Source organism: Photinus pyralis, unplaced genomic scaffold (assembly GCF_008802855.1).
Source record: "Photinus pyralis isolate 1611_PpyrPB1 unplaced genomic scaffold, Ppyr1.3 Ppyr1.4_LG2, whole genome shotgun sequence".
In the NCBI taxonomy this organism is placed as follows: Eukaryota; Metazoa; Arthropoda; class Insecta; order Coleoptera; family Lampyridae; genus Photinus; species Photinus pyralis.
Window position 1 is genome coordinate 23,860,489 of NW_022170403.1, and position 64,711 is coordinate 23,925,199.

The 64,711-nt window shown below is 38.4% G+C and overlaps 2 protein-coding genes and 1 non-coding gene across 3 annotated transcripts; all 3 read left to right on the plus strand.

The window, feature by feature from the left end:
• Nucleotides 1–13,974: 13,974 nt before the first annotated feature.
• On the plus strand, nt 13,975–15,646 carry LOC116163898 (Golgi-associated plant pathogenesis-related protein 1-like). The gene is made up of 3 exons (XM_031478028.1): nt 13,975–14,058; nt 14,127–14,261; nt 15,284–15,646. Exons 1-3 carry the CDS (start codon nt 13,975–13,977, stop codon nt 15,644–15,646), a joined length of 582 nt encoding a protein of 193 aa, XP_031333888.1.
• Nucleotides 15,647–52,406: 36,760 nt separating this feature from the next.
• On the plus strand, nt 52,407–53,200 carry LOC116163134. The gene is made up of 5 exons (XM_031476983.1): nt 52,407–52,534; nt 52,589–52,682; nt 52,738–52,836; nt 52,889–53,056; nt 53,104–53,200. Exons 1-5 carry the CDS (start codon nt 52,437–52,439, stop codon nt 53,158–53,160), a joined length of 516 nt encoding a protein of 171 aa, XP_031332843.1. The 5' UTR covers nt 52,407–52,436; the 3' UTR covers nt 53,161–53,200.
• A 5,963-nt stretch (nt 53,201–59,163) lies between these two features.
• On the plus strand, nt 59,164–59,235 carry Trnac-gca. Its single transcript has one exon. It is a non-coding gene; the product is annotated as a tRNA-Cys (tRNA).
• The last annotated feature ends 5,476 nt before the right edge of the window (nt 59,236–64,711 follow it).

Sequence of the window (64,711 nt, forward strand, 5' to 3'; positions counted from 1 at the left end):
GCACGTCTGGAGCTATCGCTGGGCGTTGCAGCATGCGAGCCGATAGTGACGAGTTGGTGAACAGGCGGCCGCTCGTCGGGATACCCGAAACCTCTACAGCCGAAAGAAGACTACGAAGAGGACAACGACCACCTGAAGAGGACCGCCATGAAGAGACCTTTGTGCCTGCTTCTCAACCGCTTGTGGATGGGACCAGCGCAAAGGATACCTCCAAAAGACGTATGAAATGGGACGAAGGGATGAATCGCTTCATTTTCGGTACGTATCTGGAGATCACGAAGATGGAAACGGACAGGACAGCATACAGAGGTAAACTATATCACGCGTTCATTACACAATACCCACATTTAGCACACTTGACAGAACAACGCATTGCAGACCAACGTAGAGTTATCATTAAAAATACACTCCTTACATTAGACACACAGGAACAAATCAGGCACGAAATTGAAGCACTACTCAACACAAACAACACACTCATCGTACAAGATAATACACCCGTTCTAAACAACACTGAAATACAGATATTTGCGACACCCCAGCAATCGATAGATACAAATAATCACATAAACCAAACACTCACATCCCTTCAAAAAGAATTTGACAATGCATTGTTAGAATTCTCAAACACTGACCCAACACAAAGAGCACGAATACCTAAACAAAGTCACACTACAAAATTACGCACACTCTCAAAAACACTAAATGATCACATTTTACCAAATTACATTAACGATAACACAAGCTTACATCAACTACACTTTGTTGTGTATTGCGGTGCGGTTGCAGTTTCTAGATGTAACGGTTCAAGAATAACAACAAACAAAGAACACCACACAACAAAAAAGCGCTCACCCCCGGCTTGGGAAAAACGCCTGATTAATCGCATCGATGACATCAGACGTGACTTGGGTCGAATTACACAATACATACAAGGAACTCGTTCTTCAAAATTAACACGACAAGTACAACACATAACTACAAAACTAAACAATCACACCACACGAGAACAAAATACAAGCTATAACGAACATAGAGATACACTCACACAAAAACTATCAATATACACAAACCGTTTAAAACGCTATAGGGAAACTGCAGACAGAAAGCGCCATAACACACAATTTAAACATAACGAAAAACTATTTTACAGATCACTAACACAAAACAGCACTAATGAAAAACTCATTCCACCATCTCTACACTCACTTCAGCAATACTGGTTTGACTTATGGACCAAAGACATTAAACACAATCCACACGCCCCGTGGATTACCACAGAAACCACACGCACTGAATACATTACTCCTATGAATAACACAAACATCACTACAACAGACATCATTCAAACTATTAATCACTTACATAACTGGAAAAGTCCAGGCATTGATAACATTCACAACTTTTGGTGGAAATATTTTACCTACACTCACTCTTACCTTGCACAACAATTTACTGAACTTCTTAACTCACCAGATCGCACTCCTGCATTCTTTACACAAGGTATCACTTACATGCTCCCAAAAGACAACAATACACAAGACCCATCTAAATATAGACCAATTACATGCCTTCCTACAATATACAAAATCCTTACATCATGCATTACAAACAAAATATACCAACACTGTACTGATAACAACATTTTATACGAAGAACAAAAAGGGTGTACCAAGTGTTCCAGAGGCTGTAAAGAGCAACTCATTATAGATTCTGTAATACTTGAACAATCCAGACATAACAAACGAAACATACACACTGCATACATTGATTACAAAAAAGCATTCGATTCAGTACCACACTCTTGGTTACAACAAGTACTCTCAATATACAAAGTCAGCAACAATATTACACAATTCCTCAATTACATAATGTCATGTTGGAACACTACGTTAACACTTACACTAAACGACACAAAACTTATTACTGACCCAATACAAATTAAAAGAGGCATCTTTCAAGGCGATTCTTTAAGTCCGCTTTGGTTTTGTCTTGCTCTTAATCCACTTTCATATTTGTTAAACACTACTAACTTTGGGTACAATATTAAGCACAACCACGAAATACATCACAACATTACACACCTGTTTTACATGGACGATCTTAAATTATACTCTTCCACAAGCATAAAACTTAATCACCTTCTACACATTACCGAAACATTCTCACGTGACATACAAATGGACTTTGGAATTGATAAATGTAAAACACAACACATCACAGCTGGTAAAAGACAACTTTTAGATTATGAGCTAGAACAGGGTAATTTAATAAATTCCATGGACGAGAATGAAACTTATAAGTATCTTGGTTTTCAGCAAAACACACACATTAAACATACGAGTATAAAACAAACACTTATCACACAATACCTACAAAGAGTACGCAGTATACTTAAAACAAAATTACACGGTAGAAATACAATCAAAGCTATTAACACTTATGCCATACCAGTGCTTACATACTCTTTCGGGATTATACGTTGGACAAATACAGATTTAGAACAAATACAGAGAAACACACGTACACTATTAACAAAACACCATATACATCACCCTCACTCCTCCACTATACGACTTTACCTTCCTCGTTCGGAAGGAGGTAGAGGACTTACAGATATAAAACTATTGCACCAAACACAAATACACAATTTGCGACAATACTTTTATAACAAATCAGATACTTCAGTCTTACACAAAACAGTAACATATGCAGACAAATCTTACACACCACTTAACCTACACGAAACTAATGTACTCCCACCCACATCCAAACTTACATACATCACAAATAACATACAGACATGGAACCAAAAGCCTTTACATGGACGATTTCCACAAGAGGTTGGCCAGGATTGTGTTGACTCTATAGCAACGCACAGTTGGTTGTCTGAATGTGATGTCTTCCCGGAGACTGAGGGTTTCATGTTAGCAATACAAGACCAGGTCATTAACACACGCAACTATAAAAAACACATACATAAAGATAAAACAGTGACAAATGATTCTTGTCGACTTTGTTCACAAACATCAGAAACAATCCAACATATAATATCGGCATGCACACGACTTGCACAAACTGAATACAAACATCGACATGATCAGGTAGCTAAAATCATACATCAAAAATTAGCACTTAAACACAATCTCATAACAGATACGACACCATACTACAAATACACGCCACAGATCATACTTGAAAACAACACACACAAATTATATTGGGACAGGACACTACTCACAGACAAAACTATCCACAATAATAGACCAGACATTACACTTATAGATAAAACACAAAAATCCATTTGTATTATAGACATTGCCATCCCCAACACTAACAACTTAACTAAAACACATGCAGAAAAACACCGCAAATACACCGATATAGCTATCGAGCTTAAGACGCAATGGAGAATGAAATCTACTGTTATAGTTCCCATTATTCTTAGTGCTACTGGAGTTATACCAAAGACAATACACCACAATTTACAACTATTAGGTTTAGACAAAAACACATACAAACATTTACAAAAAGCAGTCATTATCAACACATGCCATATTGTTCGTAAATTTCTAAACATAACACAAGATACTACATACAGAAATGATCCACAACGTATACATGTAAACAACAGTACTCGCTCACAACACGGTACACAACATACTGTAATATCTCCACCTCTAACCCAAACAAACACACAAATACAACTTACCGAACAAACAAGTACAACAAATGATACAACATATACTACAATCAGAGATTCACCTCTGAAGCAAACCACATTATCACCACCCATTAGTATTCAACCCAAACGCAAAAGCCTAAACAGCACTTTAGACTCACAACATGACACACAACATACTGTAATATTTCCAAACTTAACTCAACCAACCACACAAACACAACTTCCTGAACAAACAAACGCAATAAATACAAGTAACGCAACACGCACTACAAAGACGCCCTCACCCACACGGCCTAGCACAGCTAAAAAACACAATACTCTTGCTTCTCAGAAACACACCACGTTATCACAAACACAACCCACTCGTACTCAACCCAAACGCAACAACCTTAACAGCACTACAGGCTCACAAAATACTGTAATGTCTCCACCAGTAACCCATGCAACAACAGAAATACAACTTCAAGAACAAAGAAACACCATAAATACAAGTAACGCAACATGCACTACAAAGACAGGTCCATCCAATAAAGTTACACGCCCTAGCACATTTAAAAAACACAAAACTCCTTCTTCACAGAAACACACCACATTTTCACAACCCACTCGTATTCAACCGAAACGCAAAAACCTTAACAGAACTACAGGCTCACAACATACTAAAATATCTCCACCAAAAACCCAAGCAACTTCACAAATACAACCTCAAGAACAAAGAAACATCATAAACACAAGTAACGCAACATGTACTACAAAGACAGGTCCATCCAATAAAGTTACACGCCCTAGCACAGTTAAAAAACACAATACTCCTTCTTCTCAGAAACAACCCACTCGTATACAACCGAAACGCAAAAACCTTAACAGCACCACAGGCTCACAAAATACTGCAATATCTCCACCAAAAACCCAAGCAACCTCACAAACACGACCTCAGGAACAAAGAAACACCATAAATACAATTAAAAAACACAAAACTCCTTCTTCACAGAAACACACCACGTTATCACAACCCACTCGTATTCAACCCAAACGCAAAGCCAAAGAAACACTTACACAATAAACTCCATTTAATAAAATTACAGGAATTATTATAATGATTTTTTTTTTTGTTTTGTTTTCCTCTTTCCTGATAGCGTTGGCTATTGTGCCCATCAATAGGTATGTTGGTAAGTACGAATTACATACTATCCCTAGATGTCCAATGTACGTGTGTGATTTTTATTTTTTTTTTTTTAAGGACCCTACATAACTTCACCAGACACAGACACAGACACTAATCGTTACTTGATTTTAATCCGTGCGATTAGTTAACCAGGCTAGACCTGAGTTCTCACAAGAAACACCGACCATAATAATAATAATTTATTTCATGCTATTGTACATAAAGTACTTACATATCGTCATTCATTATAGGTACGGTAGTCTAAAACGTCTAAATACAGATAAGTGTATACGTTACAAACATCACGAAAAAAATCACTCCATTGACAAACAAAACTAATGCTGGACAAATATTTGATTAAAATCACATTTAATAAAATCTTCAGGACTGAAACAACATTGACGAATTAAAAAGCGTTTTATTTTATTTCTAAAAATGTGCGGTTCTAAGTCTCTAAACCTTGTTGGTATGCAATTAAGAAACATTTGGGACTGTATTATAGGGCCCTGTTGCGATCTAGTGAGCCTACCGAACTTTACACGGACATTGTGTCGTAGTCTGGTGTTATGGTCATGCGTTTGGCAATTTAAAGTAAAGGTGTGAAAGTTCTTATTTGCAAAGCACAGGCACTCAAGAATGTATGCGCTCGGAAAAGTCAAAATGTTCAATTTTTTTAACGCTTCGCGACAGTTTGCACGGTAATCCAACCCGGCGATTATCCTGACCGCTCTTCTCTGCATTCTGAATACATCACTATGCGATGCGGAATTTCCCCACACTATGATGGCGTAAGTCATGACACTATGGATTAAAGCGTAGTAGGCATTTATTAATACTTTTTGTGAGACGTTAGCTGCTAAGGTTCGGAGAAGGTTGGTTGCTTTACTCATTCGATTTACTAACGTCTTGCAGTGTTCACTAAATTTTAGTTTACGGTCTAAGATGCAACCTAAAAACTTCACACATTGGTTAGAATTGTCCAAATCGACACGTTTCAACGTCATCGTCAAGTTTTCCGTTTTGCTTTTGTTGAGAGCTAATTTATTAGCATTACACCACTGTTCGATATCATTGATGGCGTGATGTAATTGTTTAATTCCTACGCTAATGTCAAAATGTGAATTAAGAAGTGTAGTGTCGTCGGCATAGAGAATGCAATCGATACTGTTGTTGATATTAAATGGTAAATCGTTAATATATACCAAGAAAAGAAGAGGTCCCAGTATCGATCCTTGTGGTACTCCGCTTCTTACAGGAAGGTATTCAGATCTGTGATTGTTGTATAGGACGCATTGTAATCGATTATGTAAGTAAGATTTGATAAGTGATATACTGAGGCTATCAAACTTATAAAATATACTTAATTTTTCCAAGAGAATGCTTCTCGAGACACAGTCAAAAGCTTTTGACAGGTCTAGGAAAGCTGCCGACATATGATCTCCCGATTCAAAAGAGTCGAGCGTTTTGTTGATGAGGAGCGTCAGTGCGTCTGAGGTGTTCCTTTTTTTCCTAAATCCGTATTGTAGAGTACGAAATAAATTATTTGCTTCAAAATAATTACTTATTTGTTGATAAATAATTTTTTCGATGACTTTTGACAGCACTGGGAGCAGCGAGATTGGTCGATAGTTATCTAGTTTAGTGGCGTCGCCCTTTTTGTACAGAGGAATAACGAGTGCTACCTTTAAGGCATCAGGGAAAACTCCAGATGTGAATAAACTGTTGATTACTATAGTCAGGGGATCAATCAAGGCACTAATACTTCGTTTCAATAACTTGGTACTCATCCCATATACATCTTTAGTATTACTATTTTTCAGTGATGCGATGGTATCTCTAATGTGAATTTGAGATACACATTTAAAACTGAAGCAATGCGATGGCTTCATGTTTGTTGTTTTAAAAGTTAAAGGGTTAATGTCCGTATATGGCAGATTTTTTAGGATACGATTCGTAGCACTAATAAAATGTGTATTGAAGTCACTGGCAGAAAAATTTGTATTGATGGTTTTTTTCGTTTCTCTGTGGGAATTGATGATATTCCACATTGTTCTGGTTGGGTTTCCAGAATTTGTTATAACTTGATCGTTTGCCTGAATTTTGGCGCGTTTTATTTCATTTCTATAATAGTTACAAAGATGGGTGGCACGTCTTTGAATAGGTTTTCGGGTATGCCCTATCTGATTTTGAAAAACAATTTTCAATATTCCTTCCACGAAAGGGCGCGCCTCTACATGGAGGTGGAAAATTCTAATTTCGACGAAATTTGGTATCTGGGGGTTTTTGAACATGAAAACGACGAATCTGTAATTAGTTTTTGAAAATTGTTTAAGGGCAATAAAGATTAATTCTGTCTTTTTCCGGTAGGGGGGGGGGGGCTATTCCATGCTCCCAAAACCTCCGGTCCTACATTATTCCCCAAGAGCCTTGGGGTTTGTACTTCCACGAGCATTTTTAGAAACTGTCTTTACACCTGAACGTTTTAAGGGAGGCCTCCCGGTTCCTATACATTCTTTCCCAAAATATTTTGGGGACATTGTCACTTGTACCATAATTAACGAGCCCTTACGGTTGAACGTTTTGAGCTAAAATAACACCGGGGGGTCCGGGGTATGGAATCCCCCCCCCCCAGTATACGAATATATTATAACAGGTGTCGGGCAATGAAGATTAATTCTGAATTTTCCGGGAGGGGGGGGGATTTCGTACCCCTCAGACTCACCGGTTCTGCATTATCCTCCATATTATTTAGAGCCAAGGAAAATTCGGTGCCCTTAAGGCCGAGCGTTTTGAGAAAGAAAAATCCGATACAACTGAATACCGAACGATCCTCGAGATCTTCACACATACATCATTTTTACAATACACCTTAAGGGGTTCATTCAGTTTTCCTCTTATTCGAGGTGCCTACATACAAAATTTCATTTACATCTCTTAACAAATAAAAAAATCGGATTGCGCATGTGCAAAACAAATTTTTTGATTCGGCATTTGTTTTACTTTTACTCGAGGTCATACAAAATTTCCATTAAATATCGTAACAAATAAAAAAATTGGGATTGCGCAAATATAAAAGTTGTAATGCGCATGCGCAATATTGTTTTACATCTTCATAATTGACTGAAGTTTAAGAAATATTTACTAACACAGAAAACCGGACATTCATAATATATTTTTTGTAACAAGAGTTACAAGAGAAACCCTTTTTGGAGGTTTGGGCAGTTTTTGGGCGGTAACTATTTGGCCCATTAGTCTACGTAGCCAAAAAACAATAGCGACCTTTCATATATCCCGAAGACCATGTGTATCAATTTGCAAAGCGATCGGACGTCTCTACACAAAGTTATCGTGCACACGGACAGACAGACGGGCAGACAGACAACAATACAAAATTATAAACGATCGCGAGGATCGTTAATAACACCGAGAGGTCTGGAGGGCAGGGAATACCTCCCCCCCCCCTCCCCCCAGTAACACGAATGTATTACAACAGTTTAGTTGTAGGGCATTGAAGATTGTATTTTTCCTGGGGGGATATTCGATACCCTCCACACCCCCTGGTTTTCCATGCTCCCCCAGACTATTTAGGGCGATTGGTACTTGTACCTTTAAGAATTCGGTGCGCTTTTCAAAGAACTCTAACAGAGCCCTTAAGGCTGAACGTTTTTGGCAAGAATAACACCAGAGGGTCCCCCAGTATACGAATATATTTTAACAGTTGTAGGGCATTCTGAAAAACGACAATATTGGAGAGGTGGTTTAGTTTCGTATCGGGTAAACAGAAATTGTGAAGAGAAGAAAGGTCATTTGATGTTCACATACGCGATAGTGTGGAAAGAAGATCCGAAGAAGGGGTGGGAAGAACGCCTCTTGTATGGTTTCCGGGAAAGGACAAAAAGCAGTGAAAGTGACCCTTTAACTATACATTTGTGCATTTAACTACACTCTGCGGTTATCCTTAGTTCCACACAGCACTATTTATCTTACTTTCCATGAAAACAAGTCTATCTATAATAATCCATTAACTGAGACGTGAATGACCGGTCTCAGTTATATGCCGAAGACTAATTGAGGATATAGGTAAAGGGAATCGCCCAACTCTACGCTAACCTGATTAAAAAATAGGAATTTTAACAAAATAAAAAGAGAAAAAGACATCAAGCTCTTACGCAATTTCGTAATTCAAATTTACAAAGTCAATGTTTGCAGTAAGAAGATACTGTTATTTATTCTTGGGTACGTGAGATTTGTACAAATATTTCTAAAGAATAAACGAAAATGTGTCTTAAAGTAGACGTAAACATAAAACTGTTATGTAATAAAAAATCCGAAACCCGGCACTGGACGTACTGAAAATGTCACCTTAATCATAGTCGAGTGGTGGATGACCTTCGCCGACCGTTAAGCCTCATCTACTGCCTGGATCTACTTTTTGAGGTCGCCACCAGGTGGTGAGGGACCTTGAAGTTCGACGTTGTATACACACTAACAAGGGAATGGTAGCAACAAACATGATGTGATGAATTAGGACAAATAAATGATGGATAGTGGTACTAGGAAGTCCTTCTGGCAATATACACTACATATGCGATCAACGAAGACGAACTGTACTGGCTTTACAAGACCTCATCTTTCCTTACGTTAAAGTGTGTCTTTGTTGATAGTTCGTTAACTACTTCGGCGCTACTTAGAACATGTTACTTAGTGCGAATGTACCTTCTATTTTTATGGTGGAATTGAAAAACGAAATTAATTTGCGTCGCCCAATCCTACGATGGAAAACAACGCATGCTATTAGCGCGGGAAATGCAACGGTATGAGTACACGGTTACGAATAAGAAATGCGTGTATTTATTTATTACTCTTCTCTTGTTCTGGGTCCTCAACAGGCTTGCGCCCAATTACAGAGTGACCCGCATAATGCTTTTTAGAGGTGCCCCTGAGAAGGTCTTAAGTTGTTCTATACTACTCCGGTATTTACCTTACGAATTAGGAAAACCTAATTCGGAGTAGCCGGCAGAATGCTCGAAACTGGTCTAAGATAATTCCCATCTCTGCCACAGATGAAAAATTCACCTCAACCCAGGTTCGAACACCCGACCTCCGCATTTATAGTCCAACGCTCTACCACTGAACCATAAAGCCGGTATTGCAATGAACTTTGCTTCTTCGTCGCTCATCCGAGTTTTTTTTCAGTTCTTCGTCTTGTTCACGCGACCCGCTTGGAATTCTAGTCTTTCATTAATATAGCAGCACCCCTAACTTCCTTGACGTTTTTTTTTAATTTTGAACCGCACGAATTAACTCTCCCGAGCACCTCCCATCGAAGGCGAAGCTGGCGAAATAAATCCCCAACCTTATCCTTGTGCAGTCAGACCGTCGGTTATTTTTCTGGACCCAAAGCGTCCCATGCACTCTTTAGTTTAGCCGCTGCTTCGTAGAAATTCGTTCCGTTGTCTAAATGAAGAACATTTGGACATCCTCCTCTATTAACGAATCTTTTGACCCCCATCAAACAACCGTCCGTGAACATCTCGTTTATTAGATTCAAATGCACTGTCCTCACCGACAAACAATACAAAATTGTTCCATACCATTTCCAAAATTCTTGGTACATTCCACCACGCTCCACCACCGTTTTTTTATATAGTCTTATGAAGGAGAACCAATCCGCGGGATTTCCGTAGAATAAAGGTAGTTCTTTCCCATGTACCATCCTACTACATAGTAATTTGGCTGTACTGCAATGTTTTTGACAATTTCTGTTAGCACATTGAGATTTTTAGTTATATTTTCTCCTATGGTAGGTTTAGATACCCTCTTCCTCGGCTCTCGGTCCTTTGTGTGATGTTGTACCCAGTCTTTGGTTCTTTCTTGTAGGTCTGTGGTCTGTACGTCTTGTTCTTCTATAAAACTTGAAACACTACTTTCATAGACTCGCTTCGTGTCATAGATTCGACTTCTTACTCCTTACCCCTTACGCATTCTGATGATTTCCCTTTTCGTTTCCAATAATCTTTTTTTGTGTTTCTGCTTCGGATTCAGCCGCTCTTATTGCAGCTTCAGCTTTTCTTCTTGCAGCTTCAGTTTCAACTCTCTTCCTTCGCTTTTGAACTTCGATTTGTTCTTCCTATTCAGCTATCTCTAACCAAAGAATAAATATTATAATGATGATTGTGGAGAAATTGTATACCCATCGCATACCCAGGCCCTCCGGTGCTACGTTCGATGGGGTATTACTGAATACCCCCCAGTTACAAAGAGTATAATATTTATATGAGTATACGAATGGTCTCATGGTGTTAATGATTGTAGGGAAATGGTCATCGCATTTTCCTTTAATAGAGGTGGGGGGGGGGCTATTCTCTATGGCCTCTCTATTTTCAAGACTTTGGAAGCCTATTAAGGTTATTAACGCACTTAAAGTTCCTCAAAGATCCTTTAAAACTTCTGCTCTCGAGGACTTACAAAACCATCAAAAAGCTTAATGACTAGAACGGCCATAGGATTCTCCAAAGGCTTCTCAAGAAAACCATGAGATCCTTTGAGGCTCTTCCAGACTTTTTACGACTCTTGAAATCTTTCTCTCCACTTGAGTCTTCCTAGTGCACTCTTGTAGCGTCTTAAAAATCATTAATAGTTTTTAAAGATTCTTCACACTATTTTTGTTTCTCGATTTTTAGCTCATTTCCACAAAAATAAAAAAATGCGCTATTGTGGCCACTTGCACCTAGGAAGGAATTTTTTCTGCGTTTATTGCTAAAAAAGTTATTGTAAAGAAACCAAAAAACCGTTTTTTACATGTTCCATAATTTTACACTTTTGCAGTTTATTAACGATCCTAGAGATCGTTTCTAATTTTGTATTGCTGTCTGTCGTCTATCTGTTGGTCTGTCCGTCTGTTCCTTTGTCTGTCTGTCTGTCCCGCTGTCTGTCCGTGTAAACGATAACTTTGTTTAGAAATGTCAGATCGGTTTGACATCTCCGTTCGTTATTCACTGAATTAATTGCATGAAATTCAATATAGGCATGGCTTTAGCCATATAATACGCAATGCCAAAAGTTGAGTCGAATCGATTCAAAATTCACAATGCCCTTTTCGCATCTCGACCATTATCATATAGGCACTTGGAATAAATGAAAATCTAACGCTAGTTTCAAAATTTGGTTTTGTGCATGCACATTGCGCAGTGCCAACTTTTTTATCTATGGAAGCATTTAAATGAAATTTGATACATAGGCGGTTGGAACAAAGGAAAATCTAACGTTAGTTTCAAAATTTAGATTTGCGCATGCGCAGTTCCAACTTTCTTGTTTAGAAAAGCATTGAAATGAAATTCTTCTTATAAACTGAAATTGAAGTAGCACGTCAAAAATGGACTGCACATTTGCAATGCTATCTTTCATATTTGTGGCACTAATACTTACCGGTCGATTAAAGTAGAAAATCAAACGGATTTCGTTCGTTGGTCTACTGGCGTAAAGTTGGCAGGTCCCAATAAGTCAAGTGTAATTTTGAGGTGGTTTAGTACCTTTTTGATGCGGATCCCTTGCAGCACTAACATTCGAATGTGAATCACTAACGAGGCGCTTCAAATTGGCATTAGGACAGGCCCAATTTGACAAATGTGGGTCTGCTGCATGAAGTTAGCAGACCCCTTTTTACAACGTTTTGAGCTGTTACACTTTGAGCACTAACGTTTATATTGGCGGCACTAACGAGCACTAACGCTGCTAGTTTAACTAGTGTAAAGAGTGAATCGATTTTCTCAAATGGATCTGCTGGCGTGAAGTTAGCAGGCCCACAAATATTTTTCAAAAATAGTAAGTTTCCTTTTGTGCACTAACGATTTCTTCAGCGGCACTAACGTACACTAACGGAACACTAACGATATGAGTAAGCAGAACCATGGTCTGCTGTAGTAGGCCTGCCAAGTTCATGGTCATCGGATTTTTACGATTTTAACAGAAGTTGCATCTTAAAAATGGGAAATGAGTGCAAGTGGAAATGCCCTTTTTGTAAATCGTTTACGATTACTTTTTAACTTGCTCTCCTTTACATTTTCTTTTGTACTTTTCTTCTGTTCTCTCACTTCCTTCTCATCCACCTCTCCTGTTCTTTTATTCTCCATCATTAACCTCTCTTGTTTTTGTAAAATTCCTGAGTTGAGTGTGTTCCTGGATCCTTATAGAAATAAACAGCTCGCTCATGCAAGGTAACAAGGTCAGCAATGCTGTAGTCAATACGTGTTACCCGAGGGAAAAATCACGCTCCCCTCGATTTTCCGTGGTGTTCCTGTTTTACTCTCTACTCAATTCTGCTTAAATCAGGATACGTCTTACAACGTCCAAAACCTGGGCTCGTTGGTCTACCAAAGTTGAAGTCAGCACATAGATACGACAGTCGAAAGATTTAAGATTATCGGCTAAAGTAGCATGAACCTCCATCTGGCAGGAACGTATCAAATAGTAATAAACCCCTAAAGAGCGTCTAAAAAAGCGACAGAGCATCTCGGTGTGACCCTACGGAGTCATTGGATTTGATCCATTTTCAGTAGGCTTATTACTTGTGGCATATAGGTCAACTATACAAAGTTTGAACCAAATCGGTCCAAGCGTTTGATAGTTATCGTGTTCACGGACGGACACCTTCGACTCCCCTATAAAGCTTGCATCACTTTGCTCTGCCGCTTAATAAAGGGTAGTTTTATCCTCGACTCCATATGGGCCAGTTAATTTTGCAACTCTTTCCGCCATCCTTAACTCGAGTTCGCAGATGGCAACACGTTAATGTGTAGGAAACAATTTTTTTCCATTTTATTTTGTAACTTAATTTTGTCAGATATAAATCATACACACGCACACTTTGTTTTTCCACTTGTTATTCACAATTCGAGTTATTTTTTCTGTAATTGCCAAATACTTTTACAATAATAACTCAGGTTAGCACAGTTTTAATTGTGAAAATTAAACAATTTAATAATGATTGTTGGATATATGAGGTTTAATCTAAATATTACCTCACGATAAAACCCAAACGTAAGAAAAGTTTGTTGATAAACAGAGACAAATATAAAAGGACCAAGAAAAGAACACAAGCTTGTATTCAGCTGAGATCTCTAACATGCTTATTAAATTTTCAATTTTCGTCTTGTGCTCGGTAGTTGTGCTTGAGGGGTTGGAGTCAGCAGGTAAGACAAAATTAGCTGTTAGTTCTATATTCAAATAGTAGGTTCATATGTTTTAGTTTGGTAAGCTGGTGTTTGTAATATTTAGTTAGTTTATGATACATTAATTGCAGAACTCCACCAAAGGGCGGGAGATATAAATGAATTCAGAAAAAAAGCTTTGGAACGTCACAACTACCACAGAAGACGCCATGGTTGTCCAGAATTGGTACTAAATGACGCGGTAAGTGCCATACTAAGTAGATTGTTACCCAAACTTAGTACATAATTTCGAGTTGAATTCTTTTTTATTATCCTTATTGTTTGAGAATTGCTGAGAAAACCTCCGAATTTTTCTTAGAAATATTGTATGGACCTTCACTACATTAAAATCACTGTAGTTTTTTAAGGAACCTCAGCGTAAAGGAATAGTTTTCCCCAAACACCTCTTGTCTAAAAATTGTTGCTCCGTAAAATTCGCTTGATCCCTAAATATTGCACCTGGAATGTTAACATACAGAATACTGACAAAAAAAAACACTCGATGTACTCATCCCCAAAGAAATAGATTCCAAGTGTTTCAGGTAGGTACTTATTACGTAGGTTCCACGATTCTCAGAAAGCATTCCAAGAGTTTTGGGTATTCCAAAAATTGTAAGTGTACAACAATTTTTATGATGACCCTAAAATTATAAAATGTTCAGAGGTTCTTAAGTTCACAACATGCTGAATGTTTCAGATGGTTCAAAATTGCAAAAGTTTTCAACCACTCCAAAATTTCTAAATATCCAACAATTGGAGGTGGTCCAAAGATGGTAAAGGTTGTAAAAACCTTGATTACTATTAAGAGGAATAGTTGTTAATAGTAACAATAAACTATTAGGATATTCAAAAACAAGTTACAACTAAGACCAAAGTTTTAAAAAATTCCAAATATCTCAAGCGTTTAAATTTCGCACAAAACTATTACCTATATATTCACAAATTTCATATCTCGATATCGGTATTCCAATTTCAAACATTTCGCAGCCAAAATGCCGCCATCTTGCAGATTTTGGACTCAAAAGCGCTCTTGTTTGCTATCGCGGAGGTTTCCAAGCCCAAAATTTAAAATAAAAATTTAACTTTAAATTTTTTTCTCACGGTTGAAGCGACAGTGGGAAATGTTGGTGGGGACATATTGAGAATTTTTCCCCTCAATTGAGCAATTTCCAAAAAATATTTCCTCATTTCTTACTCTTAGTAACTTTTTCCTCTAAATTACAGATTTCGGCTCACGCGCAGGATTGGGCCTACAAAATATCGCTGGGAGAAGGCCTCCCGCATCGTCCAAACAATACTTACGGAGAAAACTTGTATTCCGCGTGGTCGAGCTGGACGGAATACGACATAACCGGGGACGTTGCTGTTGACAGTTGGTACTCTGAAATTGACAAATACGTATACGGCGAAGCTACACCACACAATTTCAACGACGTTGGTCATTTCACACAACTCATTTGGAAAAACTCAAAGCAACTCGGAATTGGTAAGATAGCTAAGAATGGAAAAGTATGGGTCGTGGCCAATTATGGTCCCCCGGGAAATTATGAAGGAGCATATGTGGAAAATGTTCCACGTCTCTTGTAGAACAATCTTGATGATTGTCTCTAGGTGAAGGATTTATTAGATGTTATAATATAAAACCTTCAAATGTATATTTTAGTATTATCATAGTAATAAATAAAATCGTTATACCTACTCGTCATTATCTTCCTGCATTGTTGCCAGGAACCTTTTTCGGAGGCCTAGTTACCAATTACAGTTTGTTGTTTCACAGCACTTTTGGGGCTCACTATATAGCTAGAGTTATTTCAGCAAAGAAATTAAAAATTCTAAAACAATCTCAAAGGAAACTAAGGTTCTGGCCATAAAACATCGTACAGTCCCGGCTCTCAAAACTCTTAGAAGAACTGAAAGATACTCTGCTCTCAGGGACTTATAAAAGGGCATAAAAGCTTAACGGAAAGACTATTAAAGCGAGAAAAGGTTCTCTAAAAAAGTCTGCAAAAATATTTTTGGAGATCCTTCAAGGTTGTAACGGTTGGATGCGATCTTAAAGTGTAGTAGGGATTTTGGTGACGTATGATTTTTGCCCGCAGTATGATTATTGGTTATCTTCGTGGGCTTTCGGAATTTTGCTCGATTCGAGACCATTGAACTATAAACAACGTAACTGGAAGGTAAACCGGTACCCGTGCGACAGAATGAGGTGGTGGTATAACTATTTCACTCACTCTCATCGCGCTCAGTTTGTCTATTAGCACGCCTGATAGAAGCAGAACTGTATAAATTTAAGTGAAATTGAAAAATTTGTCAATGAATTTAACGTTACTACTTTACTAGTGTAAGAGAGATCATGATACTACCACTAGTCTGGCTTCACTAATAATATAGTTGTCTCTCTTGCAGTTACGAGATGTTCGAGACATCCTTGTAGAGAATACAGCTGCAAGATGGCGACCTTGTAATATAATTGGCTCATGGAAGTTGTTACTAACGTTAAATCGGTTAGAAATCGGGACATCCATTTGGTTGGTTTGCAGAAAACAGATTGGGGATTCTTCGGATGTCGTTTATCGGAAGATTGAACTTTTTCTACATGATTGGGTGTATTTGGAAACACGGGGTGATTTTGTTGGTTACTTACGGAGATTGCAACAAGTGGCGCTTAGCTAATTTAATTTAGGTCACTCGTTTCTGCCTGGAGGTAAGAAATCATTCACCGACTTAAATCGTTATTTTTTTGTTATTTAACGTTTATTGAAAGAAACAGTAAACAGAAAAGCAGGTACAGTAAAAAAAAAGACATAGAGAAAATGTGCACCGTTAAGCTCAAAAGGGCGAAGTTCAGATTGGTAGTTGAAAACTCTACCATCTGTTCTTCCATTTAACCCTTGCTTATTTAAACGAAGTTCCTAGTCAGCTAATGATCGATATCACTTATGTGTATGAAATTAAAACTAAAAGAAGAAAAAGGCTTAGAGAGACCTATGTTACCTGAATTACAATCTCAGTTTTAAACACTCAAATGCGGAGCGAAAAAAGGCCTTTAAAACACACGTGCTTTAAAGTTGCTAAGTAATGATGCTTCAAGTATGACTTTTGAAACTGTCATCTGGATGAAATAAACAAATCCTCTTCGGTCGCTTTCTGTAAATGCAACACATTTCTTTGGCTTGTACCTATCCTTTGTTTGAAGTTTTCACAAACGCGCATGATTTAGGGTATGCTTCCGAATCTGTTCCATTTTTTAATGGCAGCATTGTTTGAAGTTTTGAATGAATCCACCAAAAGATAGAAGACTTAAATACCTTTGACATTTCTTTCATATATGCCAGCATTATCGATGCATTTCAGACTTTATTCGTAAGTATAACTTACTATTCATCCAAGGAAACAACTGTTCATATTCTTTATAATAGGCTTTACAGGATTTGGATCTACCAACGTTTGTTTAGATTTTACAACAAGCGATTTAATGGACGATGTATTACCTTTTTCAACGGAAATCGTTTTATTCACAGACGATGATTTTTATAAGCAAACGTCAAGTGACATTTCCATGGCAATCGGGCAATTACGAACACCCAGCCCACTTAATTAGACATGTATTCGAGTATAACGTCAATATAATTTCATTGTATTTCCTATTTTTAAATTATACTGCAGGTATAATAAAAAATATTATAAGATACACGTATATAATTGGTCTTTAAAGCACTTGCAACGTTAAAGACACTCCGCTTCGCGTCGTGCCATTAAACTCGTTCCGCGTGCTTTAAAGACTTGATTATACACTTGTATTAATAAACTGTTCGACAATTTTGTTCCTTAACTCAAATTCTCCCTATTTCCGATGTCAGACTAAGAATTGCAATGGTTTTTTTTCGACTTTTTAAAAACTAATTTGCATGATCAAAACGCCCCAGATACCAAATTTCGTGGTAGGAATTTTGAAAAATTGTTTGCAAAATCGGCAGGAGCGTACCCGAAAACCTATTTAACGACGTGCCATCGGTCTTTCTAACTCTTATGGTTGCTGAGAAAAAAATTAAAGAATCTTAAAGTTATTAAAAACGGGATGCCATATTCAAAATCTTCATTAAAAACTGTCTGAATAATGTGTTAATTAGAAATGTCTAGTACGATTAGTTTACCATGAAAAAATTAAAACCGAAAGTCAGAAATTTTCGTTTTTTTGCGATATTTTCAAAACTACTGAAGATATTTTAAATTTCCTTTCAGATTATTATTCAGCACGAAAATTTGCAACTTCGTCCTCATTTAACAAAATTTTTATCTCTTAAGATAAGCGAGATCCTCATAGTGGCACTCGAAAAATGAACACCGTGTATATCCATAGCTTGGGCTGAGATAAGAATTTCTTTGTAATATTTAGTTAGTCTAATGGTAGTTCAATTGCAGAACTCAACAAAAGGGCGGTGAATATAGTTGACTTGAAAAATCAAGCTTTCGTCTTCGAATTTCCCTTTACTGGGGGGTATTCCAAACCCCTTAAATTCCTGGGTGTCGGTATGGAATTCCTCCCAGGAAAATTCGAGAATTTCCTACAATCATTGACTGGGGGGTATTTATTTATTTATTTATTATCCCTCTTGTTCTAGGCCCTCAACAGGCTTACGCCCAATTACAGAGTGACCCGCATAATGCTTTTTAGAGGTATTCCATACCGAGACCCAGTAATTTGAGGGGTATGGAATACCCCCCAGTCAATGATTGTAGGGAAATGGTTCTAGAATTTTCCTTTACCGATTTCCCCCGGTTTTCTCCCCAAAAACGTCTGCCTTGGCACTGTCGTAAGACACCATCGAACGTAGCACCGGAGAGCCTGGGGGGTATAAAATACCCCCCCTATACGAACAGTATATTTCCATGATTATGAATGGTCTCATGGTGATAACGATGACGGTATGGAAATTATCATCGAGTTTTCCTTTCCTGGGGGATATTCCACTCCCCACCCCCCCCCCCCCCCCCGCGTGCATCCCCACTCTCATTACAGTTTTCGGTAACACGCCATCGAACGTAACACCGGGGGGTTTGGGAGGTACGGAAAACCCCTCGTATACGATGAGTATATTTTATATGGGTATACGAATGGTCTCTAGGTCATGATTATGACGATGGTAGGGAAATTCCTTTAGAATGCCCCCCGACACCCACCGGTGTCAAAACGTCATGGGAACTTTTTCAGACCCTAGACGACACTTGATGCCTTGTTCTTAGTTTTCAAGACTTCTAAAGACTAAGTGATTTCGGAAAAACCTAAGAACTCTGGAAAATTAACAAATTCCTTCGTTAGAAGCAAAACCGTCAAAGGTTTTCAAACTTTTTTAGATGTTACTAAAGCACTTTTTTCAAGACCACTTAATATTTGGCTCTCAAGTACTTACAAAAGCATAAAAAACGTAATGGCTAAACTATTAAAAAGAGACGAGATTCTCTACAGGCTTATGGAGGTCTTTTGAGGCTCCTCCATACTGTATACGACTCTTGAAATGCACTTGAATTCTTTAAACTTACGACACCTAAAAGACAACACAAACTATATTACCTTTGCGGCTCTTAAGTACTTTTTAAAGATACTCTTGTAAAATACACTGAAAACCAAAAAAAGAGTTCTCCGTTTGAGGCCTCTTAAAAATCATTAAATATTTTTAAAGGTTCTTCATATTATTTCTGTTTCTCTCTTCTGTACACTCTCTGTCGCAACATTTATTTTATTTTTCCCTTCCTCTTCGTTTACCTGTTTCAATGTTATTGCCTATTTAATACTCTCTTTCATATTTTTCCACTCCTCTATACTCCCTCCTATTTCTTCTTCATTTCCATTCCATGTATGTGTACTCCTATATTTCCATTTAAAATTCTCCATTCTCTTTTCCGATCATTCCAGTAACACTCCTTCCTCTTTGTTGCACTCTTTATCGCTTGTGTTTCTTTTCCTACCTCTCCCCATTTTCCTTTACTGTCTGCTGTCGCACTTAAATCTTTCCCTAATATTAGCCCCTCTTCGCTTTCATCTACCTTATTTGCTAGTTATGTTTTACATCTTTCACTTCTTCTCAGTTTAATATAGTTATAACTTTCATTTTCTTCCCCACCACTTGCACTCGTCTTTCCTGCATGCTCTCCTCTTCTTTCATTCTCTTCTCTTATCCCTTTCTTCTCCCAGTTCTTATCTTGTATTCATGATTCAACCATCCCCAACGACATCATACCCTTTGACAAACTCCTAAAATATATCGTCTTTACTTGCTACCCTCGCTACATTCCAGAACATAATTTTCATGTTACTCATCTCCATTTTTTTTTTGCTTTCTTCATTCCCTTCGCCTTCATTCTCCCTCCCCCCTCTTTGTTTATGTTTTCTCCCTCCAAACTCCGCATTTTTATCTCCTGCTCTTTTCCTTTCTGTTCTCGCTCGCCCTTTTTCTTTGATACCCCATCTATATTCTATTAATTTCCCGTATCCCCATCTTACTTCATTGATCTTTCCTCTTTCTCTCTCCACCACCTCTTTCATTTGTCTCTTGTTTCTTAATACGTCATCTATGTATACCCCCTCCCCCCCGCTCCCTTTCTCCCTTTCCCTTACCTATCATAATTTCAACAAAAAAATTGTACTCAACTGATACGTTCATCTCAATTAAATATTCGACCCGGCACGTTTGCTTCAAATGGAGAGTTAAACACGAACTCAATGGCAGATTTTCCATTCGAACCTAATGTCACGTTGTACAATGGAGAAATGCTATGCACAAAGCGGGCTTTTGTAGGAGACGGCCCCAAACCCCATAGTTCTGTAATTAAGAATTGTGGAGGAGAAACTCCATTAAGTCTTTTTGGAAGTTCGCCGAAACTAATCAGCGATAATATACTTTCGCCTTCCATCCGGCGCGATATCAATCACGACAGTTGTTCGCTAACGAATGCTCAAATTCGTGCATCAATCACTCCCCATCGTGCAAGGGGTGAACTTAAGTTTGTAAAACACTGTACTTTGATATTTCCAATGGTTGGCCCGTAGTAAAAGCTGCGAGACAAAGTAAAAATGACGTTTTTAGTGCGTGTTTTTGCGCTGCGATAAATATTCATTTTGATGTACTCGCCCTTTCGATAGAAATGCGATTAACGGGGGCACTTCGAAATGCTTCATCATAACAAACGCTGCAACGGTAATTGCAATGGAAATTCAATTTCTATCGAACATTGTTCGCAAATTAAAGCTTTGCTGCTGCAGAGTGTAACAAAAGGGTGAAAATAATGAGGGCGGGAAGTTCATAGAACGAAATACAGTTTAACAGTAACGATAAACATTATGCAACGAGTCCCTTGTACCAAAAAAAGTATACGATACTGGCACGTTTAATTTATTTGTCCACGACTGAATTACGCGACGATATTAGCCTATCCAAAGATCCCTTTCTTTAGCGTGGCAATTGACACGTTAGAACTAATTCATTCTGGGTGCTTTAACGCGTTTTCAATTTCCGTTTCAAGAAAAATACTCGCAACCGCAACTTGGTTCTCTGATGCTCGAAAGACTGCAACTTTCGCTCTGGAAAGTCCCATGCGAGTGATCGAACTGTAATGCAAAAACTACTAATCTGTACCATACAGAAGATGCACGAGGATCGATTTTTTTTTGCGAATCCTGTAGTTAACACTAACGTGACTCAAAACCGAATCTGTCACAGAACAAATTTACTTTTGGATTACTCGCTGCTGGCTCGGGCAACCCATACCGCGATGAATCACAAAAAAATAATTATTCTGTGCTGCATTGGTGATCACACTCTCTCAGGAAAATGTAACACTTTAACACACACTTGTGTCGCTGGTTGTCTAAACACGAATCAATACAAAGCTCCCTCTTTATTAATTCTTTTTAACTAATTAAAGATTACAAAATGGCTTCTTATTAACGAAAACGGCCATCCTTAATCACTGATTCAACTCTTTCGTACATGCACTAAACCTTAACAAAAGTGAATAAATTACAAAAGAGATCAGATTTAAACAATAATTACGTAATTACAAACAATTCTAAAAGGAAAAATAACACTGAAATACAAATTCAGATGTAACGAACTACATCTATGCTTAATTCGTAAATAATCCCTCAGATTTACTTAATAAACTGGAATATTATCATATACAGCGTGGCCCGTCATTATTTTTGGCATTTAGACCGGAATAACGTCTACATGACGTTGTTTACACAACATCTTTGGTATCTTAGATAACTTTGGTTGTTGTTCCTCTAGTATCTCTTCAGTGTCTGCTAGTGTTTTTGATGTCTTTACAGTCGACATTAAATGGTAGGTGTAACTCTGCCTTTCAGCATATTTTGGAAAGTGTGAATTCCGGGCGACCGTCCAAGAGGTTGAGATCTCAGCACCCAAACCTCCGAGAAAAGTGTCGTTTTTTTCATTTAAGAAATGTTTGAATGATGGGTGGATGACAGGAAACACGAAACACCATACGTGCCACACGAGAAAGTTTGATCAATTCGAAAAATAGACTGCTTTTACATATTTCAAACCGCAACAAGCGTATAATATCCGTTCATGCCTACAACTATTATTTCTGATGTTTATGAATTCGATCAGCTCGCGTGCACACAATGAGAAACCCGCAACCCCTTAAAACGCAGCATTCATAATAAATAAGGGAATTGAACTCGAATATAGACAAAGGAGCGCGTATGCCGAGAGTGACTGCCCTTAATATATTGGTTCGATGTACACCTCCGAATGCAAACACACTCCAAAATAGATGTGATTTATTTGTCGAAACGTAATAATATTCAAAATTAATTGACGGACTGTTATTTCCTTTAATAGAAATTTCTCTCAAGGTCACAGACCCGAAACAATGCGTAAATTTAACCGACCCTAAAAATGGTCAAAGTAGTCTTTCAAAATACAGCCTTTCGACGTTTTAACACCGAAATTGATCAATGAATAGCGATTTCGACTATCTTTTACCGTGATTCTCATCGAGCCAAAATTGTTCCGTTCTAAGTATACCAGAACTCTATGGGAACTTCAAGACCATTTGCGAGATTTAATGGCCCTTTAAATATCTCCATCATCTTCATATAAATGTAGTGTGAAGACTTTGGATTTGGAACTTCACGACACTCGGTCGGCCTTTTTTTGGAACTCATTTCGCTTATCTCATCTCATTTGTTATTTGCAATCTTCGTTTAAAAGATTTGTTTGCCCTGACGTCAATTTATTGTGACTTAGAGTACTACTACTCTAATCTATTTCAAGTTTAACGTGTATTTTCAGGTATATGAAATGAACGCCGCTTTTATGTAGGTCTAGGAAAGTTGAAGATTTGAGCAAGTCAACATGAACCCTCTATTGTTGGGGAAGCGTCCCTCTTTCGCGTCGCTGTCCGCAGGGGTCGTGCGTAGGGCCGATCTGATGATCGCGATGATGGCGTCGTGGTTCCACTCTATGAGCGGGTTGGGGTTGCGGATGACCTGGTGTTGGTGCTGGCGGGTCCTTTCGCCAAGGCGATAGAGGCGGGTTGGCGTCGGGTGTGGCGGGTTTGCGAAATCAACGAGGAGAGTCTATGGAAAAGGATGGGAGTGGAACAAAGGCCGGCTACACCAGCCGACTTGGATGCATTACTAAGAAAGCTAGTAGAGTTCTCAATGCCAAAAACATTATCTGGGTCGAGGAAACGTAGGACTTACTGGTGGAACGCCGAAATAGCGGCTCTTAGGAACAAATGCCTGGAAAGTTGAAGATGTACTAGGGCCGGAAGAAGGGCGCAACAACTAAAAGCCAGGGAAATGGAAGAACCGCAAACACCTAAGGAGCGCGATCGAAAGGAAGAAAGAATGTTGGCGAGAGCTGTGTGACCAGATCAGAAAGAGCCATGGGGCAAAGATAGTGAGGGAGCGAGCGATCGGTCTAGACGCGGAAGTCCAGGAGCAGGTGCAGGCAGGATTGACCGGCAGATGGCGGTAGATGATCAAGACAACCAAAGAAAGATCGAAGAAAAGGAGATCGCGGAGGCAGCCAAATAAATGCCCAAGAGGAAAGCTCCAGGGCCGAAATTCGTGGCACTGGTGGCAAAGAAAGCCCCCGAGATGTTTTCTGTCGCCTTCGAGGCAGCTATGAGGGAAGGGAAAAAGTGCCGAGGTGGTGTTGATCCCTAAAAAAGATTAGGGAAAATTGAGGCCAATCGCCCTACTAAGCCATCTTGGAAAGCTATTCGAAGGGGTAGTTGCGGTGCGAATGCAGCCTATATAGAAGGCCTCCCCAAACCAGTACAGTTTCGTGAAGTGAAGGAGGACGCAAGAAGCACTCCAAAATCTGGTAGAGACGGCTAGAAGGGCTGAGGCAGGTGCGGGGGCCAAGGAGAGGGTTATAATGGCATATCTGAACGCCCAAAAGGCGTATAAGAGTCTGCTTACGGATGGGATAGTAGATGCCCTAGAAAGGACGGGGGCACCCAGCACAATGTGTAAATTAATTTTGAGTTGGATCCATCGTTCCTCGAAATGGGGGTTGAAATATATTATGTTATCAAAAATCTCTAAACCTTCCCCATATAGTTTTATTCGTTGAAGTTTTTTAAAAATAACAGCGACTATAGTTTCGGCGTACTGCCATCATCAGGCGACTAGAAGTGTATCACAATATAGCAAATTTGAAAACATTAAGAGCTAGTACTTACTGTGAAAGTTAACAGGAAAACGGTAAATTACAAACGTTGAAGACGAATAAGACGAACATGTTGTTTTTTTAATTATTAACTGGCCGAAGCCAAGTGAAAAACCTGAAGGGTGGTTAAAACGGAAAGGTTGTCCTAAGTTTCAAGACGAATTAATTATCAAGCCTTGTTAAGACAACCAACCGGGGGGTTGAATTTTTACATTAAAGTTGAAAATTGGGTTAACCTAAAAATGAACAAAGTTTTAGATTTAAAAATAACTTATCTAAAAGGTACTTACACATTTCAAAAGAACGGGGGGGAAAAAATAAACTTATAAAAGTATTGAAACTATTAAGATGACTACATATTTAAATTATTTAAGTAAAGTTTTAAATTCGAGATCATGCAGACGGCATGTCTCGAAATGATTGACAATTCGGTATAAGAGGAAACTGACATATCGATAAATTTTGAAAAGATGTATAGGGTGAACTGAAATTATTGTAAAAACAGAAGATTGTTGTTAAAGCCGAGAACTTCGTTAAGAGAGAGGTGTGGGTTCTTTTTAACTTGGTGGTAAATTTCTTTCAATTCCAGAAAGTTCAATCTTATACCTTTATTACATATATGCAGAATTTCGAAATCGGTGTTCGGATTGAAGGAGTGGCCCGTTTCTAGGATGTGTGAAGCGAAAGAGGATTTTATTGAGGAGGAATTATTGTTTTTAATACATTGAAGATGTTCTTGAAACCTAGTAGAAAATTTTCTCCCTGTTTGGCCAATGTAGGAAGATTTGCAGGTGGGGCAATTAAGTTCGTAAATGCCGGATTTGTCTATTAGAGGGATTTGGTCTTTTGTGTGTGAAAGAACTGAATTTAGATTGCTGTTGGCTGTAAAGATTATGCGGATGTTGTACTTTCGAAAAGTGTTTTGAAAACTATGAGAAAATTCTCCGATATAAGGCAATACTTGATATGTGGTTGGAGTATCTACTTGTAAGAGGGATAAACTAGTGGTATTGTGGATCTCGGATTTATGAAGGAGTTTGAATTGGAGATTTTGAATCAATTTTAACGGGTAATCATTTTGGGCGGCTAACTGGTAAATAATCTGGAGTTCTGCGTTGTATTTGGCTTGGTTTAAAGGTAAATTAAAAAGTCTGTGAAAATAGAATCTGAATGCTGCAAGTTTATGTTGGAGAAGATGAAAGGAGGTGAAGTGGATTATATTACTGGTGGTGGTGGGTTTTCTATAAATTCCAATATCGAGTTTTTGGCCTAGATGTTCAATTGAGAGATCTAAAAAGTTGAGGGTTTTGTGTGACTCTAATTCAAGGGTAAATTTTAAGTTTTTATGTAAGGTGTTTAAGATGTTAAAGCAATTGTTTAAATCGGAGTCATTCCCTTCAAATATCACAAAGATGTCATCTACATAGCGTTTATAAAATTTAAAGTGTTTCTTGATGGTAGGGTTGGATAAGAGTTTGTTGATTTCTAGATTTGATAAGAATATTTCAGCAAGTAAAGGTGAAAGGTTATTCCCCATAGGGAGACCGGATTTTTGTGTATATTGTTTTTTATTGAAGAAAAAGAAATTTTGGTTCAAACACTGATCTAAACATTTGATTAAAAATTCTGATCTGAGGCATTAGAATCTGAAAGTAAATTTTGAACTATAGATCTGCACTCTCCGTATGGGTCGCTAGGAAACAAATTTACTATATCAAAGGAAATGAGGCGTTGTGATTCTAAAATCTTAGTTTTTGAAAGTTCATGAGCAAATTGAATGGAGTTCGTTATTGAATGTGGGGAGGACCATGGTAAAAGGGTTGTCAAGTACGAGTTTAACCACGTAGATAGTTTGTGTACTGGTGTGTTGGTAAAGGAAACGATGGGTCGTATCGGGTTGTTGGGTTTGTGGATTTTTGGAAGAGCATACAATCTGGGGATGGATGGATTCATAAGAAGGAAAAACGTGTAATAAAGGTTGAATTCAGTTTTGATGAAGTCCTTATAAGAGTGAATAAACTTTCTGAAATTTACTGTAAAGTTATTAAAATTTATCTTAGAGTTACTGAAATCATCCCCTTTAAGGAAATTCTCCACTTTACCGACATAATCTTCTTTATTCATGATTACAAGAGCATTACCTTTGTCCGCTTTGGTAAAGATGAGGTTGTTATCAATTGATTTTGATTTGATGGATTTCAAAGTTCTCAGAATTGATTTATTAAATTTCCCCGAGATGGGTTTATATTTATTCAATTTGTGGAGACAACTTGCTCTGATGGAGTTCGCCAAATGTTGAAAATAACTTTTAAGAAGATTTAGGCTTCGCAGAATGATACAAATTTTATTATTAAAAATATGATTGATTGACAGACTTTTACTCACTTGATAAATTAAAAAATTCAATATCATGAATCATTTACAACATTCTCCATCAGAGCAAGTTGTCTCCACAAATTGAATAAATATAAACCCATCTCGGGGAAATTTAATAAATCAATTCTGAGAACTTTGAAATCCATCAAATCAAAATCTAATTGATAACAACCTCATTTTTACCAAAGCGGACAAAGGTAATGCTCTTGTAATCATGAATAAAGAAGATTATGTCGGTAAAGTGGAGAATTTCCTTAAAGGGGATGATTTCAGTAACTAAGATAAATTTTAATAACTTTACAGTAAATTTCAGAAAGTTTATTCACTCTTATAAGGACTTCATCAAAACTGAATTCAACCTTTATTACACGTTTTTCCTTCTTATGAATCCATCCATCCCCAGATTGTATGCTCTTCCAAAAATCCACAAACCCAACAACCCGATACGACCCATCGTTTCCTTTACCAACACACCAGTACACAAACTATCTACGTGGTTAAACTCGTACTTGACAACCCTTTTACCATGGTCCTCCCCACATTCAATAACGAACTCCATTCAATTTGCTCATGAACTTTCAAAAACTAAGATTTTAGAATCACAACGCCTCATTTCCTTTGATATAGTAAATTTGTTTCCTAGCGACCCATACGGAGAGTGCAGATCTATAGTTCAAAATTTACTTTCAGATTCTAATGCCTCAGATCAGAATTTTTAATCAAATGTTTAGATCAGTGTTTGAACCAAAATTTCTTTTTCTTCAATAAAAAACAATATACACAAAAATCCGGTCTCCCTATGGGGAATAACCTTTCACCTTTACTTGCTGAAATATTCTTATCAAATCTAGAAATCAAAAAACTCTTATCCAACCCTACCATCAAGAAACACTTTAAATTTTATAAACGCTATGTAGATGACATCTTTGTGATATTTGAAGGGAATGACTCCGATTTAAACAATTGCTTTAACATCTTAAACACCTTACATAAAAACTTAAAATTTACCCTTGAATTAGAGTCACACAAAACCCTCAACTTTTTAGATCTCTCAATTGAACATCTAGGCCAAAAACTCGATATTGGAATTTATAGAAAACCCACCACCACCAGTAATATAATCCACTTCACCTCCTTTCATCCTCTCCAACATAAACTTGCAGCATTCAGATTCTATTTTCACAGACTTTTTAATTTACCTTTAAACCAAGCCAAATACAACGCAGAACTCCAGATTATTTACCAATTAGCCGCCCAAAATGATTACCCGTTAAAATTGATTCAAAATCTCCAATTCAAACTCCTTCATAAATCCGAGATCCACAATACCACCAGTTTATCCCTCTTACAAGTAGATACTCCAACCACATATCAAGTATTGCCTTATATCGGAGAATTTTCTCATAGTTTTCAAAACACTTTTCGAAAGTACAACATCCGCATAATCTTTACAGCCAACAGCAATCTAAATTCAGTTCTTTCACACACAAAAGACCAAATCCCTCTAATAGACAAATCCGGCATTTACAAACTTAATTGCCCCACCTGCAAATCTTCCTACATTGGCCAAACAGGGAGAAAATTTTCTACTAGGTTTCAAGAACATCTTCAATGTATTAAAAACAATAATTCCTCCTCAATAAAATCCTCTTTCGCTTCACACATCCTAGAAACGGGCCACTCCTTCAATCCGAACACCGATTTCGAAATTCTGCATATATGTAATAAAGGTATAAGATTGAACTTTCTGGAATTGAAAGAAATTTACCACCAAGTTAAAAAGAACCCGCACCTCTCTCTTAACGAAGTTCTCGGCTTTAATAACAATCTTCTGTTTTTACAATAATTTCAGTTCACCCTATACATCTTTTCAAAATTTATCGATATGTCAGTTTCCTCTTATACCGAATTGTCAATCATTTCGAGACATGCCGTCTGCATGATCTCGAATTTAAACTTTACTTAAATAATTTAAATATGTAGTCATCTTAATAGTTTCAATACTTTTATAAGTTTATTTTTTCCCCCCCGTTCTTTTGAAATGTGTAAGTACCTTTTAGATAAGTTATTTTTTAAATCTAAAACTTTGTTCATTTTTAGGTTAACCCAACTTTCAACTTTAATGTAAAAATTCAACCCCCCGGTTGGTTGTCTTAACAAGGCTTGATAATTAATTCGTCTTGAAACTTAGGACAACCTTTCCGTTTTAACCACCCTTCAGGTTTTTTCACTTGGCTTCGGCCAGTTAATAATTAAAAAAACAACATGTTCGTCTTATCCGTCTTCAACGTTTGTAATTTACCGTTTTCCTGTTAACTTTCACAGTAAGTACTAGCTCTTAATGTTTTCAAATTTGCTATATTGTGATACACTTCTAGTCGCCTGATGATGGCAGTACGCCGAAACTATAGTCGCTGTTATTTTTAAAAACTTCAACGAATAAAACTATATGGGGAAGGTTTAGAGATTTTTGATAACATAATAGTGTAAATTAATGTACGTATAGCTACAGCCGAAAATTAATGTAAGACGACCTTCCGGAAATAGTTATGAAATAGAGGTAAATGGAGGCGTCCTCGGGGATCAGTATGCTATGGAATATGGCGTACGATTAGGTAATAGGCATTACGGGGGGTGAACTTGGTTGCTTTTGCAGATGACCCCACAGTGGTAGCTACGGATAGGGAACTGGAGGTGGTGAAACGCCGAATGGACACCACGATAGAAGCCATCGACAGATGGATGGGGGATAGGAGTGGTGGGGGAATATCCAAGGCGGCTGCCATAGTATGCATGCGAAAACTTCCCCGGATAGTTGTAAAGATTAGGGGGTGGGGCGACGTTCAGGCTGAGCGTTTAATAGAAATACTAGGGATCACAATAGATGGAAGCTTGAACTTCGTCAACCACAAGAAAATATTAGCTGGAAAGGCCAAGGCCATGGCAAAAAAAGCTGCAAAACCGGTTCAGGAACATCAGGGACCCCAGCGCAAGCAAGAGTAGGATAATCAGTACCGCGGTTACAACGCCATGTGATGTTTGGGAGGCGGCAGTTAAAATGAGAAACGTCAGAGAAATCCTGGAGCGGGTGTAGAGAAGTATGGCCCTGATATTAGCCTCAGATCGGTTAATAACGAAGATCTTGTGTAGTGACCGGGGTAATACCACTGACAGTACAACCGGAGGCTAGAGCAGAAAGACCCACTAGGAAATACTTCCTGGCTCGCTGGCAGGAGGAATGGGTTCGTAGGAAGTCCTGGACAAGTAGATTGATTCCCGACATCCAGAAATGGCACCAGAGAAAGCACGGAGAAGTACACTACCATCTATTTCAGATCTTAACAGGACACAGGGGAACGCAGAGTACCTACACAGACGCAAAAGGCGACGGGACGACACCTATGCGGACTGCGGGCATAGAGACACAACCGGACACGCAGTATTTGAGTGTGAGAGGTAGGAAAGGTGTAGATGGACGCTGAGAATGGAGTTGGCGGGCCCGATAGAAGAGGATAGTATCATCGACAGCATGATGCCGAGTCAGAGTAGCTGGATGATGATAGACAAAAGTAGAAAACCTATGTGATTTATGGACCAGGAAGTGACGTGACACCAATCAGATATGAGCACGTGACGTCGTCACAGCCAATCAGAGACGAGCAAGCTCCTTCCTTTGGCCAATGGGATACGGGAGGCTTAGTCTTTAGAGTCACAGCCAATGAGTGGTGTGGTCGGCCATTTTGTTGGGCGCCATTTTATTAGTCTATAATCCCGCCATTTTGTTGGGCGCCATTTTATTAGTCACTAAATCCTCCATCTTGGATCGGCCGCTATTTTATTAGTCTCGAATCTCGTCATTTTATTGGGCACCATCTTGTATCGGTCACCATTGTATTAGTTACTAAATCCGCAATTTCGTTGGGCGCCATTTTGGACCGTCTGTCTGTCTGCCTCTCTCGCTCCATCCGCCATCTTGGATGTTATTTTGGACCCGCGTAATCGGTCACGTGATTGCTATAGAAATTTTTTTTAAATTTGCGTTGGCAATCGAACCCACGATACCTGAAATAGAAAGCTAACCAAATGAGTCACGCAGACTTTGAGAGATATTATAGTTAGAGGTTGAAGTCAATGAAAAAACAAGTGCCGTGACATGTATGGGGCCCCCTTCCTTGTAGGCATCCATATACTTGTTATCCAAGAAGGAGAGATTTTGTTGATGTTTGGATTTAATCGAACCGGTCGAACAGCTATCCACCAGCTTTGCCATCAGGTCCATCAGCTTTGCAACTGGTCCATCAGCTTTAGCTGCTCCTACCGTATCCCATTGGGCAATGGGAGGGACATAAGGGGTCATGCTCGTCTCTGATTGGCTGTGACGTCACGTGCTCGTCTCTGATTGGTGTGACGTCACTTCCTGGTCTAGAAGTCACATAGGTCTTCTACTGACGAGTTCATCAGGCATGTAACATGAGAGAGAGGGGGGCCAGACGAACACAATAATAGCGCACCCCCGACAAGCGGAAGAATACCAAAGGTGATACCTGCGACGTTGGGATTTATTCAGAAGAAGTGGTTTTTATCGATGGTCATTGTCCAACTGAGAAGTTGTTCTGTCTCAGAAGAATCAGAGAAATGTTACGACAACTCTTCCGACACCAATACTTAGGATAATTGCCTATTCTCAAGAGGCGTAAGGCGAGCTCAGCGGTATCCATCATTGTTCTCATTGGCAGCGAAAAGAAACTATAACTTATTTATCCACTGGAATGTATTTCTTGAGTTAACGACGTGCAGCAGTCTTCTGGTGACAACCAGCGAGAAGGTGACAACTGACGATGCTCCACTGAGTACGGCGCGATGTGGTCGAGTGGTGGTGCGCTCACATGCGCTACCGATAATAACTCATGCGCCATTATCGTTTTTTAGAAATCCGAAAATACATTAGGGAAGGGCCAAGTGTACGTAGCCCCCCCCCCACTACGTATTTTGTCGCTGGTAACTAGATCACCTGATACATTTGGTTATGCGCTCAATTGCGACACTTGAATTAAAGCTAGTGCCATTACGGTTAACCCATGACAAATTTTCAAAAAGTGGGGGGGGGGCATCTTAACGTTTTTAAAATTGAGTTTTTTTAACATCTTTCCATAGGAAATTGTACTCCTAGGTATGCGCCTAAATGCGCCGTAAAAATATATCATTCCGCTATTTTTGTTTTTTGCTAATCCTTAAATATATTTTGGAGGGGCCAAGTGAACGAAACCCCCCATAACGCATTTTTCTACCGGTATCTGTGCCACTCGATACATCTGATTATGCGCTCAATTGCGCCACTTGAATTGAAGCTGGCGCCATTACGGTTAAGCCATAAAAATTTTTTTTAAAGTTGGGGGGGGGCTAACTTAACGGTTCCAAAAGTTATGTTTTTTAACTTAGTTTTTACACTACAGCGTATCTTTGATCATGCGCTCAAATGCGCCGTAAACATAAGTCTTTGCGCTATTGTAGTTTTTGGGAACCCTATAGAACTATACAGTGTGTCCCAGATCGCGTGGGATTGCATGGGTAACTTTCTTATTATTAAAGATAGAGAATTGGTTAATTGGGCAATGTTTTGCGGTTTTAGATGCTTATTTAAAATTTTCTTATGGAAATTCAAAATGTGGCATGATAGGTTCGACGTAAATTCAAAAAAACTAAAATTGGTCATTTCCTTGAATGTCTTATATCATCGAAAGTATAAGAGGTACAAAAAAAAGTTTTACATAAAAGTTACTGTCTTTGACACGCTTAATTTAGAATTGATGTCAAAAAAATTCGAAGTGGATGCTTTTGAGGAACATTTACCAACTTCCTACAATTAAATAGGCGCCATATTGGATTTTTCGATTACATTAAAACTTACTTAAGAAGTCTCCGCTCTATAATGTATGTAACAACTGTCATATGTATTCGAATAGGTATGACATCTTACATTTGTCAAACAATCAGTTTCTAAGTTTTTGAATTGTTTATTCATGTAACTTATTATGTATTACCATAGAGTTAGTATTACTTAGAATTACTTTTCATGCGCGTTATTTCTTTTTTTTTGTTTGTTACTTTCATTGTTACTGTTCTACTTTCTTGAATTATTATTAAGTTATTAAGTTTAACTTTTTCCATTTGTCCTCTAATTGGATCTTTTATGTATCTGTTGGGCAAATATATATTATTATTATTATTATTAAAGTTGCACAACTAAGCGTATAATAATTAGAACATAACTTCACCGCATAACCATACACATTGTATCCAAGAAAACGAGCACGGACATCTCCGAAACTATAAAAATATGTTAAGAAACGCAAACTTCTGAAATTGCTAAGTTAGCCCCCACTTTTTAAAAATTCTTTATGGTTTAACCGTGATGGCGCTGCTTTAATTCAAGTGGCGGAATTGAGCGCATAACCAAATGTATCAGGTGATCTAGTTACCAGCCACAAAATACGTAGGGGGGGGGGGGGGGTACGTACACTTGACCCCTCCCAAATGTATTTTCAGATTTCTAAAAAACGATAACGGCGCATGAGTTATTATCGGTGGCGCATGTGAGCGCATAACGAGCGCATTCATTTTAAAATAATACGACTATCAAATCTCTAGGGTGGGGGCCAAGTTAACGGACCCGTTGTATTCATTTCTTGTAATATGTTTTGTATAGTTATAAATTGTGTAATAGGCAGGAAAACAAGTTAACGATTCCTCTCAGCAACTCAACAATGACAGGAATCGTATCTGGACACTGTTACAAATACCCGTTATGAAATCGTTAGTTTACAAAACATTACAGTAGTCAGTTTTCTAGACTTTTCCAGAATGTTTGGAAAGCTTTAAAAATCGCCTAAAGGGAGCTTTCTTGATTCAGCCACCTCTAATCTTCTCGAAAGCTCCATCTGAGAGAGCTTTCTGAACGCTTTTCATAACCTAACACCGGTTTTTTATTAGCATTCTCATAGCCGTATATCTTTTCTAAGCAGTTTCGGCTCTTGCAGAGCTTTCTGAACTTCCGGATTCTCCCTCGAAAGCTCTATAAATAACAAAAGGACTCTTTGGAAACACTTAAGGGACTGTGGAACCCGCTAGATTGCTTTGGATAAACACACTTAGAGCTTTCGTAATGTGCCTTCTACAGTAATCAGGCGCTTTCTAAAGTTTTTAATGGCTACAAGATGGACATGTTTAAAACGAATGAGACGCGAATCGAACATGTGAGCGCAAATTGAAGTATGAACTTACGCCCCCGCTCCATCCATTTAAATTCGGCTTTGTCCGCAATATAATGGTCCTTCAAGCCGGAATACACATCGGCTCCCTTCTATTTACTCATCTAAGCCTTGTGTAAACTCAACTAACACGCAATTTAGAGACTAGAGCCGTTGTGGTAATCGCCCAACTTTTCTTTTACGCAAACTTATCTCTTGCGCCGAGGTGATAACCGCCCTAATTAAATTCGGCTATCACAGGAACTCGCGTTGATACTGAAATTAAGTTCCAGTGGAGGCGGTTCAATTTCTGATCAAAGTCGAACTCGCAACCCTAGTTCGAATTTGACTTTGACTTTCGCCCGCGCGAAAAATTCTTCAGAACGGAAAAAAAGAGCGGTAAACTTACAGTAAGTCGCCGTCGTCAGTCGATCGATTGTATCCTGTTTTAGTTTGGAATTTTTCTTGCCCATCTTTCCGTAAACGCGAAACTTTACGAACAATTTGCAACCGTTCGCATAGCACACGTAAGGAGCACACGCACACAAATATTATCCCCGGATTCGGGAACGTTGCCGTTAAAGGGTTGTTTTCGTTGATACGCACGCGCAGGACGGTCCGGCGCGCATTTTCCAATAACCGAAAGTAAGCGCGACGCGACGCGTCTCGAAAATGCCGAAACGCGGCACGGGCGCGCAAATGGGGGGAAAAAAATAAACGCTCCTGTCGCCGCTGCAGCGAGCGGAAGTTGCATCGAAACTACAATACATGCTGTAATCCTTGCCAAATATTTAATCTCTCCGCTTCGAGCCAAGTGCTTTATTTAGTTTGACTTTTTGTTTTTATAGCGGCGGTGTAATGAACGGTGCGACGCGTAATTAGCAAAATAAATAACGCTCCCGCGTTCCCTTGCCGTGCTTTCGTCGAGGATGGATTTGAAACGCATCGGTCGGGAGAATTAAGAAAAAGCGCTTTTTCCAAATCTGGTAGCATATTTCCTATATGGCATGTCATTCGCCCACATTACAGTTTCCCATTGCGAAATTTCAAAGTAGACCAGTGAATTTTTGGGCAAAAAAATTGGATACTCCCAATACTACTTTCTTTTATTACTATCTTTGCGCCATTCTTGTTTTTGTGTTATCCTTAAATATATTTGGGAGGGGACAAGTAAACGGAAGTCGGAACCCCCCCATTACCCATTTTGCTACCGGTATTTGTGCACTGGATACATCCAGTTATGTGCTCAATTGCGCCACTTGAATTAAAGCTAGCGCCATTACGGTTAAACCATAAAATTTTTTTAAAAAGTGTGGGGGGGCGTTTTCAAAAGTTACATTTTTAACATATGTTTTCTACTACATCGTACTTTTCATAAAATGAGCCCTAAACAATAGTTATTTTCATAAAAGTCAGGAAAATGATATATTACTGGCGAGGAAATACTGAAGTGCGAGGCCCCTTTGGGGGCGAGTACTTCAATTTCCGAGTCAGGTAATGACAATGACGAGTTATGTATTAAATTTTACCCGAAATCGTCTTTTAATACATTTCAATTTTTTATGTATATCTTTTGATTAATGTCAATCTGTCAGTGATGACAGGAGTATTATAGACATTTGGAGATGTCAAAAATGCGACCGGTAAAGTGACGGTGCGGCCGGTAAAGTGACAGATGCGGCTAGTAAAGTGACAAGCGGCAGGAAACACAGTCTGCTCTGCCATCTGTCATGGAAACTAAAATTTCCTGACAGAAAGTAGGTATGAAAATGAAGGTTTCAGCACGATTTTGGATAAAAATCTTTGCGCCATTATAGTTTTTTAGAAACACTTTACGTATACAGTGTCCAGGATAAGGATGTTTATCAAGGGAACCTCAAAAACCATAAAAGATACGACGATAGTCGAGTTAGCGAAAAGTTGTGCAATGAAGGAGTTATTATCACACTTTAAAGTAAACCAGAAAATGCCGATTACTTTCGAAGATATACCAGAAAAACCAAAATTTGCGCCGATTTCGTTTTAATTTTTTGGATGATATTTGAACAGGTATAAAAAATAACAAGTTAAAAAGTAATCGTAAACGATTTACATAAAGCGCATTTCCACTTGCATTGGACTGGGTCACTGGGTCAACTGGGTCACCTGGGTCACTGAATTAAACTGGGTCACTGGGTCTCTGGGTCACGTCATACTCTTTTCAGTTAGACCCAGTGACCCAGTTTGACCCAGTGACCCAGTTTGACCCAGTGACCCAGTTTGACCCAGTGACCCAGTTTGACCCAGCGACCCAATTTCACCCGGGGACCCAATTCAACCCAGTCATCTAGTTTGATCGAATAACGCAGTTAAGTCAGTGCCCTCGGTTCAAGTGTACAGATTATGAAATAAATGAAATGCTGGTTTGTTGAAAATAATACTCGATTGCTTGACAACTGCCATTTCTGTGATGTTTGCTTTAATACTGCCGTAAAAAACTTTCCATGTCCCGAATTGTATTAGAATAATGTTATTTCTAAACAGTTCCCTCCTTCATTTCTTTGTTTCAGGGCTTACCAGTTTGCTTACAGGTGTTCATTCACATTTAATTTTCTTCTACGAGTTAGCTTAATCCAAATAAATCTTTTCTCTAAATACTTTCATTGACTACTTGACTACAAACTATAAACAAATGCATTTGATTTTTTTAAGTATTAGTTCTCTTGAATGAAATTGGGCTACGTGCTTGTTGGCGAATATTATTGAGGAAGTTTTTTTTTAAATTAAAAGTTACTTGAAATTGTTTTGGATGATACCTAACAATAATTTAATTACTGGGCCACCGGGTCAAGATGGGTCACTGAGTAAAGCTGGGTCAAGATGGGTCACTGGGTCAAGCTGGGTCACCGGGTCAAGCTGGGCTACAGGGTCAAACTGGGTCACCGGGTCAAGCTGGGTCACCGGGTCAAGCTGGGTCACCGGGTCAAGCTGGGTCACCGGGTCAAACTGGGTCACCGGGTCAACTGGGTCACCGGGTCACTGGGTCACCGGGTCACTGGGTCAGTAAACTAACTGGGTCACCGGGTCACTGGGTCACTCTATGCTTGACCCAGTCCAACTCTGTATCATTTCCCATTTGTAAGATGCAATTTCTGTTGAAATCGTAAAAATTCGGCAACAAATATGAAAGATAGCGTTGCACATATGCAATCCATTTTTGACGTGCTACTTCAGTTTCAGTTTATAAGAAGAATTACATTTCAATGCGTTTCTAAATAAGAAAGTTGGAACTGCGCATGCGCAAATCCAAATTTTGAAACTGCCGTTTGATTTTCCTTTATTCCAAGTGCCTATGTATCAAATTTCATTTAAATGCTTCCATAAATAAAAAAGTTGACACTGCGCATGCGAAAAACCAAATTTTGAAACTGACGTTAGATTTTCCTTTATTCCAAGTCCCTATGTATAAAATTTCGTTTAAATGCTTCCATAAATAAAAAAGTTAGCACTGCGCATGCGCAAATCCAGATTTTGAAACTGCCGTTTGATTTTCCTTTATTCCAAGTACCTATGTATCAAATTTCGTTTAAATGCTTCCATAAATAAAAAAGTTGGCACTGCGCATGCGCAAATCCAAATTTTGAAACTGCCGTTTGATTTTCCTTTATTCCAAGTGCCTATGTATCAAATTTCATTCAAATACTATTATAAATAAAAAAGTTTGCAATTTGGCTTACAAATGATTGAGATACGAAAAGGGCACTGGGAATTTTGAATCGATTCGACTCAACTTTTGGCATTGCGTATTATATGGCTAAAGGTATGCCCATATTGAATTTCATGCAATTCAGTTCATAACCAACGGATATGTCAAAGCGATCGGAAATTTCTAAACAAAGTTATCGTTCACACTGACAGATAGAGGGACAGGCAGACAAAGGAACAGACGGACAGACCAACAGGCAGACGACAGACAGCAATGCAAAATTATAAACGATCTCTAGGATCGTTAATAAACGGCAAAAGTGTAAAATTATGGAACATGTAAAAAACGGTTTTTTGTTTTTTTTACAATAACTTTTTTGTAAGCGGTACAGAAAAAATTCCTTCCTTGGTGCAAGACTCGACACCATAACGAACCAAATAGCGAAAAAAGTAGAACAATAGCTCTTAAGATAAAAAAACTACTAGCGCCTCAAAGCGAGCGGACGGACGGACAAAGTGGCCAGAATAGCACATTTTTTTTATTTTTGTGGAAATGCGCTAAAAAACACTTCCTCGTGACCACTTTTTGAGCTCTACAGGACACCGTTGAGAGACTGTCAATACATCGTCTCGTTTCTGAGAAATCATGATCAACTTCACAAAAAATTTCCTGAAAAATGTGCCCGACAGGTATTTTCGCACAATTAGGTCGTTGTGCGCGGGTGCGGAAGTGATCAGAATCTGGTTATCTTTAAAGCATGATAATAGCTCTTTAATTGCCCAATTTTTCCCTTCGTCGTATCTTTTATGGTTTCGGAGATCCTCGTGTTCGTTGGGCTCATCTGATTTTTACAATATATAATATGTTTGGCTTTACTAGAAGCATCTGTGCTTAAAATTTCAAAGAAATATTTCTATAAATAGGAAAATTGACATTGCGCCGTTTGCGCATGCGCATATCTGATTTTCATAAATATGCAATATGCTCGTCTTTGCTAGAATCATCTGTGGTTAAAATTTCAAACAAAAAAACCCATAAATATTAAAGTTGACATTGCGTAGTTTGCACATGCGCACATGTTATTTTTCCAATACGCCATATGCTTGTCTTTACTACAAGTAGGTATCTGTGGTGAATATTTTAAATACATATTTCCATTGCGCATGCGCAGATTAATCGTCAAGGTTTTTCTTGATTGAGGTGCCAAAGCTATTAGCTACCGAATGCAAAAGGAACGAACTAAATATCTTGAACACTGTAGTAGTTAAGGCCTCGGACGGACGGACGGGCGGACGGAGAAACTGGCCATATCTCGGTTTTGGTGACATGTCATCGGAAATAATCGGAATTTTCTGGTTTTCTTTAAAGCACAATAACTCTTTAATTCGGCATTCTTTAATTTGACCATCGTCATATCTTGTATGGTTTCGGAGATGTATATCTTGGACCTTTTGAAAACGTTAAGTTGCCCCCTCCCTTTTTGAAAATTTGTCATAGCTTAACCGTAATGGCGCCAGCTGTAATTCAAGTGGCACAATTGATAGCATAACCAAATGTATCAGGTGACCTAGTTACAAGCGACAAAATACGTACAGGGGGGGGGGGCTACGTATGCTGGACCCCTCCAAAAATGTATTTTCGAATTTCTAAAAAACGCGCATCTCTTGCGGGGGGGGGGGCAAGTTTACGGACCCGTGATAAAAGCTGGGAAGGGTTAAATATAGGGAATGCAATACCGGGATCGCGGGATCCCGCAGTCTTTTTGCGGGATTAATCCCGTACGTAAATGGAGCGGGATCCCGCGGGATTTGCGGAATTACGGAATTTATCGACCAAGCTTACCCCATACATTAGCAACTCTGCGAATTTGATTATTTCGCACATTTTTGTTGTTGCAGTTCAAGCAATAATTACGCGCAAACCGTATCTGTTATTAACTTTGTTAAACAGCGAGTGAGTGCGCAAATCGGACTTATTTTGCTACTGTTTTAAAACGCAATAACTGTTATTCTTGTAGACAATATGTCGGACTCGTCGATTGTTGATAAAAGACTTTAATAGTAAAGTGGCTGTATGGAAATATTGCAGCGAATATTCTAGAAATCCAGATAGACATGAAAAGGCCATAAAAGATTACTCACTGGCGCCAAGAAAAGACGGCGGATGTGATGCATTCTTTCCGCGAAATACAATGTGTTTTCTTGGGAATATTCCGTTAACTGCACAAAATTGCTTATTTCCGAATGTTTTTAAAATTTTGCGAGATCCAGCAAATACCGGGATCTAGCGGGATTACTATCTAATGATCCCGCAAATACCGGGATTGAAATTTTGCTGCGGGATTGCATTCCCTAGTTAAATGTGAAAAGGAACATCTCGGCTTTTCAGGGTGATCAAGACTTCAAAGATTCACAAAAGGAGACGTTAGCTCTTTCGAAGATTTTTATGCTCTTTATATTCTAGGGCGTTCAAGATTCCAAGTGCAATGGTTTTGCAAACACTCGAAACGTTATAAAGTAGGAAAAGGAACAAATTAAAAATTCTCCTAATGTTACAGGCTTGTCCACACTGTCAACTCACTTGATCGTTACATTGCCCCCTCCTTAGAATCTGTTTCTTCCGGAAACTTCAACATACCAGGCCGAGGATCATGAAGGAAACGGCACGTTGCACATTTACCACAATACCTATTCTTGTGGAAAAGCAGCTTGGATAAATGGAACCTCTTGGATTATAGTTGTACACAGTATTTCCAGCATATTTCGGACTTTCCGCCAGTCGAGACTATCAAATCCACAGCCTTACTTAGGTACTGCAACTTATTTCCGGTTTTTCAACAGATAGTACTTTCGTTACTAGGTAATAAACGACATGCCCGTTATCCTGCAGTTCTGTTGTATTGGCTACACTTCAATTGTTTTTCTCTACTTCTTCCACTCGGTCGAATTACTTTTTAAATACCGAAGGTATTCCTCGAGACATTCGAAGGTCGCTGGCTACACAATGGACTAGAGGGTATTCTGTCGACAACGCAAACCGATCTTGGTTCTTCTCGGTGGTCACACCAAAACGAGCGCTTCTGCAGTTGCCACAGACCTCTTCGAATAGCTCAAATGTCAAATCAATTTTTTTACTCAGTATGCGAGCTCGTGCTCGTTGGTTAGTAACCATTTTAAATCTGCGTGATCTCTCCTTATCCAAAATTTCCTCCGTGCACGTATTTGTAGAAAGTGCTCGATAGTTTTTACAGCAACCAGTATCTCTCGTCGGGTAACACAATAATTTCGTTCCGCACTTTACTGAAGTAAGCAACAACTTTCTCCTCTCCATCTTGTTTTTGGAACAAAATACCTCCAGTTGAGGCGTTATGGGAGTCGGTATCCAAAATGAATGTTCCATCCGATCTAGGATAACGAAAAATCGACGCAGTCGTTAATCAACTCCTAAAAAGCAGCGGAACACTCTTCCGTCCAATCAAAAACGTTGGTATTGTAACGGAAACGCTCCAGACATGACGTCGCCTTTGGCGCTCTGGAATTTTCTACGCACGCGATAGTGGGATTGGTATAGGAATATTCGAGACTATCCGGTAATTACGCGAGTGTTCTGGACTTACATTGCTTGCGTGTATAAATTGTTGCGGACCGAACATCGCAGTAAGTTTTACTATCGAACGAGATCGAGTACGGATGAAACATCGAGCGCGGAAATATAAATTGCGAAGTGTGTGATATAAATAGTCGATATAAATTGTACAGTTTTTATAGTGTTTTAGTTTTGTTTAATAAATATTGATATAAATCGAACCCGAATTTATAAATCACGTTACAGTATATTCAGTAAGGCGGGTCAGAGCTTTAACAATTGTGACAAAACCCGCCACAACTCGTCGGTTAGATGCACAACTTCTAACCTGATATTTATCAGTTAGAATTGCCCATCCTCTAACGGCTCTGGCCTTCTCAGGATCAACAGCAACACCACGGTCCGACACAACATGTCCCAAGTATTCAACCTTGCTCTGGAAAATATGGCACTGTTTTGGGGAAAGTTTTAGATTGGTTTTTGTAAGACCCCTCGCAGATTCTTCATGTGGTTTTTCCCACCGAAACGATGTCGTTTAGGTAGACTAAACAAGTTTTCCACGATAACCCTTTTGGCACATTTTCAATGATACGTTCAAATGTCGCGGGTGCGTTACGCAATCCAAACGGCATGCCAGTAAAATGCCATAATCCCGATCCGATCGTAAATGCCGTCTTCTCCCGATCTTCTGGAGTCATCTCCACTTGCCAACAACCGGTTTTTAAATCCAAAGTCGCGAAAAACTTGGAGCCGGATAGCGTGTCAAGCGTGTCGTCAATACATGGAAGTGGATAGCCATCTTTTTGAGTCAGGTCATTGAGGCACCGATAATGAACACCCATCCTTCTTTTTAATCAATACTTTTTGAACCTGCATTTCCGGATCTCGAACTCGAATTGTTTGAATCACAAGTTGCGAATCTTTGACTGTTAGGACTGAGTTATAACACCGTATTACGAAATATCCGGATTCCTGACTCAGCATTCCCGATTCCCGAATCTCAATCCTCGATTTTTCGATTCCCCGTTATAGACTCTCAATTTCTGATACCCGATCCTTGAGCTCTGACTATTCAGTAGTGATGTAACAGACCTCTGCTTCCGCTTTCGCAAGTGCAGAGGTTCTGCATACTTTTTCGCTTCCTCTTGCTCCTTCGATTCCGCTGTTTTATACAACGGGACTATACAGTAATTTTTCAAATATGGCAAAGCGCACTTTGATTGGCCAGGTGCGCTCTGATTATCAAATTTGTAATCCGCTTCTTCTTCCGTTTCTACTTCTGCTCCCGCAAAAAATACTTCTTCTGTTTCCGCTTCTACTTCAGTTGCATCACTACTATTTAGTATTTAACGATTTCTGTATCTTGGTACCTCGTGTCATGAATCTTGAATCTTTTTTCTCGGATTTTGAATATTCATTTTCGAGTTTTGAGCTTTAATTCTTGAGTATTGAATCTTGAGTCTTGCATCCTGAGTCTTTGAATATAAGGTGTGGGCCTCGAATCTTAAGTTGCCCTAAGTTCTGAATTTTGAACGTTTTGAGTATTGAATCTTGAAACGTGAATCATTTTGGGCTTTGACAAATGACTATTGACTCTTGAACTATTGATATGTATTCTTGAGTCTTCAGTCTTAGCCTTCACTATTTTTTCTCGAGCTTTGTGTCCTCGTTGTTGAGCCATTGAGTGTTTTCTCTTGCGCCTTGAGTATTCAACCTTGAATTCCGGGTCTTGAATTTTGAGCCTTGAATCTTGAATTTTGGATATTTCAGCTTTGTGTTAAGTACTTTGAATAGTCAGAATTAGGTGTTGACTTTAAGGCTCCAGTCTAAAGTATCGAGTCTCCAGTCTTAAACCTCGAGTTTCAAGACATCTGAGTCTTGCATCTCGTATCCATTCCCAGATCTCCGATCTCCAACTCGAAAAAGGGTGGTTTGTATCCTGAAGCTTGAATCGCAAGTTGAGAATCTTAGATTTGAATCTTGGGTTACGATTCTTGAGCGAGTGTTGAGTCGCGAATCTTCGGATTCGAGTCTTGTAATTTACAATTACTCTTAGCCCTTGATTCCTAACTCGGTATTACCGAATCTCCGGATTCCTGACTCCGCATTGCCGATTCCACAATTTCAATCTTCGATTTTCGATTCTCTGTTATAGACTCTCAATTTCTGATACCCTTGGCTTTTAAGCTTTGACTATTTAGTATTTAGACCTCAGAGGTTCCACCCTGTATATACACCTCACGACGATGCACACATTTTTGAGAGTTGGCAACCACGCAATTTTTAGCAGGGGAAAGCGATTTGCGCCATCTGGAAAGCACAAACGACGGTTACGTTTTGGCATCTTGTCTTAAACACGTCGCTCCGTAAATGTTTGTTGTTATTTTGTGTAAGGCAGGTAGTAATTTTTGCATTTCTTTGTATCGTATTTCTGTTTTGTATGCTGCATTTTATATTTTTTGTGTTTCAATCTTCGTTTTTGAAATTTATTTGGTTTATCCGCAATGCAGAATAACATGTTTAATACCGTTATCCTTTTGTTTGTAATTGTTTACGTTTTTAGTGTATTAATTATTTATTATGCTTAATTTATGTTTATTAATGTTGATTACTTGGTGTTGTCCCTGAAGTAACATTCATATAAGTTTTGATCATTTTATTTTAACATGTGGAAATTACAGATTCGTTTGATGTATGTATTGACTTGTTTTTTGTAACTAACAATTTTCTCCGTGAATGAAGCAGTGGTAAAAATTGTAACCATTTGTACGACACCTAATTCCGTGTTTGTCTTCGACTTTCAACTGTAAGCTCGAAACCCCGAAACCAGGGGCGGGTTACCTATCTTGCAGGAGCGGGATTACGCTAATCAAAGCTCTTCAGTTTGGAATCTATGTGCGATAAATGACTTACGATTCGTAATTTCCACATATCTTGTTTCTAGTTAAATTTGCTTATAAGGCCATGTCATTTTCCATGGATTAGATGTTTGATCACGTGCCACTTTTCAAATTTAAGCGGGATCTTGTTTAGTTTTGGAGGGAATAGTCATTCGGGTAGCCATTTTTAAACGTTGCCGGGTTGACTTTATTTCCGTGTTGTTGTAGTGTGAAGTTAGCGTAGAACCTGGGGTTAAGTACACTACAGACTTTAATCTTGAATTTTTATTCTTCTATTGTCAAACCTTGATTTTTGAGTCTAAGGCTCTAAGTTCTGAATTTTAAACCTTGAATGAGTGAGTCTTCAATCACAGATCATGTTGGGTTTTGAGAATTGGGTCTTGATTCTTGAATTTTGATTCTTCAATTTTGATTCTTGAGTGTTGACTATTCATACGTCAAAATTTATCCTTGAGCCTTTGGTCTCGACTTAAGTTTTCGAGCTTTGAGTCTGCGTTGTCGAACCGTTGAGTGCTTTCTCTTGAAACCCGAGTATCCACTCTTGAACTCCGAGCCTTGAATTTTGCATCTTGGGCAGCCATGAAAGCAGTAGTTTTTTGAATATTGATTCTTGAATAGAGAGCTTCAGACCTTAAGGGTTAAGTTTTAGTTCTTTAGCCTTGAGTACTGAATAGTAAATTTTAAGCCTTGAATGTTAAATGTTTTATTGGTCTTGAATTTTGAACCTTGAACTTTGATGATTTTTGATCTTTGAACATTAATTTTTGAGTATAAATTTTGAATCGCGAATCTAGTGTTTGGAGTATTGAGTCTTCGATTTTGGAACTTTGAATATTGAGTATTGGGTTTCGAAAGTTTAGTTCTGAATCTTGACCCTTGAGTATTGAGTTTCTAATCATTCAGTTTTAGTCAGTTTTTTGAGTTGAGTTCATAAATCCGGAATTTTCATGCTCAACTTTAGAATTTCAAATTCCGGATTAGTGAGCATGACCCATGAATCATAAAAGGATTCTTATCAGTGAGCATTAAATTCATTATACCTGGAAGCACTCGAGCATCTAGAATCGTTATAAAGGTTTTAGGAAAATTTTAGATTCTTGCTAGGTTCGGAATATTTATGCTACTTATGACCCAAAAGCGATTATTCTGTTATTAGTATGTAAATCAATTTTTGATTAATCGGGGTTTTTAACACAGTTTTCGACACCTTTGGCAAGCCACATCTTAAGGAACTCACCCGTCAAAAGGCAGTCGCGAATCGGTCGAAACGCACTAGTACAAAAACAGTTATCCTATCGCGTCAAGCAATAACAGAATAATGATTAGTAAATTTTATGTAGGTACAAATAACTGCTAGTTAATGAAGGCTGATTGCAGAATCACTGTAGCAGTATTCAAAGAGCGCACGCAGAAAGCGAGAAAGGAAACGGAAAGTTAGGTAGGTACGTTCGCTGCATACTCAAAGAAAAATTACGTTAAGTGGCAAAATTATACACTTTAAACACGTGCTTGTAACGAACCATTTTATAATTTATTTCATTTCCCTCTTTGTGTCAGGACTCTTAGAGCCACCACCGAGAGTAACTCCCATTACAAACTTCGAAAATATAACGCTCGAAGTGTACGCGAATTATTATTGTGGTAAATTTATATTCCAAGTGAAAACTTCTAATCCAAGTTACGTAGGAGTATTAATTTTACGGCGACGGCATATTTTCGAATTTCCAAGTGCCATAATAAAACTCTCATCTACTTAAGGTACATGAATAATTCAGTTACTATAGGATACACTTCCTATTTGCATAACTAAGACCTATTAAAATGGTATACCAGGCCGGTTTTTAAGGGGCTAATGGAAAACGTTCATTTCAGCACTTGACCGCCGAAAATATCCCTAAAAGCGAAGTGATAGACTTTTCAAAAGAAAAATTTGTATCAGGAGACCATACTAAGCCACAAAGGAATCTTGCATTTTTATGACCCTCATAAAACGTATTTTGAAAGGGAAAAATAAAAATACGTTATAATTCGCTTTAAAGGAGAGTTTGTATTCGGAGTACATAATGTGAAAGAGATTAATAGACCGAAAATAGGGGCAGTCAATAAGTTTTATACCTCTTAACGATTCTGTAAACGTATGTAAAAGAGTGTTTATCAAGAAATTTTTTATGTGCGTTTGTGCGATCACGATATTACATCGTTTAGAAAGTATGAGGAGAACATAATTCATGAGTAAGTGGCTCTGGTAGCAAGGGATACAGGTGCGCCATTTCTTATGCGCGTAGATGTTATAGATCAGATTAAAAGGATTTTTAAGGGAAAACTGTAGGTAATTTTAAGACTTTCTCTGTTTATTTGTGTCGACCACTTGCGTGTGGGGTAAATGCAAAAACGGGCTTGTGCCCTCTTTATGTCAGGTTTTTCTTGATGATTTATTGCGTACGTTTTTCGGAAGAAATTTTTTATCATCATGTATGTTCATTTGAATCCATTGTACGACCCAGATTGAGACTAAGTCTCCTATATTATTAATTGCGAATCATTATTCGGATTTTGGTTTGTTGCGAATACCGGAGGTCATAAAATTTCAAAAGTTTCAATTTTGATTTATTTGAGTTACAGGTGTTTTGTGGGTAGTGCAATAGACCGCACGACATTGCACACAGCAGTATATTGCATATTTTTCAGTAATTTTGTGAATCGACCCCATGTTTAGTAATAAATTCTTTTAGGATTTTCATGTTTGGCTTGCCAAATCATTTTTATGTATTTATTTCTTTTTTCTTTATATTTTGTTTTAAGTTTTTTCTTTTTTTAATTTTGTTTATTTTGGTATTTTTTTTCTTAAGTTTCATTACTGTTTTCTTTTGTTTATTAAATTTACATTCCACCATATGTCTCTAATGAGAGGGGTATGTCTCCGAGCTTTTGACGCGGACAAGTCCCTAATCCAGACGGAAATGAGTCAGGAGATAAAGAAGAAAAAAGAAGTGAAATAAGAAGACTAGTGTTTAGAAAGAGAAGAAAGTTATAATAGAGGAAGATAGCGGAATTGAAAGAAGAGGGCAGAGCGAGTTGATGGAAGGAAGCGAAAACCATGGAAAAATTAATGAGAATAGATAGGAGGCGTAAAGGAGGAAATGAGAAGGGCAGCTAATGAAAAAAAAACGAGCAAACAGAAAAAATGAAAGAAAATAGAAAGAGGAAATGAAGAGAAGAGCAAGGCGATATGGAAAAAGAAGAAGCAATGGAAAGGATAGCAAACCTAGAATAAAAAATGAAAGAAAGGAAATAGAGAAGATAGGGAACAATATAACAATATAAGGAGTACATATGGAGAACGGAAAAGAAAGAAAAAACACAGAGGAGTGGCTGAAAGAAAACCTACAACTAGCAATGAGAGCAATTGAAATATGGGGAAATAAAGTAACAGTCTCCAACGAAATAATTAACATGGGAAAAGAAGAGGGAAAGTCAAAGGAAAGCAGAATACACTGAGATGGCGAGTTGACTGAAGAAACAAGGGCGCAGAGAAAAATTAGATTAACAGTAAAAGAGAGAAGAGAAAGAGGCAGAAACACAGAACAGATGAAAGGGGCAAACCGAAATAAAAATGGAGAGAAGGGTTAATGCCACAACAGGAATTTCTAATTAATTACATAGGTACTAGTAAATGAAAACACAAATAAAAGAATTTAAGGTACGACCATGGATAGAATCGGTTAACCAGCCGATGGAAGTAAGTCCAAAAGGAAGATAAAACGATCAAGAAAATAATGTAAAGATACAAAGATGAATGGAGATACAAATATGCACAAAAGATACTGTGGAGATTTAAACAAAAAAACTAGAGGAATAAAAAGAAGAAATAGCGGCTAGCATGGAGTGATGGAAAAATATGAATGAGAGGACCAAAAAGGAAAGAAAACAGTAAACCAAGGGAAAGGGAAAGATAAAAGATACACGTAGGGTGTACACAAGAGGAAGACGGATACAGAACTATGATGAAAAGAGAAAGAAAGGGAGAGATAGCGGAGAAGACATTCTTGCGCTATGGAAAATTGATCATGATGACCCCTCCTACTGCCCCTTCTTTGACCCGATGCGTGGTTTAACTGCAAAAAAGAGGGGCATGTGGAGAATGTTTGCCCCAAAATCAGCAAACAACAAGTAGACACAGAGAGAGCCTTTGAGGCCTTAAAATGAATGTTTTTACAAAACCTACCAGGCGCACCGGCTAGCAACGGTTTAGTCAAGATGGCCAGCCGGCAGTCATTAAACGATCCGCCCCCTCCTTCCAATAAACGACCGAGATCATAGAGATTCTCACAAGCTGCTTGGTCGACCCTCCAGTGTAGATCAGACAAGACGAAAAAAGCTGACGCAAAGACACTGGTCCTACCTTGTACTATGGAACAAGCAAAGGTCAGGTCACTAAAAGAATTCCCTTGCTTGTTCCAGCAGCTTGAACGCTTCCTAAAGGATGTTCCCTACAATGAAAGAAGCCCTAGCAAAACTAGATGCGGCCGACACGGTAGTGGTGCTCAGAAAGCTATACATTCACCTGGAGACCCGAAGACAAAGGCACGGCTTTACTCGTATCATCCACAGAATAGAAAGAAATCCTCAAATGACCAGAGGGAGTTAAAAGGGTTCATATCTGACTTAAACTGGACGGAAAACTCTTATTGGCCTCCCAGTTTCAATCACGAGAGAAATTCCTGGAAAAATGATCCAGAGGTACATGGACAATTTTTCCACTCGTCTGCGTGAGTGCCTGGAGAAAAACGGGCACCAACTTGACGACATTATTTTATTTATTATATAAATGGCATTACATTCTCCGCGTGTATACTCGCCATGACTGGGAGAAAACTGACCGACACTTCCAAGGTCAAATGAATGACGATAACTGCAACATTTTGTCTATATTGTACCGTTATCTTCGCAACTCTTGGAAAGTGGGTTAAGCTATTGATCAAAGTCCATTCCCCACCGTTCTAAGTCCAAAGGTTTCCGACCGATCAAAATTCATTCGACACTGTTCAAAGTCCAAAGGTTTCCGGTCGGTCAAAGTCCATTCTTCGGAATGCAAAGTCCAAAAGGTCCCGTGAAAGTCCATTCCCCGCTGTTCAAATTCCAAAGGTGGTCGGTCAAAGTCCATTGCTCACCGGTCAAAGCCCGCGCATAGGTAAATGAATGACTTTACCATTACACATTACTGGGTACGATCTTAGGAGAGCGATCTTTAAAATGAGGGCGCATTTTGGTATGGGAGAGGGCATGCGGCGGGGAGCGAGGTGGCATCAATGTATGCGCACATTTTTAAACGAATTTATTTGCACCTTAAGATGCTGTTATTTTAACTGAAAAACTTTACAATGTACCATAATTACACTACCTAAAAATTAAGCTGTTACATGTACGGCCAATTCTACTCCATCATTGACACCCCAGTCATCATTTCTACAGAGCACAATGATAGGAGAGGTGCTGCCTGTAAATGAATTCAGCAGTCACCGATTACGTCATAGCGTCGGGTCCAGCATCCAAGATGACGTGTACCCCCGGGCCAACTACCGAAATACCCCAGGACCAATCTCCGAAATATCCCAAACTACCAAAGCACCCCGAGCCAACTGCCGAAATATAATCCCGAACCCCCGGCCAACTGTCGAAATATGATCCCGCACCCCAGACTAATTGTCAAAATTTGACCTTGCACACTAGACCAGCGCCAAAATATGGCACCCTGAGTTAACTGCCGAAATCCCGCACCCCGGACCAATGGTCGAAATTTGACCCGGGGTAACTGACAAAATTTGATTTTGCACCCCGAGCCGAATGGCAAAATTAGACCCGTGCTAACTTCCGAAATAGTTTTTCAAGGTCCCCAGAAATTTTCTCACGCTGAAGTGTCGCTATACTTACTGACCTTTTTCCTTGTGTATACGAGGAGAGATTATACATGTCTAAGTTTTAGTTTTGATTTGTTTTGAGCTAGCTGAACAGGTGTTGTGGGTGGTGTAGTGACCCCATACCATTGCATACAGCAATACTGAAATGTAAGTTAAGATGGCACTGCTTTTTCTCAAAACCCGCGGGTCAGCTAGTGAAAGTAAAAAAAACATGAGGTACTTTACAGTTGTGATTTACCATACCATAAGGTTAAGTGTCACCAGTGAATAAGTAAGGTGTCACTCAGTTTCTTTAATTGGTTGAACCTTTCTAGTTCTGGACGAAATCATTTGAATCCTTCACTCGCCAATCACGATATTTATGAGAAATTCGTTCTAACCTTTCAAACATACCAAAGTAGTGGTTCGGAAATCTTTAGACATCCGATGAGTGTACAACCTCTACCACTGGCACAGTACGTGACCAAAGATCGGGTACTACATTTTCCTTGCCTTTACGTAAACGTAAACGAAGATCCTAAAGTACCAAACGTCCTTCGGATCTTTAAAGGGATGTAACCATAATAACGAATGATGGTCAGTTATCACAGTACAATTACTTATCAAAGTCGGAGGTGAGAATCAAAATCTTGAGATACGATGACTACGTCGTCCAAGTCAACGATAGATTGCAATTCAGGTCCCAAGAGCAATTTATTACGCGTTGAAAAGTAGATGGCGCATTTGTCAATCCAAACGGCATCCTCCAAAATTGAGAATGACAACGGCCAGGTACTGTAAAAGCCGATTAACGGCGTGAATCCTCCGCAACGTCAATGTCAAGGAAATTAAGATATTTTTCCTCTCTCAATTGATCTAAAACGGTGGAAATATATGGTAATGGAAAAGCGTCTTGTACCGTTAATGAATTACGTTTTCTATTATACTATCGGTAATGCGCCATATCATCTCATTGGGTAGGTGTAAGTACACCCTGTATGTAAAATCACGTCAATTTTATCCTAGGTCATCTTTTTACGATAATAACTCACAATTAAATCAATCTGATCGAAGAAATTTCGAATGCATTTTTAAAGGGGGTGCAATTACTGTCAGCCGTGGGAAAAAAATTATGTTCTCTGCTGAAGGGTGCAATTACTTTACAGGATAATCACCGTGGCGCTATGAATTATTCAAATTCGGCGAATGTCTATATAAGACAGATTCTCAAATTGTCTTATCATTTTTTACCATGCCACTGGGTGAACGAACAGGCGGCCGATTGCCGGTCCCGGTTGGAAAAGATAGTGCCAAATGGCTGTTTTTACCGGCAAAGGTGTACATGGAGTACATAAGCTGTTGGCCGCTAAATCGTACGTTAATAAGCGACTGCGTCTGTGTGTTTTTGTCGATTGTCACCTCCATCGCTACGTTTGGAAACTGCAACATGATACTTAACGCTGGCGGAGAAGTGACCGTAATCGTGATGGGTCTGCTTAATTTAATCACGCTGTTGGAGGTGAGTAGGTTTGGTCACGTGCCGTTTGCGTAATTGCAAATTTAGACTTTGGGCCGAAGAATGATGCTGCTGTTCAGTTCGAAGAAGCTGGGCAAGCTGTTAACTGTGGTCATCGAGGATTTCTGGCCGTCCGATATTGCGGGGGCGGAGACGGACATTAAGGTCAACACACGAAGCGTTTTCCTTTTCAAGGTGTGGGCCTTATACACCTTCGTCGGCACTGTTACTATGCTTCTGCCTGTCCTCATAACATTTCCGATGGGAACGAAGCCGATGGCCACACACTATCCTGACCCGTTGGAAGATAGTCCTTACTTCGAGATCCTGTACGTGATGGAGTCGTACTGTAGCGTCGATCAGCCGTTTATTGTGGCCGCAGTCGACCTTTTTATCTTCGCGATCATCTTCAACTGCTCCGCCCAATTTAATTTGTTATCTGAATACTTTAAAAGGAACATGGAAAGGGTTCAAAAAATCGAAGACGTAAACGAACGAGGGCAGGAAGCTAGAAATCTGATTATCAGTTGCATTAGGCATCACAATGTACTATTAAAGTGAGTGTCTTCTTGCCGGTAAGGGTAACGCCTTTACTTTCGTAAGCTTTGCAGTAGTTGCAAGGAGCTGAACAGCATCATCAAGGATTTTATGTTGTGGCGCATTGTGACCGGATCAGGTGCTATATGCGTAACGGCGTTCATGATAGTAAGCCAAAATACTCATTTGCTCCCCAATACCTATACAAAAGGGATATTTTTAGCGGTTTCAAGTTAACTTATTCCATGGCGCCTGTTACTTCACGGCGATCATGCTGGAGTGCTTTGTCTATGCCTACGTGGGGAACGACGTCGTGTTCGCCGTAAGTAGCTGGCCTACCTAGGTGGATGATAACTAAAGGTGATTCGCCTCAGAGTTCCAATTTTGCGGACGTCGTATTCACTGCGGGATGGCATCTGCTGGACCTGCCCCAAAATGTCGATATCCAAGAGATGTGCCGCTTCATGATTTTTAGAGCGCAAAAATCGGTCAAGATGACCGTTGGGGATTTCGGTCATTTGACGTTAGAGTTCTACATGAAGGTTAGTTAGAAGCGTGTCCACCCATTACGCTAATTCTTCTCTTGCAGATGGTCAAATTTTCTTTTTCTATTTACACCGTTATGGGAAAAAGATATAACAAATAGATGTAGTGAAATGGAAAGTTTATATTGCCCGAAATTGCACCTTTTTTGAGGAGTTCGTTCTAGTGTAGGAAGTTGGCGCAAAAGTTTCTTTGTGGGAATTTGTGTTCTGAATAAAGATCACGCTGTGAGCTGAAACAATTTTCTCTATTAGGGTTCTTTTATACCAATTGAGAACAACACGTTGGAAGGGTAGTAGCTGTTACGTAACGAGATAAAAACCACTATCGCGACTACGTTAATTTGTTCTTAAACTTATCTAATAGTGATTTGATCACACAGATTGCCAAACAAACTATGACCACAGTTATACCTTTATTTCTTACTCTGAGGTTATACCTTTGAATATAAAATTAGGTTATATGCAAAGGTTATACGTAAAGAACAGATTGCTAACTAAATGGAAATTTAGTTAACGCAGCTGTAATGCAAATAAGTATAACGGGTTGCCTACAAATAGGAAAAATTTGAGGAAATTAAATTTGTTTGACGCAATCCCTAATGCAATTTCGAAAACATTCATTTTCTCTGTTAGAGGACAGGGTACAGCGAATGAACGAACCCCCAGTAAGTACCTATCTTCAATAATCTACACATTTCTCCTCTTTATGTTGGTGGATTATGAGCTATGCCTTGGATTATGAAGTACATCAGACACGTTGGATACGCACAAGTGTGCAGATCACTGACCTCTATTTTTATTTAGGGCAGTGATGCAGATACGCAGTATTTCTCTGAACTAAGTACTTTTTAACTATTGATTTGGTGTTGAGTACGCGAATCAAGTGCAAATACTTACTGCACCTTCGATATTCAAACTACGGTACTGATAACTGTTTGTCTTTGTAATAATAAAAACTCAACTTTCCTATGAAAAGGCTTAATTTATTTACACATGAAGATTATTTGTGGTGTATAATTCTTAACTTTGATTTGATATTGAAGAATATGGTCCATTAGCTGCTGAAATAGCAAACACAGAGATATATCAATCTCAAAAAGCCTTATTCGTTCAAAAGTTAGAAAAGATAAATGCGGAAATAAAAAATGTTATCATCTTATCATGATGTTATCATCAAGGGCCATTTTAAGGTTTCCACAGATAGCTGCGGGCCACATCACAAGAAACCTTACATTAAGAAAATTTTGATTTCTTATTATTAACATAAAAAGTATACAAAATAATAATACCTACAATAAAACGAAAAAATAGAAATAATCATAAAATCATTAGTACCAGCTCAAGAAAATGTACACGTGCAGTGTCCTACAGAATCTATCCAACTACGTTTGTTTCTAAGTTACAGGATGAAAACGAAAAGTTTGACATTTTGGGATATATAATATCTTACTACCGATGTAAGATAGAAAAAAGATAAAAAATGCGTATTGTAGATATTTTTACGTAAAATCCAGTGGCGTAGGCAAAAAACAATTTCTGTGATTCGACCCAAACTTGGAATTTTTTTAATGCAACACCCTGTATATTTTAACGTCCATTTTTTGCATTCTTTTTGTGATTACATTAATGTATCATTCTATATTTTTTTATTTCTTATATATTTTATCAAATTTCTTAAAATTTTGAAATGGCATATTTCTACCGTCAGCCATTTTTATTAATTGGTATCGAGTGCCTTAGTTACCGTGGATACAATAAACAAAACAAAATCTCCATGAATTCATGGCATACTATTTAAAAACACTAATAATAAGGTTTTAATTGATTTTCATTACTTAAAAAAATATAGACGGTTGTGAGTGTGATGCATAAATGTAATCAGAAAAAGGACTGCAAACAATTGACGTTAAGATATACAGGGTGTCATATAAAAAAATGTCAACTTTGGGCCTCAGACCCTCAGAAACGCTGGTCCAAAAGTTTTTTTACCTCGCTTCGGCCTCCTCCTCTGAATCTGAGAGATTGTTCTCTTGGATTCCAATTAAGTCTAGATTCCAAAGCTTCCCTACTTCTTCCATACCCAAAAACTTCTGTATATTATCCTGAGCAACCAGAAATGGTCCATCCAAATAATGTCACCACGGCAATTAAGTTATTTTCTAACTTGAGAATTTTTCCAATGATCAGCTTTCCCCAATAATCACTTCCAATCACAATTTCGAATTCAGCTAACGAGAACGTGGCATCAGGTACTGCTATCCCTTTTTGCTTTTAACTCCTCAAAAATATGGACTGGAACCTTTGATCAGTAGGTATACTGTGCAAATGAACTTTTTCATAATTTGTAACTGTCCTATCAAATAGAATATTCCTGATGACCTCTTCATCCATAGGTTTACTCTTAATAACTTGAATAGTTCTTTTATTTATGAAGCTTTTCTAACAGCCATCAGCAAAAAGAATTCGAGCTAACACTGATGTTCCTCTTGTTCCAAATTGCACCTTCACAACTATTGACTTCATTACTGCAAACAACATTCGATCCACTGGTTCGAGTTGCTTCAATATCTTCAGTTGATGAACACTGATCACAAATCAAATTTTTGAGAAGAGTCTGTGTTAATGGGTAACGCGAGCGCTATTAATTGTTGCGTAATCATGCCAGGGGGTCTCAGTGTTATTTGGAATCGCGTAAAAATCGAGAAAGAATCATATTAAGAGTTAGCTGTATTTTCTAAAAAATTAATGTTGCGAAATCAGAGACGAATCCACACTCTTCAAATAAATAGGTATCAGTTCTACAATTGTCTTTGTGACAATCTGCAAAATTAAGAGCTAAAAATAAAAAAAGTGTTGAAAAATTCCTCCGTTAGATGTCACATCCTGTCGTTATCACTCTTTGAAATCCCTTCGATTTAGCAAAATCAGAAACAAGAGACGAATCTGCCCTTCAAAATGTCATGTTAAAATACGAAACATGTCGTCAAATACTAATTTTGCAGTCGTTATAGTCGTGACCTTGGTGCAGGGTAGTTCCTGATAAGTGACCTTGTTTTATGGTGGAAGGTCGTGCCCTGCGATTTCCCGCCAAAAAACTCGTAGCCTTGGTGAGGGGATTTTCCGTTCGAAGGCTAAAAAATCACTATGGGTGCTGTCGCACTCGTGCTCTTTCCTAATAATGTTGATTGCAAATTCTTTCTAGGAGGTAATGACTAAGTTCTCTTGAATCATTACAACTAGTAGTAGACGTACAATATCGAACCTGTTCGGGTCGCTCTTCATGTTGCGGTGAAAGTAGGCCAAGGTGATGATCAAGGGCATTCGCCTTCAAGGTGATCGGAGGTCAATGGCCCCCCTTTTTGTGTTGTCATATTTCAGCTTGAAGTTTACCATTTCTTTGTCACTTATTTTAAAGGTCATCAAAGTTCAATGACCTCATATTTATATATCAACCCTTTCAGACTCAAAGCGGGCACATATTGAGATGACATGTCGGGAAAAACATGCTCCTACCCTTCCGATAGACGAGGTCAAAAGAATATTGCTGAAGACGAAGCTTCCAACGACCGAACCTCACAGATGGTTCCGGTTATTCAGGTAGTAGCGAGACCAATGATCAGTAATGAGTTGACCTTAAAATGGCTGCCCTCAATATACGGTCTGAACTTCTCAATACTGCAAAGGGCTGCCAGACACTCACGTTCCGTCGTAGAATATTTACGCTCTTGTTTGGTGAGGGATCGAGATAAGTAATAAATAACTTTTTTCCCTTCTTCTGACTTAGCACTGCCCCTGTGCCAGACGCACTAGCATCCGTTTGAATATCGAGGGACTAAATGAAGAATTTTTCAATGTTTAACTATATTTTGTGTCCCACGGTTGACGCTGCCGTAGCGCAAAACCGAATGCCTTCAAAAATCTGCTCCGGATAAATCCCTACATATTTTTTTATTAACTGACATCCCAAAATTGTGCTTTATTAACGAAATCGACCATTTTTAATCATAAATTAACCCTTGCGTCCCAAGCGGTGTAACTGAGTTACCCCAACGGTCTTTTTTAGCATAATTTCGTCAAAGTTTTATTTTCACGTACGATGCTTTAGCTAATCCTTAAATTACTTAGCCGGGCAGATTTACGTTTACATATTTTACATTTAGACTTGTTGTAATGTGGACATGACAAAATCAAAACAGCCGCCAGACCACTCTTAAGTTGGTTAACTGCGCCTCAGTTCGATTTTCCGTCCGATCGTGAGTGGTTGGATTATAGGCGAAAAATTCGATGCGGCTCCTATTAAAGCGCCAACCTCGCGAACCTTGTGGCGGAAATCTGCTCCAGATGGACTTGGAGACCATATTCATTGACGACATACCCTAAGTACTTTGGCTCACTTCAACAAAATCTAGCATCCCGTAGACCATCTAAGATGTTCGAAACAGATGGCAAAGGATAAGCCACGCCCCTAATAACTGACGAAAGTCGACACAGAATCTCCATGACCCATTCTTTTTTTGACCATCACAATCGGGCTACCGCAAGAGTCCAGAACTCAACTCCCGGTATTCAAAATTGACCCAAAGTTGGCACAAGTAACAAATCGGTAATCTTGGGACTCGAAGAACTCCCACACACTCGCATAACTGGCCATTTGCAAAAGTAATATTTCGGAATTCGGACTTCAATAAAAATTTTAAAAAAATGTCTATGTAACGTTCTTCTTTGCAAGTTTGTGACCTTCCCACTCTCTCTCGTCAAACTCAAATCGGCATATTATTGAAATGCACACTTTTCAACACGTAGTCAACCCACCTTACTTTAATCTGACGCGCTCGAGTAAATCTCAAAATCCCCTATTGGGACAGTTATAGCTGTTACGATTTGGGGAAGGAGAATTACACATTCTTTCGCATAGTTCCAAATGGTAGGTACATTGTAGTGTTTTGGCAATTTGAGCAAATTTTAACTTCAGTTTCTGTACTTGTAAACAGAAGTCGTTTATCTACTATTTAATGCAAACGCAAATGGGCCTTCACCTTAACCTTCTGTTTGTACACTTTTTAAGTCGACATAGCAATAAAATATCGATATCGAAGATATGTAGACAATAGGTACAATGCAATCCGGGTAGGTTTATAATTAATACAAATATCCAGTACCTTGTTGTAGGTAATGGACAGCAAGATCTTGTGCAAGTGCCAAGAGATGGCCAGCTAATGAATGACCTATTTAGTTCTAATCGTATCTGATGACGGATATGACACAGAATGGAACACTTCTGGGATCAGAGCCAACTCTGTAAGCAATCGTGTACCTGAAGCTCGCTGATATTTTAAGTTATTGGCGTTAATTGGGTTAAGATGCGGATGAGAAGTTTAATCAACTTTCCTTTTTTTGATCGTATGATCTGGTTGGTAGGCATTTTTCGGCGCGAATACAAATTTCCAAAAAGTTGCACATGTTTTTTTGAAATAAAATCGGAGGAATTAAAGGAAAAGGGAAGATCTGAAGAAACAAGCATTAAAAGTGTGTGAAAATGACAAATAAACCCAAATCATATGAAGAGCCCAACGAAAATAATTGAAAGCTCTCAAAGAAACTAATCTGAAAAATCACAAGAACTTGAGGAACTTCAATAACAGGAAAATTAGGAAGAATCCGATGAATCTTGAATAAGAACATTCTGAAGAATTAGCAGAAAAGAATCATGAGAATACCATTGAATCTCAAATATTGGGCGAATTTGAGAAATAAAAATTAAGAAGATTCATACATAGGACTAAATAATATTTGTTGGAATCAGAATGAGAAGAAGTCATTATGCTGTAGGTAGATTTTTTCTGGATTGGAAATGTAATAATTGCCCCATAGCTTCTTTAGTGGCCTTTGAGTAGGCATTTCTGTACGGTCACCTTTTACGAAACAAAATTCTTTGCACTTGAAGTCGCTGTCTTGTATAATTAGGTGCCGAATTGCAAAATTACCTTATATACCAAAGACCAAAAAGATGGGAAGTGAAATTTGGAAAATTAAAAAATATAGAAAACGATGTAGGTGTAATGTAAACGTGTATGATGCCGAAATAATGCTTACCCATCAAGTTCGGGGGTATAGCTCAGTGGTAGAGCATTCGACTGCAGATCGAGAGGTCCCCGGTTCAAACCCGGGTGCCCCCTCACTTTTTGCTTGCGTAAAACTTGCAATTTTTTGCATGACGAATTACAAAGGACATTAAATGAACCTCCACTGAGATTTTTGTTGTATAAAAACGTCTACAGATTTCCCTAGAGCCCGCAACGCAACTTTTCATTTTTTTACTCCAACGTCGCTGTGTAATTTCTCGTTTATCGTTCCCTCTACATCTGAAAGCTATCGTATCGATCTGTTTTCATATCTCCAGAGGCCGACTTGAACCACTAACCTACTTGAGAATGTGTTGCGTAACTTTTTTGCTCGTGTTTTATTAAAAATGTCTCATTTTAGAGTATATCCTTTAAAAGTTCTTCTAATGCACACACTCTTATATAATGTCTGCGGTAACCAGGAGAACATGATGGATAAGGAAAACTTTTCCGATCATCCATAAACTTAAACTTTTACAAATTTCGTGTCATGAGAACGTTATCTGTGAGGAGGTGTTTGTACTATCAAACTCTTGTAAAATTGGTGTGTTAAGCAGGAGAACATGGTGAATAAGGAAGTCTTTCCCCATCATTCACAGAAGTATTTCACCCCCGCACCCTGGCTTAAACTTTTACAAATGTTGTATCAGGAGAGTGTAATGTGTGAGAAGGTGTTTATTCACACAGAAACTCTTATAAAAATTCGTGTGGTAACTGGGAGAACATGATGGATTCTCATCAGCCGAAAAAATATTTCGTCAAATCGTCACCTTACCTTGCCTTGAACTTTTACAAATGCTGAATCAGGAGAGTATAATCTGTGAGGACTTGTTTATGCTCATAATATCAGCATTGAATAATGATTACTTATTCAATGGTATCAGTCATCAAACTCCTGCAAAATTTTCTTCGCTACCAGTAGAGCCAAGAACGTCTTTCTACATAATCTAGAAAAATATATTTTAACACTTTTCCTTAGCTTATACTCTTATCAGGAGAATATAATATATAAGAAAGTTTGTATTCCTAGCAAACAGTGCATAAGGTTCCAAATTCGTCCAAATTAGAATAATGGTAGTCATCGTCCTGCTGCTAGTAGCCGCGTAATGTAAGTATCTATAATTATGCTATATAAAGATACCAAAGAAGTCGGGAAAAATTTGAATGAAATTTGATACATAAGCACTTGGAATAAAGGAAAATCTAACCACAGAATAAGAATCTAACGTCAGTTTGAAAATTTGGTTTTGCGCATGCGCAGTGCCAACTTTGTTATTTATGGAAGCATTTAAATGTAATTTGATACATAGGCGCTTGGAACAAAGGAAAATCTAACGTTAGTTTCCGAATGTAGATTTGCGCATGCGCAGTTCCAACTTTCTTATTTAGAAAAGCATTGAAATGAAATTCTTCTTATAAACTGAAATTGAAGTAGCACGTCAAAAATAGATTGCACATATGCAACGCTGTCTTTCATATTTGTGGCCGGATTTTTACGATTTTAACAGAAGTTGCATCTTACAAATGGGAAGTGAATGCAAGTGGAAATGCGCTTTTTGTAAATCGTTTAGGATTACTTTTTTAACTTGTCGCTTATTCGCTCAGTGTGCCCTTTCCAGGTCAGAAGGGAGTCAATGATGAATCCCAAATATCTCACTGACCTGGTCAGACCCCGTTGATGTCCTCGAAGACAGAGTCCCATCAAGGCGAGTTAACGGAAAGACAGAAGGCAGAATGATCGAAACTGATCTAAGGAAATTCCAATGTCTGCCAAAGCTGAAAAATTCTTACCTCAGCTCACGATAGATTTATTTATTATTTATTGTCCCTCGTTAAAGATTTCTAAAAACCAAAATAACTTGGGACACATTTAGAGACTTTTAATGACTCAAAAATTACTAAACATCTTTATGAAGAGCTTATATATTCAACGACACTTAAACAACCTTAATAACCAGTTAATACTCTGCTCTCAAGGACGTATAAAAGGACCTAAAAGCTTAACGGCAACACTATTAAAGAGAGAAAAGGTTCTCTAAAAAAATCTGCAAAAACATTTTTGGAGATCTTTCCAGGTTGTAACGGTTGGATGCGATCCTAGAGTGTAGTAGGAATTTTGGTCACGTATGATTTTTGCCCGCAGTATGATAATTGGTTATCTCCATGGGCTTTCGGAATTTTGCACAATTCGAGACCATTGAACTAGGTATAAGCAATGTAACTGGAAGGGAAACCGGTATGGACGACAAATGCGTATCGTTGAAACCGTACGACAGAATGAGTTGGTGGTATAACTATTTCACTCACTCTCATCGCGCTCAGTTTGTTTATTAGCACGCCTGATAGAAGCAGAAAATACGACTGTATGAATGAATTTAATGTTACTAGTGTGAGAGAGATAAAGATACTACCACTCGTCTGGCTTCACTGATAATATGCTTGTTTCCCTTCCAGTTACGAGTATATAGTTCAATGTTCGAGACATCTTTGTAGAGAATATAGCTGCAAGATGGCGACTTTGTAATGTATATGGCTCATGAAAGTTGTTTTGTTACTAATGCTAAATCGGTTAGAAATCGGGACATCCATTTGGTTGGTTTGCAGGAAACAGATTGAGTATTCTCCGGATGCCGTTTGTCGGGACATTGAACTTTTTCTGCATGATTGGGGATATTTGGAAACACGAGGATTATTTTGTTGGCAACAAGTGGCGCTTAGCTAATTTAATTTACGTTACCCACTTCTGCCTGGAGGTAAGAAATCAATCATCGACTTAAATCGTTATTTGTTTGTTATTTTCAATTAATTACATGCTAAATTAGATCACTCACTAGTAGGCGAGGGACACTTTGTGACCAGGCCCCATCTTCAAGTATAATTTTTGTTATGATAAAGAAATTTTAATAAACTGTTCGACCATTTTGTTCCTTAACTCATCAAGTATGTACACAACGAATTTCGTGGAATTCTCTGTCCGACCAAGAATTTCATTGGATTTTTTTTCGAATTTTTAAAAACTAATTTTTATGATCAAAACCCCTCAGATACCAAATTTCGTCGAAATTAGAATTTTTTCGCGCCCCCGTTTAGGGGTGAGCCATTTCGTGGTAGGAATTTTGTAAAAAAATTTTGCAAACTCGGCAAGAGCATACCCGAAAACCTATTTGAAGACGTGCCATCAGTCTTTCTAACTCTTGTTTGCTTAGAAAAAAATTAAGGAATACATGCAAATTTCGCCACTTTTTTTGGGGCGGGTTCCAAACGAAACACGTTGGGCACTCGGTTTATTTGGAAAAATGCATACTTAAATGTAACACCCTGTAGATATAGATATAGAAGTAGATATAGATATAGATGTAGATGTAGGTGTAGATGTAGATTTAAATATATATATTTATAGTTGTAGATAAAGAGTGGAGTTTGTGAGGTTGGAAATTGTTGTACAAATTATTTTGGTGCTAGAAGTCGGTTTCTTCAAATGCATCTGACCAAATGGATTGCTTTCGTGCTATGGCCTCCTCGAATTATTGCATTGTTTTTTTTTTCGTTATTTTTACTCTCTTTGTGTTCTTGGGATGCGTATCCGATCCTTCAGGTTTCTGGTTTTTCCGATTCTTCAGATTCCTCAAGTCGTTGCAATTTTTTCCAATCTGTCGATTATTCGTAATTAGCGCATCGACCTGGCAATTGGAGCTAATCGCGCCGTAGGGTTTCAATTGTCGATTTGATAGTAAATATTGTGTTTATGCTAATTGGGTAGCAGATGTGCTTATTGACCATGCGCCCGTAAAGCTCATCCATTTTTTTTTCATTAAAATAGTTGATGGAATTTTTATTGTGCGAATCAGAAATGGGTAAAGAGGCCAAAGTGTTTCGAGAACTTGTTTATTGATCGTATCCCGAAAACTAACAAGCCAAATCGCCCTTGCTTCAAAATACCACGCAGCCCTTTATTGTGTATTTAATCACAACTTATTTTACCACCAAACTTTAATAAGCGGAAAACGAGTTCGCGTCCAAACTTCTCAGCTTAAATCGGTAAAGCGATACGCTTTCAAGAGGAGACCCGCTTAATAATACGAAGAGGGTTCTAACAATCAAGCTAATAAATTTCATGTTTGGCGAATCTTTATGGCGCAATCTAACAAAAAAAAAACTTTTAATATCCCAAAATCTTAATTAGGAATTATATTTTAGTCTACTGCCGTAAATTTTGTCCCATAAAAAAATTACGATTTTCAATTAAAGTTATGACAAACAGAACAAAGTCAAGTCAATTTTCTACTTAAAAAATCTCGCATTAATCAATGTGGCGAACTTTCTAGAACGTTTTCAGTTTTAACATAAGTACATTCCGAATTGATAAATAACGAAATCCGCACTCGTAGTAGGTATAGTTCCCAAGCAAGATAACTCTTCGACTTGTATCCCTAGGAAATGTAGGGCATAGTTCAAGTTTGTTAATAGGATTTGATTTCCCCTCGAGAATTGGGTGCTTTCGCATAACGTACGACTTTATTATACATGTTCAACTTCTCTTTGATTTATCGCTTAGATTCCCGTTGTTCAATAAAACTTTCCATTTCTTCGACGATGACGGATGTAGTTCTCCTACACTGTCGGCCACATATCGACTACTTCGCCTTTTGCCTATTTTCGGCACGTTCACAGCAACCGCTGGTCTTTGTGTGTTCCACTTTTATTGTGTAAATCGTTAGGTGAGCACCTTTTAGTGACTTCGAAAAACGAATTGATTTCCGTCCTGATTCCGAGTTCATAGATTGGAAAATTCTTGATTCAGCAGGTCATGGAGAGAGAAATGTTTTTATGTACTGTGCGGGGAAAGATGTATCTTTCTATATTCTAAGGGTAGTACTATTGATTCATCTCTGCAAACATTCTTTTTAAATATTGCCACAGAGTAATGGAAAAGAAGCAAATAAACTATTTCAATAGATGGTCGCCATCTATGCCTTTAAAAGCAAACTACCACCTGACTGCCAATGTAGGTATGTATACTTACATTTTTAGGGATGAAAATCTTGAAATGTATAGGTTTCCCTTTGATGCTGTTCTGTAATGCTACTGTTTAAGATCTGTACAGGTCTATAACATTAGAACTCTCTTGCCTCTGAAAATTCGCCCTTTGGAATATTTTTCCCTATAGAGAACTCTCTTAAGGACGGCATACTATTCATGAGAATCACAATAGAGGTGGCCACTGACAAATTGCATTGTAAAATTTAATCGAACTTTGAGAATGAATCCTGGGCTTATACAATCATATTTTAGGGTGGTTTTTGAAAATATAAATTCTACATACATTACTCTAGAGCGACTATATAAAGGTTTTACTAGAAAGACGGTAATTGCTACAATATTGCTAAAATAAGACGACACATTTTATTTTTTATTTTAAGCAATTGTTGAATTTTAAAGTACAGTCGCTGTAAAACTGCTGCTCTTCTATCAATATTGAAAGTTTTGTTATTTAAAATCCAATATTGCGGCCAGGAATCATTCTCAAAGA

Coding starts and splice junctions, on each gene's coding strand:
- LOC116163134 (XM_031476983.1), top strand. CDS start 52,437: ATGGAAAGGGTTCAAAAAATCGAAGACGTAAACGAACGAGGGCAGGAA. Junction 52,535..52,588: donor CATCACAATGTACTATTAAA/GTGAGTGTCTTC, acceptor TAAGCTTTGCAG/TAGTTGCAAGGAGCTGAACA. Junction 53,057..53,103: donor CGTTAGAGTTCTACATGAAG/GTTAGTTAGAAG, acceptor CTTCTCTTGCAG/ATGGTCAAATTTTCTTTTTC.
- LOC116163898 (XM_031478028.1), top strand. CDS start 13,975: ATGCTTATTAAATTTTCAATTTTCGTCTTGTGCTCGGTAGTTGTGCTT. Junction 14,059..14,126: donor CAGGTAAGACAAAATTAGCT/GTTAGTTCTATA, acceptor TGTAATATTTAG/TTAGTTTATGATACATTAAT. Junction 14,262..15,283: donor AATTGGTACTAAATGACGCG/GTAAGTGCCATA, acceptor TCTAAATTACAG/ATTTCGGCTCACGCGCAGGA.